At 31.7% G+C, this 71,822-nt stretch overlaps 8 protein-coding genes and 1 long non-coding RNA gene across 10 annotated transcripts; 2 read left to right on the top strand and 7 right to left on the bottom strand.

Annotated features, from left to right (window-relative positions):
* Positions 1-2,264: 2,264 nt before the first annotated feature.
* Positions 2,265-4,556, bottom strand: LOC108325385 (receptor-like serine/threonine-protein kinase At4g25390). Its single transcript, XM_052875351.1, has one exon. The coding sequence runs from the start codon at positions 4,203-4,205 to the stop codon at positions 2,532-2,534; it is 1,674 nt and encodes a 557-aa protein (XP_052731311.1). The 5' UTR covers positions 4,206-4,556; the 3' UTR covers positions 2,265-2,531.
* A 9,164-nt stretch (positions 4,557-13,720) lies between these two features.
* On the bottom strand, positions 13,721-16,599 carry LOC108326426 (subtilisin-like protease SBT1.3). The gene has a single exon (XM_017559930.2). The coding sequence runs from the start codon at positions 16,163-16,165 to the stop codon at positions 13,856-13,858; it is 2,310 nt and encodes a 769-aa protein (XP_017415419.2). The 5' UTR covers positions 16,166-16,599; the 3' UTR covers positions 13,721-13,855.
* Positions 16,600-22,695: 6,096 nt separating this feature from the next.
* LOC108324759 (3-ketoacyl-CoA synthase 5) lies at positions 22,696-24,228 on the bottom strand. The gene has a single exon (XM_017557691.2). It carries the CDS (start codon positions 24,208-24,210, stop codon positions 22,771-22,773), a length of 1,440 nt encoding a protein of 479 aa, XP_017413180.2. The 5' UTR covers positions 24,211-24,228; the 3' UTR covers positions 22,696-22,770.
* An 8,948-nt stretch (positions 24,229-33,176) lies between these two features.
* On the top strand, positions 33,177-35,101 carry LOC108325174 (alpha-L-fucosidase 1). Its single transcript, XM_017558196.2, has 3 exons — positions 33,177-33,803; positions 33,887-34,126; positions 34,345-35,101. The coding sequence occupies exons 1-3, from the start codon at positions 33,247-33,249 to the stop codon at positions 34,997-34,999; spliced, it is 1,452 nt and encodes a 483-aa protein (XP_017413685.2). The 5' UTR covers positions 33,177-33,246; the 3' UTR covers positions 35,000-35,101.
* A 4,086-nt stretch (positions 35,102-39,187) lies between these two features.
* Positions 39,188-41,673, top strand: LOC108325472 (uncharacterized). Of its 2 annotated transcripts, XM_052875460.1 has the most exons (4): positions 39,188-39,731; positions 40,011-40,355; positions 40,683-40,959; positions 41,581-41,673. In XM_052875460.1, exons 1-3 carry the CDS (start codon positions 39,225-39,227, stop codon positions 40,956-40,958), a joined length of 1,128 nt encoding a protein of 375 aa, XP_052731420.1. In that variant the 5' UTR covers positions 39,188-39,224; the 3' UTR covers position 40,959; positions 41,581-41,673. The 2 variants fall into 2 exon arrangements, with proteins under 2 accessions (XP_052731420.1, XP_017414040.1); XM_017558551.2 differs by lacking the exon at positions 41,581-41,673 and having other exon boundaries at positions 40,683-41,017.
* Positions 41,316-44,343, bottom strand: LOC108325325 (cytochrome P450 704C1). The gene is made up of 6 exons (XM_017558383.2): positions 43,864-44,343; positions 42,889-43,104; positions 42,492-42,782; positions 42,083-42,403; positions 41,791-41,994; positions 41,316-41,670 (listed from the first exon to the last, which is right to left on the bottom strand). Exons 1-6 carry the CDS (start codon positions 44,170-44,172, stop codon positions 41,488-41,490), a joined length of 1,524 nt encoding a protein of 507 aa, XP_017413872.1. The 5' UTR covers positions 44,173-44,343; the 3' UTR covers positions 41,316-41,487.
* Positions 44,344-45,776: 1,433 nt separating this feature from the next.
* On the bottom strand, positions 45,777-50,568 carry LOC108325861 (DEAD-box ATP-dependent RNA helicase 7). Its single transcript, XM_017558963.2, has 14 exons — positions 49,886-50,568; positions 49,337-49,471; positions 49,111-49,251; positions 48,850-48,961; positions 48,208-48,278; positions 47,965-48,119; positions 47,762-47,873; positions 47,550-47,651; positions 47,402-47,462; positions 47,144-47,312; positions 46,965-47,061; positions 46,756-46,850; positions 46,428-46,561; positions 45,777-46,271 (listed from the first exon to the last, which is right to left on the bottom strand). The coding sequence occupies exons 1-14, from the start codon at positions 50,414-50,416 to the stop codon at positions 46,045-46,047; spliced, it is 2,142 nt and encodes a 713-aa protein (XP_017414452.1). The 5' UTR covers positions 50,417-50,568; the 3' UTR covers positions 45,777-46,044.
* Positions 50,569-56,452: 5,884 nt separating this feature from the next.
* On the bottom strand, positions 56,453-58,911 carry LOC108325864 (uncharacterized). Its single transcript, XR_001831897.2, has 3 exons — positions 58,741-58,911; positions 58,521-58,594; positions 56,453-56,642 (listed from the first exon to the last, which is right to left on the bottom strand). It is a non-coding gene; the product is annotated as an uncharacterized LOC108325864 (long non-coding RNA).
* A 5,463-nt stretch (positions 58,912-64,374) lies between these two features.
* On the bottom strand, positions 64,375-66,151 carry LOC108325863 (embryo-specific protein ATS3B). The gene is made up of 3 exons (XM_017558966.2): positions 65,859-66,151; positions 65,629-65,742; positions 64,375-64,842 (listed from the first exon to the last, which is right to left on the bottom strand). Exons 1-3 carry the CDS (start codon positions 65,982-65,984, stop codon positions 64,519-64,521), a joined length of 564 nt encoding a protein of 187 aa, XP_017414455.1. The 5' UTR covers positions 65,985-66,151; the 3' UTR covers positions 64,375-64,518.
* Positions 66,152-71,822: the final 5,671 nt, after the last annotated feature.

Below are 71,822 nucleotides of genomic sequence, written 5' to 3'. Positions count from 1 at the left end.
AATAATATTAAATATTCAAATATTGTTACTAATGAAAAATAAGTGTATGTCATCTATAATGGTTTTAAGAAATGTTTACCATACAAATTATTTGAGCTTAAAATCATGACTACGGTCTAGTGTTAGAACATAAAATACTATTACCACCTTATATAATATATTTTTATGTAGCTTTTGAATACATTAATTATTTTTTAAATTAACTAACAATGTATAAAGGATTGATATGCAAATTTAGAATTTAGTTGCATAACAAGATTGAATAATAAATCAAATAATTATGATATTTTTTATTTTTTAGTCAATTTTTTCTTATTCTTAAAACCAATTATATCTTTAACAATCAAACACATTTGGCAAGACAACAAAATATTCAAAGTGAATATTTGACTTTATATTTTTTTGATAATATTAAATATACAAAGATTGTTACTGATGTACTTAAATGTAAATAAAAAATAAGTGTATCTATAATGCTTTAAAACAAATGTTCATCAAACAAATGATCTAGGATAAAGATTTTACATTATTCCTACAGGTAAAAACATTGTAACAAAATATGCATACTGCGAACATATAATTCATTCAATTATAATCTAATTTGAACCTTTTTTTCAATTGAGAAATAACTAAAATAACAATTAAGGTGATTTTAATTATTAAAATCATTTATTTATATCAAATCCACAATCACTATTTTAAATAATACTTCTTAGTATATTTTTAATTTATTACATATTTATTTTAAGTTTGTAAAACTTATTTATTTTCATTGTTGAAATAGAATATTTTATTAATTATTATAAAAAATATGTAAAAATATTTACTAATATTTTATTTAGATCAAAATTCCTTATTTTAATAGGCGCAATTATCTGATTTGATGAAATAACATAAATATATTATCAATATAAAAATAATAAATTTTTTATTCAATTCTATAAAATAAAATATTTATATTATTTTTAATTATTTTCCACAAATTTAAATTTACATATTAAATATATTTTATTTTTTTAAAACTCCCATACAAAAATTGTTATCATTTTAATTTTACTAACATCCAATATACGTGGATGCAACACTATAACTAAATGCAATTGTTTATAAATAAACATCATCATAATATAAGTAATTCAAAATTTGAAATCTAAAAATATGTATTTGAATTTGAAATTCAAAATGTAAAAAAAATATAAAAAGTTGAAGCTTTTTTAATGGATCATTAATATTGTTAAGTTAATGTCTCTTATTTAAATCATATTTATCATCATAATTTAAAATATAATAATATAAATTTTAAACATCTGGATTTACTTTTAATTATAATAAAAATAAAATTCAGTAGTTTAGGTACATTTTGAAAGGAGTAAACACCTAGCCTTTATTTCATGTTTGTTTTAAAATGTAATATGAAAATTGACACTAAAAAACCTGTATCCTTTGTGATCATGTGCATCACTTCGGAATAACTGGAGTTGTCTGAACTACTTGCCGACTTGAATTTATTCACAGTTTGCTTTACGAATAGAATGCAATTATTTTGTTGCATGAGAATTTTCAAGCAGATTCAATCCCAAATCCATTTGTTTCTCTTATTGTAAAATTATGTGAGAATAATTCTGTAAGAAAAGCAAGTTGCTTGATATCAAATTACTTATGAATTCAGGCATTCATCAGACATCCTCTGGTTTTGGTCCATTTTCCAGCAAGCAGAGTGCCTGGAGAAAACAAAATTTACAGTTGTAAAGGAAATTTTGACAGGTCTCAAATCAAAGCCTTTACATTTACTACCTATGAACTATTAGGTCAAATAACAACTTAAAACTGGTAGGAACCCTGTTGCCGCATTGATTGAGGAAACATATGGGTCGGTTTGAGTTTGACTTCACATGGAATAAATCAGGAACAACCTCTTTTCATGTAAATTGGATCAGAAATGATTCTATGATACTATTTTTCTTTTTTATTTCTTTCTCTTTTTTCTTTTTTAAAAACATTTTTTTTATAATTATTTTATCTTTGTATAAAAAATGAATGCAAATGTATATTCTTACATGAATTGTTTCCATTAGTTATAATTTCTCTTCTGCCTCAATAAAACCATCTATCAGATGGGAGTGTAATTCTTGTGCTTGTATGGATGTTAAAATTCCAATTTCACTTAGGAGAATTACATCTAGAAAACTATTCAAAGACAAAAGAAAATGGATCAGTAATGGAAGACCACCAAAGAATGACTTGGTATACAAAAGGCAGTCTGCTTTTTCATCACCAAAACTTTCTTCTTTTTTTTAACATTTCCATTCCAAAAAGTTATGTGAACAAGAAGATGATCCTCCCTCCACTAAACTACAGAACAAACCATGATTTTGAAAAGGCTAGAGGTGAGTGTGAAAGAAGGAGGAAGAGTTAAATAGACAAAGATGGGGAATAGTGGAGGAAAAATGAGTTCCTCCAATAGCAAGAAAACAAGTGTTACCCCTTCTACAACTACCACAGGTGACTGGATGAAAAAATGTTAGTCACTGTCACCGACCCTGGTTCCTGGAGTTGAGGGGGAAACTATTGCGCGGCAACTGCGGAGGCTCCAGCTCCCCACTTAGCATTCCCAGAACCTCCTTCATGGAAGGTCGACGGGTCGGTGACTTTAGCAAACAAGCCAGCGCAACCGTCACGCACAGACTAGCCTGCTCTTTGTCCAACCCCTCAACACCCTCATCCACCACTTCTAGAAGCTTTCCCCTCCGACCACATACCCTCGCCCAAGACACCAGATTCGCACGTTGAAGCTCCGATATGGGCGACCCTGTCACCTGAAGTGGCCGCCTCCCAGAAACAATAACAAGCAACAAAACCCCGAAACTGTACACGTCGCACTTCTCAGAAACATCTCCATTGTATCCATACTCAGGAGCCACGTAGAAAACCGTTCCCCTCATACTCGGAGTACTACTCACACCACCACTCTTGGCCACTATTTCACCGCTACAAGTCCCTGAATCGTAGCTGTTCCATCCAACTCCATGTACATCACCGTTCAACCAAGAATCTACACTTCCACCACTTTTCCTACTCCGGTTCTTCTCCCTCTTGTACACATTTACATCACCATTATCTATCTCCAAATCACCATCACCGTTAACACCCTTTCTCTTTTTCTTCTCCTTCGTTTTCTTTTTCTTCGTCTTCCTAGCAAGCTCTTCCGAATACTCTTCCTTCCACCATTCCCTCGCGGCCCTTCTCTTCTCCATCTTCGGAACTCCACTATCATTCATCTTCTCCCACCACTCCAATTTCTTCCTACTTTTCTTCTTCTCCGCCAATCCACTGCTCGACCCAGAAGAAACCTTCTCCACCGTCGTCGGCCTTTCCTTCTTCAACTCCTTCCCAATCCAATCCATCACGTAATCCGACCCGGTGTTACCTTCAAACGACTGCTCTGTCTTGACGCTCACAGTTTCTAACTCCGACCCAGCATCGCTCTCGGACTCGTCCCTTCTCTTCTCGTCGCGCTTTGCTTTGAACTCTTGGACTTGAACATGGGGTTTTAAGCGCGCAAGACCGAAGTCGGCGAGTTTTGCAGAGAAGGTGTTGTCCAGGAGAATGTTGGAGGGTTTGATGTCACCGTGGATGACCGGGGGGTCGAGCGAGTGGAGGTAGTGGATGCCTCTGGCGATGTCGAGGATGATGGAGAAGCGGTTTTTCCAGCTCTTTAGGTGAGGGGTTTTAGAGCGCAAGAGGGCGTCGTGGAGGTTACCGTTGTGCATGAGGTGGTAGACGAGGAGGAAACGCCGACGTTTAGGGTCGGAGGAGAAGCCGATGGCGGGGACGAGAGAGGGGGACCGAAGCCTGGACGCGAAGAAGAGCTCGTTGTTGAACTCGCGCTCTCCCTGCTGGGAGGCAGAATCCATGAGCTTGACGGCAACCGGGTCGCCGGCAAGGGTGCCGGCGAAGACAGGACCGAAGCCACCGTGGCCGAGGCGCGTGGAGAAGGAGTTGGTGGCGCGGCGGAGGAGGGCGTAGGAGAAGGGGTGAGGGGGAGTGGAGTCGGAGTCGGAGGAAGGGGTGGTGCGTTTACGCTTGCGGAAGCAGAGGCAAAGTAAAAAGAATAAAGAGCAAAGGGAGGCGGTGGAAGTTACCGGAGGGGTTAAGATGCGGCGGTTAGAAGGTGGTGGTGACGTGGAGAGTTGTCGAGATGGCATGGCGAGAAGGAGAAAATAATAGGAAGGATGTATTAGGGATTATGAATGATGAATGAAGAAGTTTGAAGGAGAGAGTGTCTCTGCTTTGTGAATGCGACGGGGGATGAATAATGGTAGTGTGTACTTCTGACCAGACCGTTTCTTACTTTGTTGGCCTTCTTTTGATTGGGATTGGGACGTCACACGCCACAAAATTCTCTTTTCCCCACTCTTTTTTTTTTCTTTTCCCCTCTTTCCTTCTCCTCCAACAAGACAGATCTATTTCTGTGCAGACAACCTTCGCTCCATGCAAAACCATTCTCCTATATCTCTACTCTTGTCAGTCATGCCCTCAGTTTTTTCACAAGCATCCAACCACAACACTATAAAAACTTTAGAATGCAGCTAAACATGACTACTGAATTATATTTTGCAAATCGGGTTATGTCATCACAGGGAAGTAGAGACAAAATAATCATTTTTTAATATATGGTAGAGTAACAAAAATCACACCATTCATCTGAAAAATTAAAGATCGCTGTTCCAAAATCAAGCAAAACGTGTGGATTAGGTTGAATTTCACTGCAAAAATGTGATATTGTTCAGAGCCTGTTTGCTGCAGACACTAAGAAACATCCACTTAATTTACAATTACGTTTAATCACAATTCAAATAAAAAAATACTGTGATTTTCCCTCAATTGAACTCTGCACTTTCTTCTTTTTCAATAGAAAAAAAAAATGGTTTTTTGAAGGTAAAAGTTGAAACCAGATCAGATGCAAATGTGGAAATGAAGAAGATTGAGGTTATCCTTTATGATATGTGTATGTTACCTGCACAATAACTGCTACCTATAAACGCAGTCCCTTTTTGAGTGTTTATGATTCATGATTACCTTATGAACATTATGAGGACTAAATGATTGCCTCTATTTCATAATACTTCTTCTCATTTTCATAAAGTTCCGTTCCCTCTTTTCTTTAGTTGCAAGGAAAAGCCAACCGGAAAAGACTAATTATTATAAATACTTTTTTATTTTTGTGACATACACACGTATAAATTTGAAGGTAAATTTGTCAATAGTAGCTTTGACCAGATGGATCCAACAACCCTTATAAACCTATCTTTATGTGACTTTTATTAAAATATTATACTTTACGATATCTTTTTGGCAAATTCTCTCTAAATATTTTCAATAAAAAATGTATCACAGTTGGCATGAAATTTTCAATAAATCATATGTAAAATAGAAAGAACGAGGTTATACTCTTCGGGTTTCAAACTTGAGACAGTTTCCCTGGTTTGGTGAAGGGGAAATTGTGTTCAACTCTTGATGAACACGAGATCGGTGGTTTTCTTTTGATTGATCCACTTTGTAGTTTTGTAATTGTAAATTTGTGGTACGAGACATTGACACGTTGCCTTTATTTTAGTTTTTAATTTTTCGGTCAGCTTAAGCTCCATAATAAAAATATAACTATAGCCTCCACATGTCGCATCGAAACCTTTGAGTTTGTCATGTTGGGAATGGATTGCAAAATAAAATGGAAAATAAGTTTGTCCTAATTTGTCTCTAACATTTTTTAAGAAATGGCTACGACAATTCTCCTGAATTGACCCTTCACTAGCTTGCTACCTAGTTGTATCTTAAAATCAATTGTTTTTGTAGGGTATGAGTTTCTCATGTAATTGTAAAGGTCATTTTGTTTGGTTCCATGTATGGGAGTTCTTTTTTGTATTCATTAATATATTTCTTGGTATACCCGTGCATGGCAGCTTTAGATTGCATAAGCATACACTAAAAATATATGTCAAACTTTCTAATTTAAAAAAAAAAAAACCTTTAGTCAACAAAACTCACAACTCTTGTTGTTTTAGTCAAACAAAAATCATTTGGAAAATTCTAATCTCAAAAGAATAATCCTTTTGCTCAGATTATAGCCATATAGCCACCACACGTGCACATTCTTAATAACCAAATATTTCCCACTTTTCGATTTTTTTTTAAATTAGTTCAATCTTTCGGCTATCATCTTACATTGGAAATTGTTTGTTTTTTTATACAAATATTTTTTAACATCATTTAAAAAAAATTATACACACGTTTTTATACCAAAATATCAAATTATTAATTCAAGTTTTATGTACTTAAAAGATTTGCAAGTAGATGACATTATTTCTTCTAAATAATATAAGGGTTGCATTTTATAAAATAAAGTACGTTAATAATTATTGAATAAAAATAGTCTTATCAAAGTTTAAACAACGTCACATTTTGTTATACATGCATGTATGTGTATTTTTTTTTCTCGCAGTTACATAAGTTATAAATCTCAAACTATATTATCTATATTGTTTTGGTACATCCAATAAATTTAAATTATTTAAGAATAAAATTCAGAGATAAATAAAAACAAAATCGTAGTAACAATTTAAGATTTCTAAACAGATAATATTTTAGACCAAAAGTAATTTAATAAATTTGTAGTAATGTTTAGGAAAGTTAGTACCTTAGGCAAAAAATAATCATAGAAATTAGTGTCAAAAAAATTACTATTTATTAATTATAGTTTTGTTTTATCTAACTTTTTGAGCTATACAATAATTAAGAAATTTTATTTTAATTTAATTATTTTAACATTTCAGAGATAATATGAACATCTAGTTTAATTTACCATGCAACATAAATTATTTTATATCATTTTAATTTCGAAAAATCCATTTCAATAGTAATTATTTGCAACATTATATGTTAATTTTATACCCATTACATGTTTTTAAAAAAAAATTACGTAATTCAGCACTTAAATAAAACTTTAATATATATTGTATAGTATGATTAAAGATATTTATTGGATAAAATATCTGATTAAAGATATTTTAAGCGGTTAAGATATTTATGAGTAACTAACCAGATTTCCAGGTAAGGTGATTTTTAATTGACTTATGAAACACTTATAAATACAATGACAGAGTCAAAGGCAAGGTACATTCCACTTACGGATAATAAAATCATTTTCTTAAGAGTTGAGGCTCCATAACTACCGAAACAACAAAGATACATCAGCAAGGTACGTCTCTCGGTCCCACAAAATATCTACCGAAACATATATTAATGGAGATTAGGTTAGTCTGGCATAATATAATAGACTAAGATTCTATCATAATGTTCAATCATAATATAATGGACTAATATTGATAGCATAGTATGGTATCATGAAAGCATAGTGTCTTTTTTTTTTAAACAAATCGTAGCATAGCGTCTTTTGTTGATAATTTTATTAACTGTTTAACATCAAATTAATATTATCTTATTAATATTCAACAAATATACAAACAATAATAATGTCTTTGGACCAAGCTTTAGGGCAGGAATACCGTGGTCATTTGAAGCCTTTAGTTCATCATATCAAGATGAGATTGTTGCAAATTTTTTAGTACGACACTAAGCAGACCAAACTGTGAATAGTCTGCGTTGAGCGGTGGAAAGATATCGCTAAATAGCAATTACCACTATAGGTCTAGAACTTAATTTCATGTTAATTCGTTGAATGAGAAGTTTTTCACATTAAGCGAGAGAAATGCAAGAGCTCTGACGTTGAAAGCTGGACATGGTGTTAAGTGTTGCGAAGCCAGTGCATGTTTTATGTGTTTACTTATTCTTGTTTAGTTTAAAATGGTTTAAATGAATTAATACCTGCTTATTTGGAATTGTGGATGACTCATGGATTGTAAATATGGTTGTGAATATGTATGTCACGTGATGTGATAAGAATTTTAAGGAAAAGTTCTTATAATGGTTATATTCAATGTATGTATTGATGTAGGGATTCCGTATTGGGAGTTATCTTGACACTCTAATAATAATCAAATCTCAAGTGGAGAAGGGTGAAATATGTGGTGAGAGCACAAGAAAGTCTTAGTCAAGGAGCGTTACCTTAGTCTAAGATGGTTGATAAACTAACATTGTATGTGGTAGCTTAGGTGGACGAGTTATTCCACCATCACAAATGCTTAACTTGTCAGAGTTTGATATCAATACATGTAACTAGATGGTCAAGTTTATAATTTATTATTGTATGTCCTAGGATCTATGGATATATCTTCGTCTATGAATTAAAATTTGCATTTTGTGCTTGTAATGATAACTTAATTGGTGTGAACATATGAGAATCTCTATGTTGACCAGGTTCAGGATGATAATGGTGCTAAAACATATAATAGAATGTGATTGTTTTTATCAATTTTTTATATACTCTATTACAAGTTTTGCTTAAAGTGTAATTATTCTTAGTAGTTTAAGACTTAATATATATTTTGGTGTTATAGTTATGTTTGAACAACTCTAATAACAATTTACGTTTTCTTCGAATTAACTATTATCTTTATATTGAATTTGCAATAATTCTTATAGTAGTTCAACACTATTAAAATGAGATATTACTATTAATGGTTAAGTTATTTACTTTTTTTTCTTCTTCTAAGTTTATGTATGTTAATTTCAATTTTAAGAAATGTAATTTCTTTTCAATTATAAACTGGGTTAAAGTCCCGTTAAAATATAAATTAATAATAATAAAATAAACTATATAAGTTGTAGTAAATATTATTTTACTGTTTTTTATATCTCAGAAGCTAAACAAATGAAAAAAGAAATCCTCTTTGAAGTCGTACTTGACAAATAAACATGATTACTCATTACATACAATATACATAAACAAAAAATCTTCTAAAAATAACATTTTCCTTATTCTGAAGACTAAAAGGTTGAATAATTGTAGACCCACGTGTGCTTGCAGGAATGTGGCCCATGTATGTTTCACTTAACCTAAGATTTGGTTCATAAGTTAAAGCAAGTTAAAAAAATGTATATATACGTAATAACTCTTTCTGTGGGAAATAACGTGTTCCCTAAAAGAAAAAACGTGTTTCCTTTATTTTAATGCACATGGCATGTAAAACAACGTACAAGTTTCAATTATTCAAACTTGCAAGCAACCATTATTATCTATTAAATACCGACTTTGTACGTGATCAAATAAGTAAATATGTTTTATGGTCTTTCTACACTCACTCTTCTATTAATTTTATGTATTAGGTTGTTTTTTTTATCATATTTTCATCCATTTATATCCATATAAATTGACCACGATGTTATATATACAAAGTCATTAAATATAATTTGCTGCTTTGGACTGAAGCCAAACTTTAAAGTGATTCATCAGGCTTGTTCAATGTTTACATAAGTAGCATGCTGTTGAATATTCAGCTCGTGTTAAATAATAAAACATTTCAATTCATATCGATAATTATTCCTCTAAACAGTTTATAAACAATGGATGAAAATTGAATTATATTTGTTATCATAAGACTACAAATAACGTGCTTAGTCAAATTAACTTCTTTAAAATATGTTTTTCTATTACTAGCTATACTAATTTTTATTTATCGAAAGGTCCTTTTCTTAAATATTTATATAAGTTGTTAAAACCAGTATTAACAATGACAATGTACATACTGGTTTTTATTATTCGCTTTTTATTTCTTGATTTTCAATCTTAAAATACTTAAATTAAAAAAGAAATATCTTTATAATTTGTGTTTGTTTCTTATGGACATATGAATAACAACTGATCTTACTTATCGGAATACCTTTTGCCAATAAGACTTTCGGTATAGGGATCATTATATCTGTATACTCGTTTGAGCTGGTCATCTGATACCATTGTTGGGTCTATCGAATAAGAGGTTCACTAGGAAGACACAATACCAATGAGACATAAGTCCAACTACATAAGGGATTGATATGACTCTCTATTCAAAACCTTAAGACAATGGGTTAATGAGTCTTTCATCTTTATATAATGCTCTACTTTATCATTTTTATCCAATGTAAGACTTAGACTCACACTTGGATTCTCAGCATATACTTGGATCGTATTAAGTTAGTTCTTAAGTTTTTTTAATCTAATTTGGTTTGATTTGTTAAAAGTTTGATTCAATTGGATCATTTATGTTAATATGAAACAATGCAAGTGTTAATTTGTAATATATTTTTGATTTTTTTTTCTCATGTGTTGCATCAAAGTTTTGTCACGTAAACTAGTTGAGTACTTATAACAGTATTTCAATTTAATCTATATATTTATTTTTTATTTAATTTAATCTATATATTTATTCTTTTATTCAATTTAATCCAAATTTATATTAAAATAGAACAATATTTTCTATTCTAACAGAATTTCAATTTAATCTATATTTATTTTTTATTCATCTATATATTTATTTTTTATTCAATTTAATCTATATATTTATTCTTTTATTCAATTTAATCCAAATTTATATTAAAATAGAACAATATTTTCTATTCTAAATTTGAACAAAATTTATTTTTTATACATTTTATGCTGTTATTTCTATTAAATTTGACATTTTCATTAAATATTTTTAAACTAACCTTAGATATAACGGATTTCATTTAAATAAATTACTTTTAAACAAATTTTTATTAAGACTTAAGTACATAAAAATTGTTATATAATTTGTTTTGGTTAAAATAGTTGAAATATATAAAAACTATTAAATTTATTAATATAGATAAAAAATTTAGACATATAAATATTTATATATAGATAATTATTAATTAAACAAGTTTAGATAAATAAGAATTTTATTTTAATTAATTAAAATATTTTTAAAAATGTTAAATTTTTTTGAAATATAGTTCATAAATATTTAATAAAAATATCAGTAGTATAATATTTATGTAAAAATAAAAGTTTCTCAATTTGAAGATGTTTATTTTAAGAAAAAGTGTTATTAAATTGAATAAGAAAAAAGCATATATAAAAATAAATTAAGACTCTATCATAATGTTATGTGACAACTTTAATATGACAAATGAAAAAAAAATCAATAAAATAAAATAAGATAATTATAAATTGACGAGTGACATTGTTTTTAATACTATCTACAATACTAACCTAAATGATTTAATTACATACATTTTTAAAAAATTGGAACCAAATTAAAACTAAAAAATACTTGAAAGACCAATTTAACATTTTTTTTATCAAAACAGTAACCAAATGATTAATTAAAACTTAAAAAATATATTTTTATATAGTATGAATTATTGGGTAAAGTATATGATGTATTGCTTACCTTTTAGGCTTAAATTGAGTTCTCATTAAAAACATTTGTTCTACAAAATATTTATTATAAGTGAAGTGACCGACAAGTTCAAAAAATGAAGAAAAAAGAACGAAGTTAATCAACAAATTAAAGATAAGATGACAAAAATAATCTAATGACTAAAATGAAAAACGACATTATGTAGATAAAAATAAAGAAAATTTTTGAGTATTTAATAGCACAAAGTTTTTTTTAATAAAATATTTAATTAGAAATATTTATAAATCATTTTAAAATTAATTATTATTATTATCATTTCTAATTACAGGTAGTCTAGTTTAAGATAAGATACAGTGAACTTGATTTTTTCTTCTACACTTGTTGTACAACATTTTGGTCCTTCGGTTATAAAAAATAATTGACCTTCGATAGCGTAGCAGTTTTGATGGCAGTTTCTTCCTGCACTCCATAGTTTTTCTTTTCTTTTTTAACTTTTTTATTGTACAATTTAAAAGTTATTTATTGTTTTTAAGAAAATCTGAATTTCACAATTCAAAAGCCAAAAATAATTTTTGGATTACGAAATTTCAAAATTAATTTTGATTTCCAAATTACACAATCCATAAAATTTTCAGATTAAAATCCAAAAGTTAAAAAATATTTCTGAGCTGAATAATCCAAAAAGGGCAAAATGAGAAAAGTGAAATAGAAATACAGGAAAAAGGTTATAGAGGTGCAGGAAGAAGCTTCCAGGTGAAAATATAAGAGTAATCTCGCTTCAAAAAATAGGCCCATAAAAGATTGCCATAAATCATGCCCATGAAGCAAAGTTCCCAAGTCCATAAGAAAAAATAAATTTATACAATAAAAATCGCAAATTTGTTATTTATTATCTCACAACAATCAAGGGGGAGAATAAAATACATATTTCTTTATTTCCATTGCAGAGATAAACTTGCTTAAAGGGCAAGAAAGGATTCATATTGAAAAAAGAATATATAGAATAAAATATCTAATAAATAGAGGAAGAGACAAAATAGTGTCATAAAAAATAATATCAGATCTATCAAAAGAGGAGATTTATTGAGAAGACACAAATATCACTTAGAGCTGAGTTCAAGCATGAGATTGATATCACTCTCTGTTTAAAATCTTAAAACAATAAATTAATGAGTCTTTTATATATAGTACTCTATTTTTTCATTTCTATCCAATGTGATACTTAGACCCACACTTATATTCCTAACATATGTAATAAGTTACCTTTTTTAAAAAATTGTAAATAAATTAGTTTTAATTTTTTTTCATTTATAATATTTGTAGCCTAAAATATCTTTTACGAAGATGTGGGTTTAAACATGTCCTAAATCAATTACAAACTTTATTAAACCCATCTTCTGATAAGGCCTCCTACATGAGTTATGTTACCCCTTTCCCTTATCTTGTGATTCATCTGAAATAAAATTATTATAGCAATATTTTTTCCATCTCCTACTATAGTAGTTGAGAACTGAAAAAAAGTTAAATGCTTAAATTATTCTCATGACTGTCAAATACTATTCATCAACAGTTATACCACTTTCCTGAAAATTGTTTTGTGAGAGCATTGCATGCATATGAACTCTTTTTGAGTCACAATGCGTAATGTAAAACAAAAAAAAAATTACTGTAAACTCTTTGGACCACAAATTGTTGGCAGATGAAGCTACGCTGTTGATGCTCACATGCAAGGAGTACCAACTGTCATGCTCAAAATGAATGCAGCAGCATCCGATGTGAAAACAAATGTGAGAACACTGAAAATTAAATGGGCATGCAGCTCAAGGCCAATTAAATTCGTATCGTTCCTCTCTCTGTGATAAATTAAATACTGTTTGGTCAAACGGGAATATCAAGAGTCTTGTTTCAACTATCATAATACCGAGTAAATGAGATACAGTACAACAATTAATTGTTATAATTAATGAGTGTATGTGCTGATGAAACGGTAAGTCAAGTCATGGTGTCCAAGACACAATTCTATATAAAATGTATTACATGCATACGTTTGGTATGATGTTCCCATTCTTAAATTATTTCAGCAAAGGAGTGCTTCTGCTTTTAAGCTATTGCTATATATTAATAGCACCAGCTTCTCCTGTAACAGATTCTTCTAGTTATCTTTTATTGATAAAAGAAAAGGTATTACGTGAATGTTTGCGTGATTAATAGACGACATTGATGAAACAGAAGATCTCATGTGACTGCAACATTTAAGATAAAATCCATTTAGGTGGTTACTTTAATCAGTCTTCAATCAGCAGATGAATCATAAATGGGGCAAACTATGCTAGTTGAGGTCTAAGATGCAGTGAGAGGCACGCACCATCATTTTTCTTTTGGCAATTCAGCACGCAAGATCATTATTGAAAGCAGATAATATCCAGCATTTTCCTGTAATAAAAATGCATACACTTCGTAGTACAGAAAATTTTGCTTATTGCAAAAGAAAAAAACGAAGAAATACTGGTAAATTTAGAGATAATCCAAGGAAAGTTTCATATTGGTGACAAATATGTTATGACAATTGGACTTCTTACTTTGTGCACACCATCCTTCCATACCAGACCTCCAAATTCAGGTTCTGTTTGTCGAGATTGTGTTGTGAATGTAACTTTGTAAGATAGTTTCTGGTATTTTTTGGTAAAACTCAAGGTTTTTGGCTCAACTTTAACAGAAGCGCCTTTGAAATGTGAAACCACAACATGGTACTTGGAGACAGCAGGGCCAACATTGGTGGCAGTTCTGTGAACGGTCAAAACTGAAGAGGAATTAATCTGTGGAAAAACTACGGATATGGCTGGGTAGTTCAAGTCCCCAGGACTTGCAAGAGAGTGACTGCAAGTTCTGTTTGAATACTTGGCAAAAACTCCGAGTTCAGATGGAGTCAGTTTCTGGGTGCACAGGAATTCAAAGTAATCCTGTGGCTGAATATCATAAACCAAACCTGGGTCAAGAGCTCTTCCGGGGTTGATGTGTCCAGCACCATGATCATAAGGAGTTGACGCATCAGCACTCGAGGCATCCTTGAGAGGCTTGATGGTATTGTCATGGACATAAGCTGTGGTCATCAAAGCAGATTTTATAGCAGCAGGACTCCATTCTGGATGCCTAGCCTTGAGCAAAGCAGCAATGCCACTCACATGAGGGCATGACATTGAAGTTCCTGAGAGTATATTGAACTTCACCCTCCTGTGGTCTGTTGGCAAACTTGAAGGACCAATGGCTCCACTCCAAGCAGCAATAATGTTCACCCCTGGAGCCACCACATCAGGCTTCAAAATTTCAAGGGTAAGAAAATTGGGCCCTCTTGATGAAAATGCTGCCACTACAGGAGATGGTCTAACACCCAACCTTGTAGCCAGAAAAGCTAGAGTTGCAGTAGCTTTTTTACTTGTTAACACATAATGTTTGAGCTCCTTGCCTTCTTTCTCTCCAACTGCAACTGCTGGAAGGAGATGACAGTCTGCAACAAGCTCCTCTCCATTAGCTGCAGTGTTGGTGAGAATCATTCCCACCCCGCCTGCATTTTTCACCACTTGACCCTTCTGAACTCTTGGACTAATGCCTCTGTCACAGATAACAATCTTGCCTGAAACCATTCTACGATCCAAAGTACCTTCCAAGCACAAAGATCTTGGATCAGGTATGCTTGAGTTGATATTTCCCATGTATACTAAAGGGTATTGTTTCTTAACTGAGAGCACGCTTCTCCCTTTATAGAGCGAGGTTCCCGTTATCTTTCTTCCATTTCCAAGACTAACATCTGCTGGAAAATCTCTATCCATGGTGCTGGCTCCAACTGTGGTGATCCAAGGTGACACATTTGTGAGGCTAACAGGGTCAGGACCTGCATTTCCAGCAGAACACGATACCAAAACACCTTTCTCCATTGCTCCAAAAGCAGCTACAGATAAACTATCACGGTAGTAAGAGGAGACTCCACCACCCAAAGAGATAGATAGAACATCGACTCCATCAGCCACAGCTGTATCAACAGCTGAAAGAATATCTGAGCTGAAGCATCCACCAGTCCAGCATACTTTGTAAGCAGCAATTCTCGCTCTTGGTGCCATTCCTCTTGCTGTGCCATGAGCATAGCCTAGAAGATTAGCATCATGCACCAGGGAGCCAGCAACTGTAGCTGCAGTGTGAGTTCCGTGACCATCTTGATCTCTTGGCGATTTGTATTCTGTTTTCTCATCAATTTTACCTGTTGCCGCTTCATACCCATGGTAAAACATTCTTGCCCCCACGATCTTCTTGTTGCAGTGATATTTTTCGAAGCCTCTACCGGTCTCACAGGCACCTTTCCAGTGAGAAGGAACTGATCTCATGCCTGTGTCATTGAAGCTCTCACTCTCAGGCCAAATCCCAGTGTCGAGCACTCCCACTGTGACATCATGGTTGGCCAACTTTTCTGACCACACGTTAGTGCTTTGTGTTGGTTCAAGCCCAAGGAAAGTTGGACTTCTCGTGGTGTGAAGTTGATACTTAGTATCCGGGAACATGGCCACAACCCCTTCTTCTGCCTCTAGCTTCTCAGCTTCTTCTTGGCTCAACTTGGCAGCCAGTCCATGAAAAGCAGTTTGGTAGGTGTAAATGATTCTCTCCTCCTTGTCCATCTCAGCTTCTACCGAGTTGGACAGAATTGATTTCACTTTTGAGGTATACCATTCAAGGTGATTGGAGAAGGTCTCAGGCTTTGCTGACTTATCCATTTGAATGATGTACGTGTTCTTGGAAAATTCAGCATTTGCAGATGATAGTATACACAAGAGGAGATGGATTGTTAGAATGAGACCCATCTTTTCCGCTGGGGTGATTGGACGCGTGTAACGTGAAAAGAAGAAGGAAACTATGGGGTTTCAGGCATTGAGTTTGAAGGGAGAAAGACGGGTGAAGGGAAATTAATGAGTTTTCATGCTTTAATGTATAGTGGTGTGTGCTCTGGTGCCTCAGATATTTAAGAGAAGGGAGAAGAGTGTGATATTTACTCTGTCACCATTGCGCGGGTAATAAAAGAGCCTGGTTGTTTTGTGGATGCCAAGCAAGTTGAATGGAGAGTTATACTAGCTACTTGGTAGTTGGTGGTAGAAGTTAATGTAGCTATGGTCCTTTCACTCTAAAAAGCTCTATCATGGTCCTTGTGTTATTTCACAATTTTTACATCACACTTACCAACAAGTAGCATCATGTGACCTCGCTGTTTCCTTTATCTTCCAGACAACACTTTACAGTCCAACATAGAAATAAAAAAACAAAGTATGTTTCAGCATACATGCTCTTAAAATGATGTTGAGGACTTAACCTCTTCATAAAGTTTCTCAATCCACTTTTAGATATGTCTGACAAAGGTTTAAGCTGTTTCTCACAGAGTAAAGCAATGAGCACTAGCATCGAACGGTTAAAAAGTCACCTTGCCATGAAGGATCAATGGAGGATAATTTTTCCAATAGATTTACTCCTTCTTACACAAAAATCTAATGACGGGTCCCACTTTCACAGAATGCATGTAATATATCTGAGCACCGCTGAGTTCAGATTCCCTAGCTAAGTGGCCTATTATTCATCCACTTCTTCAATTATTTGTTCTGGAGTTGCAGAGTGCATAGACATCCATTTTCATGATGAATGGTGTAGTCTTCAATTGCCCTTTAGATGTTTTGACCAATTTCTCAATGTACATTTACTCTAACACTGATATCTGTGGGAGAGATGCGGCTGTTGAAAGAAAAAACAGGCAAATAAAATAACATCTTCCCTTTGGTAATTTGGTTTAATGTGAGTCTTTGGTAAGCCAGTCTGTCTCCATATATAACAAAAACGAAATAGTTGTTGTCAATACATCAGCATTAACTTTTAAATGATTACGAAAATCATCTTATTCCTGAAATCGAATATGCTTTAAGTTGTTTCAACGATAACATTCTTGTACACTAATTTCAGTCCTACCAAATTAGAAGAGTTATTCCGGAATAGTACCGGTCCCATATATTTTACAGAACATAAATGTTATCTTCAGTCTTCACTATCAAGTTAGTTACATACGAAGTAGTTGGCACACAATAAATTTGACAGAATGTAGTGAAAAAAATAGTCCAAAATTGTTTGAATCATCATTGTCTTTAAGCTCTTTCCATGAAAAGGAGGATTAGTGGTATAAAATAGATGAATTATGTGCTAAACTAGAATCCAATGGTATAACAAAAGCAGAAAGACAGTTCATCTTTATTGGTGACTTTGCAGAGTAATGGAAAGGACATCTCTTGTTGGACTTTAAAAGAAAACATATCCTATTATCCTCTGATCAATGCTTTATCATTTCTATTCTTAGCGATCAAATAAATGGCGATATTTGTTTCTTTCGTGGTAGAATGTTTGTTGACAGGGTTGTATTTCGACCCATGAAATTTTCACTTTTTTAGGTGTCATTTTGACGAGTTATAGCATAAGAAATGGAGATTGGTATGAATTTGTAAAGCAATAAAACTACGGCTGATCCATGATTTCTATTACATGCCAAGTTTTTTATTCTAATAATCTATAATTAAGCTTATTATATAAAAGTCCATGGTTTTGAATAAGGATACTAGGAAGATGACATACTTACACTCAATTTATATATATTTTTTAATAAAAAAGTAAAAAATAATGTATCAAATAACTGTAAAAATGTAAAAGTGTGTCGAATAATTTTTGTTTTTAATTCATTCCCAATTGGGCCTTTCATTGGCCTTTAGCACCTCTGATTATAATATCCCTATTCCGTGATTCCCGTCGAATAATTAGGGTAAAACACGTTGGTTGCAAATAATTTTGCACCAAAAGCTTTTTCGTGCAATACATTAAATTTGTAATTTTTTTACTTTAGATAGCTTGATGACACATTGAAAAATTTGTAGAACTATCCTAGCGAATATTAGTGTAGATTTTTTAATTATGCAAACAATATTCAATCATTTAATTGCAAGAGAAGATTTGATTAAAAATATAAATCTCATTTAAGTGCATTTCGAAAAAATCGATTTATGATTTCAGCATAATAAAGTCAAACTTACACACTGCTCTCACATTGTCATCCTTGTTAATACTAAAAAGAGATTAATAACTTGAAAATATTGAATGTAAGACACACAAAAATATTAATGAATGATGATTGATTAATTATTTATTTTCATTTAAAAGAAATTACATAAGCGTACTAAAATCAAGAAGTAAACTAAAATTTTATATTATTAAAATACGGGCCAAAATTATGAAAGATAAAAAATTTAAAATCAAAAGTCAGAAATTAAAAGAGAAACAAAATTGTAATTTATCTTCCTTCTTTAAAAAAATGCTTTAGAAGACGGAAATAAGCTTGTATAACATGCATGATTGTGTATTCTGTTAAGGATTTTTTTTTTTACATTTTATTTATTTATTAAAAGTGTATAATGGCAAATATTTATTTCGTACTTGGAAACAGTAACTTGAAGGGTCCCTACTCACTTTGAATGATAAAAAAAAATCACAGTTACTAAGGGTTTGTAAAATTATATAATTTTTTAATTATATAGAATATTACATCAGTATTTTTAATACATTATACTAATATTCCTAATTGTTCTTGTTTTAACATTTTTACAAAATATCAAAAAGATTAATATAAAATTTATGAATAAATACGATCTTATTTTTCAATTTCTTCTTTTTATGGTTATTTATAAACCAATGAATCATATATATTTATATTTTATTTTTCTTTCTCGAGTGAAACAAATATTATTAGGAAACAAGAGGTAGACAGAGGAACTAAAAGGCTTGCAAGGCCTTGCTGGAAGTCGTACAAATTAATATTAACAAAAATCACTTCAGAGGAAGACAGTACTGTAATGGCCCCTCTGCACTTAGTTAGGTCAATTTCTTTTTTTCCAATTGCAAAATCCTTTTTCATATAAAAAAAGAAAAATAACATTTAGCCTTTTACTTTATGAAATGATGCATATATAATACACTCATCAATTGGCTCGTAGGAGATTCTTCTCCCATCTCAACAAAATTATTGAATAAAGTAAAGTAAGAGTGCATTTTAAAAGTGTAGTAATTGGACGTACCCACATAAACACCATTAATGATGCATGAATTTACATAAATTTGGTATTGCAATTGTGACTCTGATGAAATTGTCATCATGCTGCCGAAAAAGGTTGCAGTGAAAAACTATTTGGCCAACCTGACCACATATACCAGTAATAAATATATGAAGGTAGGAAAAGGCTTGTGTAGTTTACTAATCCCATTAATATTTAAGGAATATATATAATATAAATTTAAAATATATAATAAAATTAATATTTTGAAAACATATTTTTATTTGTTCGTATTTTACATTTATATTTGTTAGATAGATTTTGACAGATTAATAATTTACCTCTAAATGTATGGGTTATAAGTTCAGACTTTTTTTTTATTGATATGTATCATTTCGCCTCACCTCGTTTTAAGCATGTTTAATGTGATTTTTCCACATTTTGTTTGTTATTGTCAAATGAAATGTGGGTTGGTGTCACTCATATCAACAACAATGCATGTGGAATAGGTTTAAGGTTTCACTTCTAAAATAGGTCTCTATATATAGAGAGAGGGAGAGAAACACCTTTTAAACATTTTAATGGTTTGAAAGCATTAACCAACTCATAAAAATAAATAAAAACATAAATAAAGTTTCTTATTTTACCATAAGAACTGGAATTAAATTTATTTAGACAACTAAAATATATTAATCATTCATCCTAATTTTTAATAAAAAATTTATTAAACAATAACAATATTATTATTATATGAATTGAATTTTAAGACTAACTCAACTCCACAAAATCGACTTGTATGTAAAGTTTGCATTCACTTATATACTATAAATTGGTTTTACTTTTAATCGATGTAAGACTTCCAACACAACTCCCTCGTGCCAAGGTATATATATTTCGAGCATGAGACTAAACATTAATGAATGATCCGATATTGACTTGATACTGATTAAAACAATATATTCATACAAATTTCGTTAGGATAGACTCTAACCTAGATACCATATTAAGAAGTGGATTTTAAACATAACTCAATCTCACAAAACCGACTTATAAAGTGAAATTTGCACTCATTTATATATTATAGTACAGAGTAAACTTAAAAAAATAACTGTATTGATTTGACACAACAAATTAGTTAAATTAATGTCATTTTATCAAAATTAAAATAATCATCAGCTTGATCAAAATATGTAATAGATTACTGGATGAACCAAATTGAGTCTCCTAAACTTATACTTATTAAATATTAAATTATATATATATATATATATATATATATATATATATATATATATATATATATATTAAACATTGACTTTGATTTAGTGATTTTCAAACTATCAAAATATATTTATTATTATTATTATTATTTAAGATCAAGATGAATACTCGCAATGAATCCTCTCTGAATTTAGGTATGACTCATACCGTATGAGTTTCTCTTCTCTTTCTCCTTTTCTTGTTTTCTCTCTTTTCCTCGATGTTTTCTCTTTTAAGCACGATACTTTTGTTATTTGAAAGATAACTTTACACTTTTTAAGTTTTTTCTTTTTTACTTTTGACTTTATATATCTTTTCTCCTTTTCATGAAATTATCCAATGTTTGTTCTTTTTACTTTTTTTTTAATTGGCTATATTAATTTATTGTGCTTTAAATTCATTATTCGGCTTCCCTATGGGTGGGTTGTCTATGAAGGACCAGCCTCAACTTTTGCACAATTTTAATGGGATTTTTTTAATGATACTTCAACTTCACATTCACATTCTTAACTATTTTTTTTCTTTTATTTTAACATATCAAAGAATTAAAAGTAAAAAAAAATCATAAAATAATTAAATACCTCTTCACATGTAATGTCGTGTTATACATGATCTAATTGTTTAAACCTTTTCCTTAAGATTTTTAACTCTTTTTTGTGTACTATTTAATTTTAATTTATAAGTAAAAGGTTATTTTATTTGATTTATTAATTTCTAAAGTATGTGTGGAACAGTTTCTTCAAATATAAAATATAGTCAACAGCTAGAATTCGTTAAGTGGATTTTTGTTATAAAATGGTAAATAAGTAGTAGTAGTTTTTACGACAGTGAGATGGAACTCTATTTGCCTAAAGGAGAAGGAACACAGTGCTTGAATAATATATTAAGATAATGAACAAAAAAATATTTTTACTCTCGTTTGAGATTATCCTTCACTTTATTTTATTTTTCTTGTATAAATACAAAAATTATTTCACATTTTACTTTTATAATAGGTTATCAAATTGATATCGTTGTTATTGGTGTGAAAGAAAATTTTCCAATATATTAATTAAGCAGTGTTTCAACAGTATTGTTGACTTTCCCTAGATTCCTTGCTTTGGTTCAAGTAAATTTCTTAGAATATATATTGTTAATTTTGTAAAGTTGAAAATGACGTAATTAATTTCTTAACGGATACATTTGATTTGTCTAGGCATTTAGGGTGGATTCCTTCACCGTAATTTGTAGATGAAATATGATGTTAATGTGTAAAAAGTAAAGAGTCCTTGTGGAACTTTTTCATGTGAATCAAATCCTTCTTGAATAAGTAGTTTGATTCGGACAGCGGCAAAAGCATTAAAAAATCTGAAATGAAAACGGAGAAAAGTAATAGCTGTGAGTATTTTTGCACTCAGGGAAGACACTGCATATTAACGGCATAAAAAATTAACGTAATTACTCCTGAGGAAAGAGAAGCCAAAGCGAAGAACTGTATAAAGTAAGTAACATTGCATGTAGCAGGAAGTGAAAAGAGATTTTGCTTGTGGTAGTTCACACCGCCTAGTTAAATGGAGGTGGTGAGAGTCCCAAAACTCGATGCCATCACTACATGCTGCAGAACAATTAATGATGCAACCAACCAACCTTCCTATTACTATTTACTCTACATAGGAAACAGATATGCACATCATAAATATATTCTCAATGAAACACACCATACTTATTCTTTGACATATTATACAATTTTTGTGAAAATATATGACTCACCTGAAAGGTATAATCAAACTAGGTGTATGTACATAAGTCTGAATCTGATTGCAACTTACAGATTGTGGAAACGAGACATTAGAGAACAAAAACCAGCAATACATTATATATAATACTGAAAAAAAAAACTAAAGGAGGAAACCCGATGCATTATATATTTGAATTTTGCAGTTTCGCTGCGAACTGATACAATGAAAACTTTATATTAACAGTTTTGAAGGTCCTCATTGAAGCTAAGAAAAAAATAATATGAGTAAAGAAAGATGCGCCAGTCATCCGTATTCATTTAAAATCCAGAAGATAACATAGTTAAAAAAGGCTGAGAATTCTTAATCCATGGTTATTATTGGGTACCCATGGATGCAATCTGCCCATGGTCCCTTATTGTACTCTCCAACTATTGGCCTAATACACTTGAAAACAACACTGTTACATTTGGGTCCACTTCCCATTCCAAGCTGCCAAACCTTGTCACCCTTGTGCACTCTTTCCTTGGCTTCCAAGTAAGCTAGTTCATACCACAGCGAGGAAGAAGACTGGTTTCCAAACCTGTGCAGTGTCATCAAAGCAGGTTCAATGTCTCGCTCTGAGAGCTTCAACCCTTTCCCTATTTCTCTTATCACGGGTCTCCCTGAACATGGCAAACAGAAGTGTTGTATCACTGTCTTAAAATTTGGCACGTAAGTTCCCTCAGACTTGATGAACTTCTTCTTGATCAAAGAAACTCCACACCGAAACTTCTCTGAAAGAGGCAGGATCTCACACCCCAAGATGGAGATGTTTGCACGCAGAGTTTCACCAGCCACATTAAGTAAGTCCCTCTTCAGTGTCACCCCAAGTTTTCCTTCAGAATCTTCTTCCCTAAAGGCAGAGAAATAAGCTTTGTCATCAAAGGCTCTTTGTGTTCTGCGTGTCGTAACCAACCTGTATTTTGCAGTTTTCTTGGCTTCTTTCTTGTTTGAGAGAAGGATTGCTGCACTTCCCATCCGAAAGAGGCAATTGATCAGCAACTTGGACTTTTCATTGCCTGAATACCATCCTGTTGACAAAATCTCTGTGCTGAGAACAAGGGCATTAGAGTTCTTGTGTACCCTCAGAAGATTCTGTGCCATATCAATACAAAGGGCACTCGCACTGCACCCCATGCCAGAGACATTATAGCTCTTGGTGTCGCTTCTCATTGAGTATTTTTCAATAACAACGGAGGTTAAAGAAGGTGAGGGGCAAAAGCCACTGCAGTTTATGATAAGTATGTCTATATCAAGCGGTGAAACGTTGGTTTTTGCAAGAAGATCGTCGACGATGGGGAACAGAACCATTTGCACCTCTTTGATGGATTCAGTGTGGTGAGTCTTAGGAGGAATGTAGTGCAAGGCAGGGGGGAGGTAAGTCTCTTCACTTTGCCCTGAGGAATGGAGGATTTTGTCCATGAAAGCTATGCTTTCACTGTCAAAAACTTCCCACAAGGAAGCATTTTCAACAAATGCTGAAAAAGGCACCCTGCAATGGGTTGGTGGCTTCAGACATGAGAAATCCACAAGGTAAATGGGAGAGGGCTTTGAGAGGAAGTGTTTGAGCAGGAAACAAAGAAGGAGGAAACATGGTAGCAGAAAATGAAACATAAGTTGGGAGTTTTGCACAAGTAAGAATGTTTGAAGTAAGAAGGTGAAGGGCCAAAGAAAATTAGAGAGTTTTGAAAGGAGGTGGTTTGAGAAGAGAGAGAATTGGTGAGGGAGGAGTGCATGGTTTTTGTTGGAAATGGCTTCCATTATGAGATCATTGAAGAAGTCGTGATAGGGTCTCTGCATCAGGAGAGAAAGTAGAGCTATAAATAGGAGGTGTAAATTAGGGCACAGAAGAAAATAGTATCTGGCAAAGGTTATGTGGCAGATGGTTAGGTGTATCAGTTGACAGGTGAGGACTATTGACTATTGACTATGTAGAAACAACCCCACATTTATAATCTATCCTTTATTTTTCATTTTCATTTTATATTTATTTTATGGGGCCAATGTTGCTGACTCAAGATGTTACTAATGGTAACTTGTTGTCAACGGCTAGAAATTTGGTGCATGAAGTAGAAGACAATCATGCCTTTCGTTTGCTTCCCTATTCCAATCGCTAATACGACCATGCTAGAAAAGTGTTAATGTTTGTTCCAGAGAATGAAATTACAATCATGTTCGAAGTATATTGAAAGGAAAGAACACTATTCATTTACAAAATTTGTGTAAGCATCTTATAATATTTATAAAAAATATCGAATAAGTGAAACTTATAAAATATACTTCGTTATTTAAATCAGTAAGTATTCGAACGTAAAAATATTAAATACAATAATTAATGCAAATAAACATCTTTCTTATATCTCTTGTTTATATAATTGATTTTTACTTATCACCCATCTAATTCTTATTATAACTTAATCATACATTAACACGATTATGTAATTTATTTATATTAAATTGCTTTTAGACAAGTTAACTACATTGGATTTCAATCGATCGGTCACCTTTCATATCAATAACTAACGTGACTGATAAACCTATAGATTGTTTGTTATTTTTAAACATTTTTAATAAGTTGAAGAATGACGAGGATTGCTCGATAGATCAATCGACTGATCGGCATGTAAACTGATCCATTACTCTCACTTATCTTGTTTGGTGGGTCCATATCATGCATATTACATACAAAATTAATCAAATTATTTCCAACTAAAAAAATTCTTAATAAGTATGTACTGATTATAAATTTGTTATGTTTAAACTTAAAAAGATATATTGAAAAACGCGTCTTAAGTAATTATATTAAAAATGATAAGCTACATATCGTGAATAATTTCCTTAATCTAAACTTAAATTATTTAATTTTATAAGAAATTGTAGAATATTTTTAAAATAAAGTCAAACTTTTTTAAAATAAAAATAAACAGAGCACTTTTTTAAAATAAAAAGTAGTATTTTTTTAAAATCTTACTTAAAAATATTTAAAACATTATGTCGACGTTGTAACATTCTAAAAATATAGTACAAAATTATATTCAGATGTCATCATTTAATAATATAATAGAACAATTACTACATTAATAAAGTCAAACTTTCAGTTATTACAAAATAATCATAAAATTTAAACTTTACAAACACTTCCAATACTACTTCAAAACTATATACATAATCGAACGGTTATATACAGAATTAAAGTGGTGACCGAACGGTTCACCCAAAACTAAGACCACTCACATGACCGATCGGTCATAAATCTATTCAGCAGGATTTTCAACTTTCAGCTCCTGTTCCAACGTAAACTCCTCTCCCTCTACTCACATCCAAAAAGGATGATCATCGCAAGATAAAACCGAACGAAAACATGGATAAAACAAGAAATAAGGGTAAGCTACTACAATTTAATTAGCATTCATACATATAAATCATACAAGTACAAACAATACAGTACCGAGCACTACAACATATAAAAACCAACACCAATAAGCATATACAAACCGAACATTATATTTCATGCATAAACCGAACACCTGACTTGACCATCCGGATTGTATGAATATATAGCTTGAGGTCGTTCATGCACTCGGGTAATGTAGTAACTGGAAAACCATCAGCTTCCACCCGATGTTAGTCCGTTATAACTCACCCAATAACCTATGGGCCAGGATCTCCTGCCATTCTCACACAATGCATTACCCATCTCTACTTGAGAATTAGTAATCATCTGAATATTATGATGAACTCCATGAATTTCACTATCCATATTCATACTTTACTACATCAATACACATTTCACTGAGACATTCCTCCTTGGAATTCTCTTTCACATTACATGAAACACATACCTTACTTGAATACCAATAACATTTCCCATACACATTAGATCCATACAATTATCTCAAATAATCAGAGTCACACTTTGAAAATATAATTTAAATATCAATATTTCATTCAGAACAGAAGACCGAACGATAATTACAAAAATCCCTAAATACCACAAGAAGGAAACTCACTAACTTACCAAAACCGAACACTAAAGCTTAGACCGAACACTTATGATTTAACTGAATCCCTTGGTGTAAGACCGAACGGTATTTCGCTATTCACAAATCATTACCGAACGGTATTCCACTATCCCCAAAACAAGACCGAACGGTATTTCATACTAAGCGAGGATGAGAATTAGCTTACTACTAGAATTAAATAAAATACTAACAAGAAACAAAGCACTATAACCTCAAACAAATACTTACAGTTTATTCTGAACACTTAAGGTTAATTCCAAATACTATTAATAAAGCTTAACACTTTTAAGAAACCAATCGTTACATCAATATGTTCAAACTATGTACAGGAATAACTATCTCAGTATAACCAATGTATTTAAACTTAGTACAAGGACGAGATCTAACACTAATATAGGAACTATCACTAACAAGAGTACCCAATCCGGTAAGACTGATCATTAATACATAATCATAAACACTTAAGATACCAATCACTCACCTAAAAACCGAGCGGTCATGCACTGGTAAGGCTAAAATGCTAACTCTATTGATAAATTATTAACTGACCATGACCGAACGGTCGAGACCGAACACACAGCTTTTCTGCATAATTCTGCATAACTCTTATAGACTCATACAGAACCACTAAAATCCAGAAACATACATTTCATACCATCATATATAAATCATCAAGTCCATTTATTCCATACATACACAGAATCATCACACACACAATTTAAATTAAATAGCTTCCCTTACCTCTTAACAGAAGAAACGCTCACAGCACAAAAATTTGCCCAACACCAAAACTCTCAAAAGCTAAGATTCACTGTTTTGAAGAAAACAGACCAACCACAAAGCCAGAAACGTGATCAGAATCTTAGAAGAAGAAGAAAATAAACACATGCAAACAGAAACTGAGTTTGCATATGCTCGAAACTAAACTTTCTTAGAAGTAGAAAGACCTACCAGCTCAAACCACCACTTGACCGATTGAAAAGAGAACATTTGCCACCAGCCAACTTCAAACACAATCTGATGAATGATCGGTTAAAGGAAACATGAGAATCAGTTGATGAAAAGATGATAGTTTAGAGAGAAGTTAGAGAAAATGAGAAAAAAATGAAATATTTACTTAAATATTACCGTTAAAATCGGACGCTCATTCTCATTTTTTGAATTTGAAATTCCCTACCTTATATCTGGCTTCCACTATAACTACATAATTTAAGGGTTGTGACAGACGTAAAATGTATTATTTTAAAAAAAAAATCTGGTGGCCGTCTGTTCATTAAAGAACTGACCAACTTATAAATGGCCGCAAAGTTCCGAAAATTTCAACGAGTAAGGCTGAAGTTAATGCGGCTTCATTCTTTTTATACACGAAGTGTGCCTCCAATTACATAAATATACACAATTTCGAGATAAATTTACACATTTATATAATGCGTAATTTTAAAATATATATAATGTAAAAAAATTGTTAGTGGAGCATGCCTAGATTTTCAGTATGCCTTTTCATGACGAGCTAGTCAACCCACTTATTTTAAACAAAACATATCACAATGAATGAAAATAACTCGTTTTTATCGCTCTTAATTTTTTTTTTTACTTTTTTTTTCTGTTTTTTACTTTTCCGGTCATATGCATGTTTTCTCTTAAAAAAATACAAATTTATCGTGATGCTTATCCATTTTCATAAGTTAATCTATATCATAAATGTTTAGTTATGACATATTGATATTTATTTATAAAGTAAAAGTACTTTTATAATGATAATAATTTATAATTTTTTATTTTAATAATAATGTTTAATATGTATAATTTTATTTTAGATTCATATAATAATAATTATATATTTATTATATTTTAAAAAATATATATATTTTTTAATATGCATATATTAAGTATCGTATTTTATTATTTTTAAAATAAATATATCCATGTATCAAAGATATATATAATATTTATTAGACATGTACATCATATATGTGTTGGGAATCCAAGTGTGAGTGCAAGTTCCACATTGGATATAAATGAGAAAGTAGTGTAGTATATAAAAGTGAAAGACCAATTAACTCTTTACCTTATGGTTTTTGATAAAGAGTGGTGTAAATCCCACCTACGTGGAAGGGATTTACTCTTTCAGAAAAAAATTGTTGGAAATTCAAATATGAGTCCAGTCCCACAAGAAACCTCCTCTTCCATAGACCCAACAATATGTTTATTTACCTTAAATATTATTCTTTCATCTATTTTTATAATTAAGATTTGATAAATTAATAAAAGAGTTTTTTATAGAAATAAATTACTTACCTAATCCAAAATTATTCAAGTTACTAATATTTTCTTCCTGTATCTCTACATATTTCTTTTTCTCCTCTAATAAACAAAAATATATTTTACTAAAATTTAAAACAAGTAACTAAATCTTTTGAAAATATTAAACTTTTCAAAATCTGATTACATTTCTTAATAAATTTTAAAATTTATTATATTTTTTAATAGATTTTAAAATTCATTAAATTTTTTTAAGGAATTTCAAAATCCATTAAAAAATATAATAAAAATTCTTAATAGATTTTAAAATAATCCGTTATATTTTTTAATAAATTTTAAAATTTATTTAAGATTAATTTTTGACCTTTTAAATTTTCTTAATTTGATTTCTTTTGTATTTTTTGTTTTTAATTTTTTTAAATATCTTTTAGTTTTTTTAATTTAATAAAATATATTTTAAAATATTAAAATATTAATATATATTAAATTATATTAAATTAATTTTAATATTTATTAATTTTTAATTTAAAAACAAAATTTATAAAAATACGTTAAATAGATAGTTAATATTATATATAGAACAACTTTAACGAATTTTAAAATCTATTAAAATTCATGAAAATAATTTAAAAATATGTTAAAAACTTCAATAAATTTTAAAATTTGTTGAAGACATATTGAAATTCATTGAAATATTTAAAAGATCTTTTAATAGATTTTTAATTCTGTTACAACACAAAAGAATAAAATGTAAGGTTTTTGAGTTGTAAAGAAGAAAAACTTACTTTAAGTTAATTTTTTTTAACAAATGATAGTTTTAGAATTTAAAATAAGGATTAAATATGTTTTTAGTCTCTAAACTATCAAGCGAATTTGTTTTTAGTTTCTAAGGTACATTTTAGTCCTTCTCGTCAAGGAAACCTTAATTTTTGGTCCTCCAAAATTAACCGCTTTAAAAACAAACTGATGTAGCTAACGGTGGTGTGCCACATCATTTTTTTTTTTCGAGTCAACGTCTCCTTCCTTGTATCTTCACGCTGAGCTTCTCTCCCTCCCTCCATCTTCCACTCTTCTTGGTCACCACCACACACAGTCACATCATCCATTCATGTCCCCGCTCCTGTTCCATTGCTAGGTACTCCTTTCTTCACCTTTTTCAAATGGGGTTTACTAAAAATGCTCCAAGTCTATTCTTTTCTTTCATTTTCGGTGCTTAGAGATTTTGTTGTCGGTGGGTCTGTTTCTGTGTGAGTAAGTAGTTTTTCATTTTCAAAAGTTGCTCATGTTTTTTTATTTTCTTCTAAAAATGATCTTGTTCGAATCCTCTAGAGTATTGAGCCAACAAAATTGACAGATTAAGATGAAAATTTATCCACTGTGTTGTGATTTTATGAATTGGAGAGTTTTATGGCCATAAACCTGAATGGCAGGCTGTAGCTAGTGAGCCTTGCAGAGGGCCCGAATCAAGATGATGAAGGTAGAAACGTCAGGCGTGACGCCGTCAGCCATCATCTTGGAGTGCAGCGTTTCGACGAGCTTGAGTTTGTTGGCTTTGACGAGAAGGTTGAGGGCGACATTGTAGAAGCGCGTGTGGGGTTTGAGGGCGAAGTCGTGTTCCATGAGGTGGATGACAGTGTTGATTTCAGCGTGGAGTTCAAAGTTGGCGTAGGTTTCGAGGAAGATGAGGAAGGTGGACTCGTCGACGGGGCAGGCGGAGGAGTGCATCTGGTTGAGAAGAGATAACATTGAGTCGATGGAGCCGACTCGATCTAGTTGGCCTAGGAGCTCGTGGAAGATTGAGGGGTGGGCCGAGTAATTGGGCTGGGTGGAGGCCCATTGGAAGAGGCGGAGCATAGAGGACTCGTCGGGCTGGCGGCGAAGGAGGTTGAGGAGTTGGGAAGGGGAGAAGTCGGGGGGAGACAGGGTAAGGAAGAAGAGTCGAAGATGGAGGGAGGGAGAGAAGCTGAGGGTGAAGATGCAAGGAAGGAGAAGTTGACTCAAAAATTGAGGTGTTCACCATTAGTCACATCAGCTTGTTTTTAAACGTTGTTAGTTTTGAAGGGTCAAAAGTTAAAATTTCTTTGAGGAGATGACTAAAATGTATCTTATTTTGAAAGAAAGACTAAAAACAAATTTGGTTAATAGTTTAGAAACTAAAAACATATTTAACCCTTAAAATAAAATAAAAAAATTAAAAAATTAGAAATAAAGAAAATAATGGATAGAGGTGCAGAAGTGCATGGAGAAGCAGCTCCGTGTCTATCACGCTGTGTAAAAGAAGAGAATCCTCACAAATAAGTACTAGTTTTGGATAAGATCCACTTTGTCCGCTAGATGACACCTCTAAATTGACATAACGTAATAGTTTAATATATATAATTTTTTTACATTCATTTGATATTATTTTTTTATTTATAAAAAATATAAAAACTATTTTTTAAAATTATTTTATCTTTATAATATATGTTAAATAAATGCAAAATTATCACTGTATCCTAACTCTAAAATGAGCCGCGTGTAGAAGCTACCTTTTGGGTGGTCAGTAGTACTGTGGAACCAGAATTTCAACCCGTGAATAATTGGAATGCATGCTTGTCATCAACCATCAGAATTCACGAAAAAGTTGGGACCCCAACAAAACTTAAAAGCAAAATGGAATCTTAACTTTCCCTTGCATGTGTATGTCATTTTTCTATTTTAAACTCTTATCTTTAACATTACAACTCTGAAAATAGATAACTCGACTACACCCGTTTAACCTACGATAATAGATTGATAATGTAGTGTCTCAATCTAACTCGACTCATTTATTAGTGAGTTAAAAAAATTTAAATTAGATTTGATCCATCAGAAATTGTCGGGTTAAACGGATTGATTCACTAACTCACTTAATTATAAGTATTTATGAGTAAAAAAATTATAACTTTTTTTAATTTAATTTTAAACAAATTTTACTCTAAAATTTCAAAGACAATTCAAAATAAAAAAAAAAATATATCATACGATACAAACGTAATCCAAAAACAAACGAACAAATAAGTTTTTAATATTAATATATCATTTATCTATTTATAATATTAGAGAGATGTAATATTTTTCTCTCTTAAAACATATTTTTTATTTCCATCTACAATATAATAAAAGAAAATGTTAATTAATAATATTGAAACACAAAATAATAAATAATTAAATTAAATTAGGTGGGTTGGTGAGCTAACCCGGCTCACCACAGGCTCAACCCGGATGAGCCGGGTTGAAAACTAACTCCAATAAAAAAAATTACATTTTTTTCAAACTTAACCCGACTTAAACCTGTGATGGAGCCGGATTGGCTCGCGAATTATAACTCATCTTGACAGCACTATTTAACATGACTTATTATGACACTTTTCTATTCTTATTTATAATTTTTTCTACTTTTTTGTCAATTTATTTATTCTTTTAATATTTTTTAAGTTAAAATATTAAAAAAATAAAGTATATTATTTAAAAAATTAGTTATACATTAACTATAATAATTATAATGAAAAATTAGTATTTTTTTTAAAGATTAGAATAATTTTAAAAATTGAGGATATTTTTAAGAATTCAATATAATTTTACTCTCTTAATTATAACGTAAAAACTTTAATTCTGGTTTGCTGTGCCAGGAGATTGTAAATGCAGGTTTATGTGTTAAGAAGATGAAGATGGTGGTTGGTGTATGGAGTAGACGGAAAGATGAAGATGAAAAGAAAGGCAACTTAGTGTGTCAAAAATTTCACAATTTTTGAAATTTTTAATTTAATTCACAAAATTAGTTTTTTCTACCTTGACAACATGTGGTAAGTGACATTTCAACAAGTCACAGGTGAAACGTAGTTTGTCACATAAAATTTAAGATAGTTAGATAAAAAAATATTATTTTTTAAAGTTATAAAACTAAATAAAATCAAAGAAATCAATTCTAATTTTATTTTATAGTTGAAGGACAAAAACAGGTTTAGCCCTATTTTTTTTTAAAATTAATATTTTTAAACTTTTGAAAAATAAATAAATAATATGATAAAAAAAAGTACAATATGATAAAAGAAAAAAATGTTTGTATATAATTCAATACATTAAATATCAACATAAATCCAATTTAATTTTTATATCTGTATATGATTTTCTTATTTTTTATATTTTTATATTGAGAGATTTTCAAAAGATATAAAATAATCCAAATTTTAACACAACACTTTACAAACCGTTAATATAATTTAAGAAAGATCATATTATCTTTATTCGAAAAGTAAATAAAAAAACTCAATTGAGTCTAATAAAATATAAGTAATCATATGTTTAAATGCAGGAATTATTACCAAATAAGTGAATAATAATAATTTTACAGAAAACAAAAAAAAAAGTGTAAGCATTATCACAATAACCTCTCTTTGCTGCTACATATATACATGTTAGCTCCCAAAACCGCACTTTACAGCTAGAGTATACATAGCAGTACCTAAAGAAGTAGGAGAACAATATTAGCATTATGGTCAGGCTTAGGCTATGGTGGTGTTCTTTCTTGATTACATTCACAGTGTTCTTTCAACAACTCAGAATTTGTAGTTGTTGGAATGAAGAAACCCCAACACCCCCTTTGCCAATTCTTCCTCTCCCAACATACTCCCAGATTAAATGGCAACAAAGGGAGATCATAATGTTCCTCCACTTTGGAGTGAACACATTCACTGATAGAGAATGGGGCACTGGACAAGAAAACCCAGCAATCTTCAATCCCACAAGGCTCAACACAACCCAGTGGGCCACTGTGGCAGCAGATGCAGGAGTTTCCTTGATGATACTAACTGCTAAACACCATGATGGCTTCTGCCTTTGGCCTTCCAAGTACACTGATCATTCTGTCATCAGAAGCCCTTGGCAAGGTGGCAAGGGTGATGTTGTTCGAGATTTTGTCAATGCAGCCACTGCACAGGGAATTGATGTAGGGATCTACCTTTCACCTTGGGATAGACATGACCATAGATATGGTAATGATTTGCTTTACAACCAATATTACTTGGCTCAATTGCAAGAGTTGCTCAAGAAGTGAGTTCCCATTCTACTACTGTGTTTGCTAATTGCTTTTTTTGATGCGTCTTTTAACCTTGCGGTGTATCATGCCTTTTTAGGTATCAAAATGTTAGAGAAATTTGGTTCGATGGAGCAAAGGGTGCAAAGGCAAAAAACATGTCCTATTATTTTTCAGATTGGTTTTCTATGGTGAAGGAGTTGCAGAGTTCCATCAATATCTTCTCCGATGCCGGTCCTGATGTAAGGTGGGTGGGAGAAGAAACAGGTTCTGCAGGATACACATGTTGGTCTACCATCAATCGAACTTCTTTGTCGATTGGAAATTCCAGCATCACAAAGTAAGTTCTGCTTCTAAGCAAAGCACTCTTTGAAAAAGTGACACTTTTTCACTTTGTTAGTTGCACTGAACTCTATAGTGATATAGAATAATGATAATGTACGAAAGGTCAAGCTTCATTGCAGGCTACTTTCTTTATCAGAAAATGGGCATCCCTTTATGGCTAAGATAACGGTGGAATAATGTACACCTAACAAATTATTTGGTTGTGCAATGCAGGTATTTGAGCAGTGGTGATCCAAAAGGGACACATTGGCTGCCGGCGGAATGCGATGTCTCAATTCGACCGGGATGGTTTTGGCATAAGTCAGAATCACCAAAAAGGCTGAGCGAGTTGCTTAATATTTATTACAACTCAGTTGGGAGAAACTGTGTGTTACTTCTCAATGTACCTCCAAATAAAAGTGGCCTTATAACTGATGTTGATGCTCAAAGATTGAAAGAGTTTAGAAGTGCAATTAACACCATTTTTCAACACAATCTTGCTGAAGATTGTTTTGTTAAAGTTAGTAGCCAAAGGGGGGGTTTCGGAGCAGAAAACATGCTAGACAGTGACCACTTGTGGTCCTATTGGGCCCCAAAGGATGATGGCGGTGAAAAGGACCATTGGATTGAAATTCGGGCAAAGGATGGGAATTTTTTGAGATTCAACGTGATTTCAATACAAGAGGCAATTGGACTTGGTCAGAGGATCAAACGGCATCAAATCTATGCGGATGATAAATTGATTGTCAAAGCAACAACAGTGGGTTACAAGAGGCTTCATAGGCTTGATGAGGGTGAGGTGCAGGCTCGTGTTGTGAGGATCACAATCAGAGAATCAAAAGCAGTGCCTCTTATTTCTTCTATTGGTTTGTATTTTGATCCTTTTTAGCACTCTAAATTTACGGTCACCTGAACTACCATAACTGCATATTAAAATATTGTTCTGTCCGTAAAGAACAGAAAACTAATTTACTTTCTTCTAATTTCTACATCCAATGCTCTCCCTTTCTTTTATCATAACGAGGAACTTAATAAAATTCAAATTTACGTGCCTGGTGTTATTATCCGAAATTGAATTTTTTAATTGAGTTTTTTAATATCTTATCAGATTCCTATTTTTTAGTTATTTAATATCGAGGCAGTAGTCAATTAATACGCATTTAATAGCATTAAATTCACTTTCGAATTTAAACATATATTACAAAATCAACAACGAAACTTCAGCATAGTGGCATAAACTTTGTGACAAATATTTGTGCACATATCTTTTGCACTTTTCTGTAGTTAAAATTAAAATTTATTTTGGTAACGTATAATTAGATGATGAACTTTATGTTTACATACACAATCAATTAAATGTTCTATCTTAATTTAGGATGATGTCCAATAATTGAAAAAATATATTAAAAATTTAATCTTATATATTTTGAATATTAGAAAAAAAAATAATAATAAATACATCCAACTTCAAGAATGAATTTCCACCAAAAAATTTCATTTATATCAAGTTACCTTTTCAAGAATGATAGGCTAATAAGCTAAACTAAATTAGATTTAAAATTTTTACTTAAGTAAATATATCTTTTAATCTTCTAATATATATTTTTATATATTCTTTAATTTTATGAAAAATTTTAATTACTTACAAAATATTTCACAAATAAAATCCAAACATTTATCCCTTCCAATATCTAATAAAATATTAGTTACCTAATAAAAATAATAATTTTATCTTTTTCTAAAATTATTGAAAATTAACTAATTATTTGAAAAGAAAAATAATAAAAAATAAAAAATAAACATAATAATACTAATTATTGATTCCTAATTAGTTATTTAATATCCTATCACCTTATAAAGTAGTCCATTAATACACATTTAGTAGCATTGAATTCACTTTCAAATTTCTAATATTTTAAACATATATTACAAAATCAACTACGAAACTTCAGCCTATTGGCATAAACTTTGTGACAAATATTTGTGCACATATCTTTTGTGCTTTTCAGTAGTTAAAATTAAAATTTATTTGGGTAACGTAAATATTTTGTTTTTTTAATTGGGTGGTGAAAATATAATGTTAAATAAAAGCAATAGATATTTTACAAAAGTTGTTTATTTCTATAATATTCCAGGTTTTTCTTTAAGAAAATGACCATCTAACGTGAATAATAAATTGCATGAATATGGAGATACAAATACATTTATTGATATTTTGTAACATCACTTATCGTTTCTAAAGTCTTATTTTATTGATGTTGTTATTGTTACTAACTTTCAGAGTAAACCAATTTAGTCTCGGAATGAATCTTTTCATTTTCAAATGCCTCCCTCCATTTTTGCTAAATATCCATTGGACATTTATAAATTTAAAAATTTGAAGTCTATCATTTTCAAATTGTGTAATTTTAAAATAAAAAATGAATTTTTGATGGGTCCAACACATAAAAGATTAGCACCATTCTCAATCCAAAATTTCAAGACAATGAGTTTATGAGTCTTTATCCTTATATGATGCTCAATTTTCTCATTTTTATTAATTTCATATTTAGATTCATACTTGAATTTTCAACAATCTTTTTTTCAAGGGTGGATTCCTTCTACACTGATATATTTTCCCTCCAACCGAAACAGTTCCAAACATGCATACTCCTTTTCATACCATCGTTTTTCAAACGGGACACACCTACCTAGAATCCATGCCATAAAGACTTTTAATATAAGACGATACTGTACTTGTCGGAGTCTGTCACCAAAACTAACCATAAACTTTCATACCATTGATGGGCCTTTTAGAGGGAGGAAGTTCATTAGGTTGACACAACACCAATGAAATCCAACCCAATGAAACTTGAGTCCGACTATATAAAGTATTGTAACTCCAAGCTTAGAGATAATCCATCTTTTTGTGGAAAAGGATGAGTTGTTGTACATGTAGAACTAAGTAGAACTTAAAATACAACCACTTGACACATAACTAAAATAAAAGAACAACTTGAATGCAATAGTATAATTTAGACTTGAATGGTTATGGAATAAGTTTATTGAAGTTAAAAGATTACCAAAATTTGTTTTGAATGTCTTGTATTTTTTAAGGCTTAAATTGTCTGTGTTTGAGGTTTGTGGTATAATGAATTATGGTTTTGATTGAAATGGAATTTTAATTTTTTTTTACACTATGGAATAATATTGTAAGTTTTAAGTTTTCGGAAATGATTAGTTGAGTTTTTTGTATAAAATGTTTTGTTTAATTTTGTATATAATGGTCAGAGCTTGTCAATGTAATACATATGTAACTATAAATACAAGGCAAAAAAAGTTATTAATTGATGTTTTATTATTATTTTTTAAAATTGTTTTTATTTTCATTGACAATTTTGAGGTATAAATTGCAGAATGACATTCAAAAATTGAGAGAAATTTGTAAGCAAGTGAGTGTTCCATGATGATAATGTTTATCATGATGTTGTATTGAAAACATTGGGGTTGTGAGCTTGAATTGTAACCAATTTAGAATAATATTTGATTCAAATTAAATATTTATTAGTATTTTTCAAAAAGGTTTGTAGTTTAGTTGCGTTGAAAAATTTGCAATCATAAGCTTGAATTGTGCATCAATTTTGAATAATATTTGATTCAAACCTAGTATTTATTAGTACTTTTCAAATAGTGATGTCTTTGGTTCTATCAATTCTCTAACATAAATGGTTCTTTGAGCCATTTCGTTTGGGACAAAAACAAAGAACAATTTTAGGCTGACTACGTAGTGCATGACTCGAACTAACTGAAGAAAATTTTACCAAATTAACCTGTAAGTTGAACAGAACTTGTGTAAGATACGATAAAGTTTGAAATTTGAGTATTATACTAAGGGAGAATCTTCAACATCTGAAGTCACTATAAAAACCATATCACCTTCATCTTTTCTCGTTATAAATATATCTTCTAATTCTGACCCAAGTGAAATTTGTTGTTTAGTTGAGCTCACATATGCATTATGATTATTGCAAGTGGGCATGTAATTTACTTTGTATTAATAAAGTCAAAATGTAATGTCAATGTGTTAATTTCATTTTTTGAATTGATTGTATGAACCTAACAAGCCAAATAGATAAACTATAGATATGCTATATCAAATTTAGGATTTGTGTGGTACCGTTAGGTGCCTATGCAATATCATTAGCTATTATTGATAATTTTACATTCTAATAAGCTTCAGAGGTCTAAGGTGTGATCTAAGGTGTTAGGTGTGAATTAAGTAACTTGGACGCCGTCTAAACATAATTTCTAGTGAGTTTCAGGAGTCTGGAGCATTGAGTGTTAGTTGAACACAAGTATATGTAATCGGGTCCATTAGATACAAATTATGTGTTATTAGTTTTTTTTTATCTTAAATGATGAATTTGACTATAAATTATTTGATAGAAACAAGAATTATATGATCTGAAATGCATAATAAAACTTTATAAAATAAAATAAGCATACTTTATACTTTATTTATAATTAATTGTAAGAAAATTCTAAGAAAAAAATGGAAATTATACTCACAATTAGTTATATTTAATAAAAATGTATTTTATATGACTTCATGTTTTGAATGCATAATCTTGATATGTATTTTTTTTGTTGCTTGTTCTCATACATTCTAATTATGATTAGATTGATAGATTAATATCGAATAATTAAGATAGCTGTAAAATATATTTAACTGAATATCTTTTCAAATTAAATTATCTCAAAAAATTATTGATTAATTAATTTATGTTAAAAAAAGTTAAACTAATAAATTATACATTGTCACATTATCTTAAAATAGTTAGACATATTATAAATTTGTACTATCATTTTTCGAACATAATAATATTATCAATTTCTAAAATAATTTAAAATATATATATAATTTTAATTATTAATTATAAATTATTGAAAAAAGAATCAATAAATAATTTTAAATTTTCAAAATTTAATAAAATTTTAAACATTTATTTTTTTTAACAATTTCTTAAATCTTCAATAACTTTTAAATGATAATAAAATATTATATTTTTTAAAATGATAATAGAATATAGTACATTTTTGTGGTGATTTTTTTTATAGTCGCCCCGCCCGCGAGAATGGCCGCCACTAGAGGTGCCGCCGTGAGTAACATCAACGCGTTGAGAAGCGCCGCCGCGAGGTATGTCGACTTCTTCTCCCTCGCTGCTAGGAGGGATCGTATGGCGAGACTCGCCGCTCCAACGCGAGTTGCGATTTTGAACGTCGATCAACCGCGAAAAGTCGCAACTTTCAGGAGACGCGAGATCGAAGAAGGAGAAGAAGATGGTAGACTCGTGCGATCTCGCGATTTGAATGGCTATTTTGAATACCATGCTTGTAATAGAAACTGCAATTCAAACTATGCTGCAGTTGGTGATCAGAAGTTGGATTCTTCAGTTAGCAAGCCAGTGTTCAGACCATATGACATTTGCTTTCATGGAAGAAGAAATCGTGCTTTAATAGAACCTACTTTGCCTGGAGAAAACAATGAAAGTAAAACTGAGAAGCATGAGGAACGGACAAAAGGGTCGTTGTTGAGACCTGGGATGGTTCTCTTGAAAAATTTTATAAGCCATGATGAACAGGTACTTCATTTTCTCTTGCTTCAGTTTGCAGAAGACTGTTTTGTAATTCCTTATAAAATGCTTCACTTGACAGCACCAATAGGGCAAGAAGATGCATATTTTGAAATTGGCTTATTGTGTGTAAAGATGATGATACATTGCATGCAACCAATTTTTTCTAGTCTTCATTGTTGGGTTGTGGCATAATGCATTTCATTCATACAAGTTTGCCTCATTTATCCATAGTGTTGTGCTATAACTTTACTTCCATCAGCTGAAAATTTATTCTAATGCTTTTAGGTGGACATAGTGAAAGTTTGTCGTGAACTTGGTCTTGGTCTTGGAGGATTCTATCAACCAGGATATTCAAATGGAGCGAAACTTCAATTGAAGATGATGTGTCTTGGTATGGATTGGAATCCTCGGACCTATAAATATGGAAATAAACGAATATTTGATGGCAGCACCCCACCTAGTATTCCCAATCACTTCAGTAAACTAGTTAGAAGAGCAATCCAAGAAGCTCAGTCTCTGACGAAAAAGGAATATAGAGCTTCTAAATTGGAGGACATTCTTCCTTCTATGACTCCTGATATTTGCATTGTCAATTTTTATACAAAAAATGGAAAGCTTGGTCTTCATCAAGTTAGCTCCTACATTTCCTAGACTATGCATTTTCATTATCAGAACTCAAGAAAATATATGGTTATTATTGGTTATTGTAGTCAACATAGTAATTGTTTTAGTCTGTATTGTCTTGTTGATCTATTTTCAGATTTCTAAATACTAAAGCGTTGTGGTATCTTATACTTTTGGTATAAAAGATTCATACTTTACCGAGTAGTTCATGATTTGGATTTACCAAATTCAACTTTTTATGTGAAATATATCTAAAAAAAATTGTTAGTTATTTTATATTCTATAATATGCACAAATTCTCTCAAGCATCTAACTTGAAACTGCTTGATGTAGGATCGTGATGAAAGCAGAGAAAGTCTTCGAAAAGAGTTGCCTGTTGTGTCTTTCTCTATTGGTGATTCAGCATATTTTCTGTATGGAGATGAGAGGAATGTACACAAGGCAGAGGGGGTAATACTAGAATCTGGAGATGTGTTAATATTTGGTGGTGAGTCTCGACGTGTTTTTCATGGTGTGCGGTCAGTTCTACCAAATTCAGCTCCAAAAGAATTGCTGAGAGATTCTGGGCTTTCCCCTGGTCGACTCAATCTTACATTCAGACAGTATTAATGTAATCTAATCTATTTACTTCAAAGAATTGCTATTGTTATAGACATATTTTTTATACTCACTAGATATCATTGTCCAAGTGAATAGCATGAATGTCACTTTTTTTTTTTTTTTCAAATTAATACTCCTTTATTCAATCATTTTTTTAAAAGACAAACTTGAGTTACTCCGATAAAATTGAGTGTTCAAACACATTGAGGATGGATGATTTAATTTGAATGGAAACGGATATATCAATCATACCAATCTAAAAAGAGGCAATACTAAGTGGTCTTGTTAAATATTGATGGATGTATTATTGTGAAAGGTAGTTATCCTGTTATTACCTTTCACTGTCAAATGCATGATGTTTGTCACTTGTAAATTGTTGTGAAAACTACACTAAAAAACCATACATAAGTTCTTATCAACTTAAAATAAGTTGATGATACGTTAAACATTTGAAAGGAAAAGAGAAGCATGTATAAGCTTATATTTATGTTCTGTTTTACTTTGTTCTCTGTTAAGGGTGAATTCTGCAAGACCCTTATTACTCTCTTCGAGAAGCATAAACGTGCAGGCCACCTTCAATTTGTAGAGTAAGCATTGTTCTGTATTTCACTGGTTTGTTTTGGTCTGCCAGTTTGAAGCTGTGACTACCTAAGAGGAGTGCAGAGTATATTTTCATCTGTCTGTATGCAAACTCCTTCCCCAGGCAAATTCTTGGACCCGCCTGTGTCACAGTATCACAGTAAGTCTCAAGTTCTGTAGAGTTCTAGAGGACAAATCTTATGTAATAAAAAAAATTCTGGTTATTTTATTTTATTGCATAAACAAAAATAAAATCTCCTACGTGAAAGGCTGTGAACTTAAAAGGGCTTTCTTTCTTCAAAATTCCATTCTCATCGAGCCATCTCTCTGGCCTGAATTTGTCGGCATCTTCGCCCCACAAGAACTTCATCCTTCCCATAACATACGGTTGGAATGACACAAGATCACCTTTCCTCACGCTAAATCCATCTGGCCACGTGTCATCTGAGAAACAAAACTTACCTTGCTACAAAGGCATCATAAAATTGGTTAGCGAACTCATCACTCACAATGATTCATATATTCAAGTTAACGATGTAATGTAGTTTTATTACCACTGGAACTGCTGGATGGAGCCTGAGTGTTTCATTCAATGAGGCATGTAGGTACGGCATCTTTTCCAGGTTCTCTTCAGTTACTCTTGCTGCAAGTTCGTCAATGGTTGACCCAGCTGCTACATTTGTTGTCTCTCTAATTTCTTGTTCAATCTTCTCCTGCACGTGAGAGTTCTTGCAAATCTCATAAAAAAACCAGGAAAGAGTAATTGCTGTTGTATCTTTCCCTGCAAGGATAAAGCTCAAGGAAATGTCTCTAAGGTATTTTGGATCGGTTTCTTTCAATTCTATAAACCTTGACAACATGTCTCCTTTCGTCCCCTGTTAAATATTCAGGTTGTCAATAAATCAGTACTAATCCTACACACAACTAAGGATAGTAATCCATAATTTTAGCATATGTGCTCACAGGTAAATTATCTTGTGGCTTTTGGGCTTGCTCCATCTTGTTTCTGATTAGTTCATAAACGAATTCATCCATCACACTTAAACTTTTCCTAAGAACTGCTTCTGATCCAATGTTAAAGAACCGCATAATTCTCCAGAGAAAGTTAAAATACCGGTACATGATAGCAGCACTTGCTTCATCAAACGCATTGGAAAACTCCGTGCCTTCTTTATAGGTTCCACGCATGGTGTCCAGATCAACACCCAAGATAACCTTGCATACAGAATCTAGAGTAGCTTCCATGAACAATTCCTGCCGATAGGCAAGAAGCGGATGAGACCTTGATTTGTGATTGTGAAGTAACAGAAAGGTTTTGTATTTTTCATGTGTACTGCAGTTGCATTAAATAACATCTTACCTGCATGTCAATAATATTATCTGAGATTGCAGCTTCAGAAACTATCTCTGCAAGTTTTAGTGCATTAGATTTGAACGCCCAATTGCTGTAGTCTCTCAACATTTTCGTTGAGAATTGATAGCTTGCTGTCTTTCTCTGATGTCTCCACTGCTCCCCATCCACCGTGAATATACTATCTCCAAGAAAATCTGACAAGACGCTATGGTGATACCAACCCTGCCACATATGAAGACGTTTTCGAGGCTAAATCACACACAAGGATATATGGAAAAGTTGGTACTTTTTCATTTACCTACAGTTCTTAATCATAATAAGGATTTTATCCTGCCCTGTGTCGATAAATGATATTTACCTACACTTCGTACTTTTTATCTTCAACCGAAATATAATATTTAATGATAAGAATGAGAGTCTAAGAGCAATAATAATCAAACTCCTAATAATTTAGTCCTGCAAACTCTAGTTTCATGTCAAATTCAATTTGAAAACTTCCAGGTTTTTGTGTTGGTTTTATCAGTCCAAAACAGAAAATAAAATTGAAGTTTATATTAGAATCTTAAAGCTTGCATTTATCAGTACAAACAGCTATTCGAATTTGTATTTGAATCTCACAGTTGACACCATTAGTTCAAACATTAAAAAACAACTCATATTTTTGTTTGTATATATGTATATGTGAATGTGTGTGTATACCGCTGCAGCTTTATAATTCAATGTAATTAGATTCCCCAATTTTCTACTGTATGGTTAACATAAAAGACGTTTATTTCTCTCAAATTTTCACCCTTTTCCCTGTATAAGGTGTAGTAGAATTTGGCATTAGTTAGGTTGGTGAAGGAACTCTGCCAACACAAAGTAACAACTATTGGATTAAACAAATATGGTAAATCTTTAGACACTTTTGCATCCAAGCCATCACAGAAGTTGTGCTTAATGAGATACCAAATTGAAGGAATATGCATAAATGATAGTTACCTTGCCGTAGTTTGAGAAATTTGTGGCAAGGAAATACTCAATATTAACAGGGTCTGCAGTGTAGACCTCACTTCTGTTGAAGCTAAGCAACCTATAAGTTTTCCTGTGGTTTGTACGGTCGATCATGTAATCCAGGAGTCTGGTAAAGTTGAAAAGTTGGTGTATGACTGTGCCAGCAACCGGATGGTACTTCCTTTTCTTGTCGAAAAATCTAATTCCAAGGACTTTGGTAATTACAGCAACTGAGATAACACCTATTACTGTTGCAAAGAGTGGTTTCAGTGCAAAGAGAAAATCTGTGAGCTTCATCTCTCTCTATCTCTCTTTCTCTTTATGAAAACGTGTGAAGGAACTTCAATCCAAGCTGGGGCCAAATACGCAGAGTGGATGCAAGCAAATTTCCATGATATACTGAAGTTTGACTAGCTGGTTTTCTGCCAAATCGTTCATTTTCATTGTTCCAAAGTTCATAATTACAAAATTGAATTGAAGTATGAAGGACTCAGCATAATTTTTTTTTTCTTGATAACTTTTATGTGATTTAGACTTTTTATTTTAAGAAATGCTTAATCTTTTATTTTGTTTGTCTTTATTTTTTATTAAAGTCTAATTGAATCTTGGATCTCACATCTTTATTTAGGATATTATTAAAATTTAATTAATTAGAGATAAATAAATAAATGTAAAATAAAGAATTACGGTAAATTTTATATTCTTCAAAATATGAAAATAAGATGACTTAAAAATAGGGAAAAAATACCTCTCAAGAATTAAAGAAAGCAAAATTAAAATTTACTCAATCATAAATAAATTAGAACAATAATATATTGGCATAGCTGTGCATTATATTTTTTTTATAAGCATTTAATATGTTATCTACTTTTATCTTTTTCTATTACAATATTTATCATATTTCTATTGCTATTATTTGTTTAATACCAATGTGTTATCGACAATAAATACTTTAAGATAAGTTTAGATATCTTTTCCATTTATGTTTTTTTTCGTTTTTATTAAATGAAGAATGTAAACATACTCAAACTCACATCTAACTCGAACAAAAGAATGACTTTCCAATGAACTATATTTTCATACTTAATAAAAACAAATCCACGATTTCCAATATTAAATTAAATATTCTTTTTTTGTTCATACGAGACTTAAATAAAAATTAGCTGATGTGAATTTCGATTAAAAAAACCATCAATACTTTCAACAGAAAAATAATTAAAGTATGTGGAACCTAACTTTTTTATTGTATACCTTAATTTTTTTTCCACAATCAGTGCTGTCTTCACATAACAAAGTCTCTATTTTCAGACTTTCCAACGTCATTTTTATTCTCTTCCACACAAAAGTATAAACTAATTAAAAGAAAAACATAATTTACTTGTACAGGCATTTAATCAACCAGTATTTTCCAAGGAACACAACTTATAAGAAATGCATTGTGCAGATTTAGTAGAAAAGTTTTCATATATTCAACCAACCAAACTAATTATCTTCTCTTTCAGAATATCAGAAAATTTACAATTTAAAAATAGTCTTTGTCTGCAAAACCTTTAAGTTAGAGATTTACTATCTTTATGTGTATAACTTAATTTTTTTTAATCAACTCTTTCAAATTTAAGATGACTGAATTATTTCAGTCTTAATTATTCACTCACCTCCACTTTCTCTCTCCTATTCTAATATTCCATTTTCCCTCGATCAGCTGCTATAAAGAAACATTTAAAGAAACTAAAATGTTTAAAAATATAAGAATTCGGTTTAAATGGTTAGTTTTATAGAATTAAAATCATGTTATTTTATCTTCCGCAATACTATGGTACAAACGTAATTTTATGGTAAGCTGTGTTATGTATTCAGTGCATTAACAGAAGACGCGGTAATGTCTTCTCTTCTGGTTCATGTTGTATAAAATATAGCATATATAAATATACTAACACATAAAACTTTCTCCTGTCGAAGTTAAAGAACATTAAAAACCTAAACTTAAGCTTCCCCATCAAAAAGAATAAAAAATACAAAAAGAGGAATCAATAACAAAACAGTAAACCATAGATTATGTTAATTTGAATCCATCTTAATTTGAATCCTCCATAGCCTAGCCAGCATCAACTATTTCTTTTCCACGAAGCAGTCATGCAGTAATGCTACCAGACAGTGCAGAGTGAAAACTCACCATCTCTTTCCACCCCAGTTTCCACGACCACCTCTTCCACCACCATTGGAAAACCTATCATTTGAAAATCTACCGTTCCTGCCTCCCCCGCCTCTTCCAAACCTGTTCCCACCACCTCGACCACCACCGTCACCAAATCTGCCACCTCTTGATTGTTCTCTCTGTTGCAAACGTGGCAAAGCTTTCAATACCTCTAGACTTACATTAGCAGCATTTTCCTGGCCTGAAGTACAGATGTGTTTCAATGAAAAACATAATCAAGACAAAGACAAAAAGCTATATGCAAAAATGAATCCCATACTCAAATCACAAAGTCAACAGTTATGTGGAAATTCAAATCTGTTCAAAATTCCAGGTCAACAGTTACGCAAAACTTTACCACTAAGATATGTATTTAAATCTTCAGCTGGTACATCAAAAACAGCACCATTTCCATCAGCAGTGAGTGAAAGACCTTTCACAGCCTCAACCTTCTCCTCAGGCAAAAATCTCCTCAAGATTCCATAGGCAAAACTGATATCATCCAACGAAATAGCAAGTCAAACAAGTTGAAAATGTTCACACAAGTCCATCACAATCAAAACACAAATTATAAGGTGAAAAATAATATCAATTACAATGGTTGATATCTTAATATCAATTACAATTATTTAAAACAACACGTAAACACCATATGCGTAAATCAGGGATTATAGTACGGTTCTCACGAAGGAGTGAAGATTGGTTTCCCAATTTCAAGAAGCAATGTAACATAGTTCTCCATGGAAGTGAGAAGTGATCTTTGCTTTATTTCGGTATAACCCTGCATATTATATGATGAGAAAAAACTTCCAGTCAGAAAAATAATGAATGATTAAGGATTCATATAATCAACAAGAAAAATAAACGGAGAAAACATGAAAGAATATTGACTCACAACAGCCTTTGCAAGAGCCTTTGCAAGCAATTCCACTACTGTTAAACCAGAACTCTTCAATAGCTCTTCAGCGGTTTCTTTGAACGCAGGAATCACACTGCATTTATTATATATGTTAACAGCAAACAACAGCACTGGACACATTAACAAAGTTTGCAAATAACAAATAACAAGTATACCTATCGGAAACTTGGGTAATCATTTCAGCAGCTTCCCCACCAACAGCTTTAGCAATATCATCAGGCCGAGGGGCAGATATGTGCTCAAATTTTACACCGGACTCTCTTTCTATTTTAGATATATTAGATCTTTTTGGATCATAAAGGGTAACAGCAACCCCAGTATTACCTATAGGAAAAACAAACCACAATATAACCTTAAAATTGAATATAACAATCTGATAGTACACGTCAAAAAGAAAAATCCTGCAGATATACCTGCTCTTCCTGTTCGTCCAGAACGATGGATATAGGACTCTACCTCCCGTGGGAACTCACACTAAACCAAAATACAAATATCAACATACTAGGTTGTGACAGAAATAAGAATGATCTGATACATTGCACGTTAATCCATCAAAAGTACCTGGATAATTAACTGAACATCATTTATATCAAGACCTCGAGCTGCCACATTTGTAGCAACTAATGTCATGAATTTCCCAGACCTGAAGCCAGACAGAGTAACCTGCAGGGATATAAAAAACAAGTGATATAAGAACACGTTATGAAAAAACAATTGTTCTAAGTAACATATGAAAAGACAATAACAAAACCACAATTCAGGTAATAGCTCACCTCACGTTGTGCTTGTTGTATGTCACCATGGAGAGCTCTGGCTCCAGGTAACAACCCTGCAAGCTGAGAAGCAGACTCCTTTGTCTCAGTAAATATAATTGTCCGGCCTCCACTGAACCAGAGTCATTAGTCAACAATACACATTAAAATTCAGTATAACTCTAAAAGACATCCAAAGTTAAAAGTTTGAAAATAAAAATCACCTGCTATAACAGCGAATAATGTCCGGGATAAGTTGGGACCTGGCAGGAGCAGAACAAGGGAGAACAATATGCCTCACATTGGTACTAGCCTTCATTTTTGTATTTCCAACAAGGTCAGCAGTTTTCTTATCAGGCTTCAGAAATTGTGCAGCAATCTGGCATGAACATACATCAGATAACATTAAAAACCCCAATTATAACATCCCAGAAGCAAAAGGAAGAAATCATCACATAGAAGCATACATGTTTAACCCAGTCTGGTAAAGTAGCGCTGAAGAGAAGAGTCTGAACTTTATTAACATTTTCAACCTTACCTGCAAAAGTATCAATATCAAATATCAATAATAGACAAATGTGATACAGAAAAATCCTATCATCCAACATGTAGGATAAAGATCAAAACTAAGGTAATCCCAAGTACAAAGCATTCTGTACTAGAAGATGTGAAAAGACATTTTGAGAACTTATAAGGGTTGGGGGTATGAAGTATTGTTGAATTGCAAAATAGTTCAATTCATAAGAATCAAAGAGACTTGGAGAAAAAAAGTCGTCCTGCCACTAATAAAGCAGGGAAAAAAGATAATAAATTAAGCAACAAAACCATGACCGATCGGGATGTGTTGAGCATGAAGAAAACCATACCCATTTTAATTTATGAGCTAAAAAAAGTGAACTCTACCATGAGGATTTATTACCACAAAAAGATGAAAAGATTCCAAATCATTCTTGCAAAAACTATATAACTAACTAGAACTAACGAATCAATATCAATAATTTATAGGACGTGTAAATAGTATTAGTCTCACAAACACAATCTTAACATATTTGACACAATAACTGACACTTAGCAACACTGGGGGTCATTCATCGGGGAAAAAGAGATACCTAGAATCAACTCAACATCTTCAACAAAACCCATCCTTAGCATTTCATCTGCTTCATCAAGGACACGAAATTTCAGTTGGCTCAGGTCTATATTTCCCCTCTCGATATGATCCTGCATCAATACATGCCAGATGAAAATCAAAAACATTGTTAACACTCGTCTTCAACACACAGTAAAACTTTCAGGGTACTTAAAACATTTACATATATTAAGGAAATAACTTAGTAGCAACATATATCAACTAGTAATACTGCAATTACCTTTACACGACCTGGTGTGCCAATTACAATATCAACACCTCTCCTAAGCTTAATTTCTTGAGTGTTATATGGAGCTCCACCATACAAACAACAAGAACTCAATCCCATCGCTCCACCATAAACTTCAAAATCAGCATGCACCTAAAGCACAACACTCCTTGTTAACAAGGATAATAAATTCACCATACAATCAAAAATGCCAAAACTCATGTACACATAATTATACCTGACAAGCCAATTCCCTAGTTGGTAGAAGCACAAGAACGCTTGGAGTTCTCCCGTAGCCCGTCTTTCTAGAAGACTTAGTCGGACCATTTATTAAAGACTCCAATATGGGTAGCACAAATGCCAGAGTTTTACCCTACAGTTTCCCCAAACGAGGTAAATGAGGTCAAATAAAACCCTTTACACTATTCAAAAGCATGCACTTTCAAATACAACTGATTAAAGAATGGTTCAATTAATCATATGATCCTGTTAACGGGAAAAAAGTTCCCTTAAACTCGTTACACTAAAAATTTCTTTTTCCTAACCGCTAGAAATACCATTGTTAATTCTTTAGTTCGTTCCGTGCAGACAAAGGACTAAAATGGGATAATTTTATGTATACAGATACAGGATCAAAGAATATCTAAATGTTTTCTCCTAAAAATGGTATGTGTATTACCAAATGAACATAAACCCCTTCAAGCCAATCAACGATAATATGATCAAAAAATTCAAAAAAAAAATTAAAAGACGATAACAAGGGTTTGTGATAAGAGTAGATAGAGACCTGACCGGTGCGAGCCCGACCAACCAAATCAGAACCGTCGAGAACTAAATCGAAAGTCATGGCCTGAATAGGAAACAAGGATTCGATCCCCTTCTCCTTCAACTTTAGCCTCAACGGTTCAGATATCCTGAATTTGGAGACCGCATTAGGATCCTCCTTCTTCTCTTCTTTTTCCTCTGCTTCCATCACCAAAGGCTGTTCCTCGGACTTGACCTTTTTCTTCTTTTTCTTCTTCTTGTGGTCGTCTTCTCTAGAAGATTCGGGCTCCACCAGCTCGGAACTAGTGTCTTCGTCGGCATCGTTGGTCGCCGCCATAGCCTCTATGTCTGAAGCCTTACGCTTCTTCGCCTTCTTCTGGAGCTTCCCCGAAACCCCATCTTGGTCGGGATCGGGGGTGTTTGGATCAGAAAGAAGTTTGGAGGCACTCTTCTTCTCTGCAATGGTTGGGGATTGGTTCTTGGCTTTCTTGGCGCTAAGCTTCTTGGTTTCTTGGAGGGTGGTGTCAGTGGCAGAGAGAGAGACTGAAGGCATGGTGATGGCGGCGTAAGGACAAAGAGAAAGAGAGAGAGAAAGAGAGAGATTTTCTCCTGCTTGAATGGGGTTGTGGCTATGAGGTGCGTAAGCAGGAGAAGAAAGAGGAGTAAGCGGCGAACGAGGTTTTCGGGTTTATGGTTTTAGGGATGGAAACATTCTTATACACTTCCCAACCTCAAAACCTAATTCTCTTTTCTTTTCTTTTTTTCTTTTTTTCTTTTTTTCTTTTTTTCACCACCATGTGGTAACCTCAAACATCAGAACCTAAATCTTTTTTTTCTTTTTTTCACCACCATGTGGTAACCTCAAACATCAGAACCTAAATCTTTTTTTTTCTTTTATGCTAAATGTATTAATGTATTAAATCGAAAATAAATAAATTCAAAAGTTATTCTATCAATCTAACTAAATTCATGAATAGTAATTCAAACGATAACACATTTATAAATATAAATGCATATTGTAATTGAATGAGAAGTTAATTTTTAATTGAAGAAATTGGGAAACATAAAAAAAAATTAAATAATGTTACTAAAAAAAGTTATTATAAAATAATAATTTACATATGATTTAATTAAATTTTAATATTTTTCACAAATTTAATTGAGTTTTTATTAATTTTTTTCATTTAAAATATTAAAATGTTCTACTTTTTTTAGATTAATATTTTATTAGTTGGATGATATATATTAAGAAATATAAGATTTTATAATTAATTTAAAAAGTAAAAACTTAATTAAAATAATATAAATATTTAATATTTAATAAATAATAATAATTTAATTAAAAAGTTTAATCTCCTTCCAAATTTCTTACGAAATAACATATTTTCTGGTATAAAACAATTTAAACTCTCTAACAAAAACTGATTTATGTATCCAATCGAACTGTATTACAAAATTTGATAAAGAAGTCAGTCTTTTGATAAAGAAAAATTTTATTTTTCTTTTCTTCATATTTTAGAGACACGTGTATATATGAAAATTTATTATAAAATTATATATAAAACAAATACATCTTTCATTCGTGTAAAGTTTTAGTTTTTTTATAAAGATATTGATTAATGTAAACAGATTTCTAGAAAAAAAAAATTGGTATAGTTATGTATGTGTGTGAATAAATTATAAATTCATTTTTCAACATTTGCTTCTTATTCAGAAGTTATTTGCATGTCATATGAAAATATAATTTTTAAAGTTTTATTTAGAAAAGATTTTGAAAAGATTTTTTCAATCAAAATTAAATAAATATGATAAATCTACCTATTCCAATAGTAAATATGAGGTAATGTTAATATAAATTTATTTTTATAGAAATAAAATTGATTATTATTGGGTTTACTTCATCTTAAATATTTTTTTATCAAAATATCTTTTAAGAATAAAACTTAATTTTTTATTAATATGTTTTTTTAAGAATAAAATGTGATGCAAGGTTCAAATAATATCTCAAATATATTATATTTTAAAATCTTTTCTGTCACGATTTTAATTTTTTTTAAATATTAAAAAATGTGATTTAACATAATATATATATATATATATATATATATATATATATATATATATATATATATATATATATATATATATATATGTGTGTGTGTGTGTAACAACTTATGAAATGTATCTTGTGTTTACAATAATTTATATATATATATATATATATATATATATATATATATATATATATATATATATATATATATATATATATATATGTGTGTGTGTAACAACTTATGAAATGTATCTTGTGTTTACAATAATAATTTCTCTCATACTTCTTTGTTAACATATAAAATAAAATATACTTACATATAAATAAACATATATTACATTTTTCAACTTCATTTATATATATAAATATAAAGAGAGACCCTATATAGACAATAGAAAAGCAACTAAAAACATATATTGTCAGCAATTGTTATTCCTTTTGTTTATTTTTTTTTTTTCTGATTTATATTTTACAATTTGTTAATATATTTAGTAACTCCTTTTTACTAAATAATTCAATCTATTTTAATTCTAAGTTATATAACCATGTAACAAACAATTTATGAGAAAGTATTTATAAAATTAATCGTGCAATTAACAGATGCATTGAAAAATAAAAATTTAAATTATATAGGTAAAACACATATATTTCATTAATTAACAAAAACAATATTATCGGCCTATTTTATATATATATATATATATATATATATATATATATATATATATATATATATTTTATTTATTTTTTTTGTTAACTTGCAAGTTTGTTTTTCAGTTGGTACATTTTAGTAATGTATATCGGGTTTTAGTAGACAAAAATACTCTAATATATCATGGATTTTTAAGTTTTAAGGTTAATGGTATTTTAATAATTTTCACCTCAAACTCTTGTTCATCTCCCTCATTCCTCTCACCCCTTTCTTTTAACACTCGCCTGATACTAATATATTTTTCTTACTTATCCAATTTGTTTCTCTTTCATCTCCATACTTTTCCTCACCCACATCTGTTTTCCAATTTAATAACAAAATAATTGATGATGTTGATGTTGATTTTTGATTGGAGAGCTCTGTTATATATTTTCTCTTATTATTATCATTAAATTTCGTTTTTAATTTTAGAATTTTGTTGTGTTGCAAACTCCCCCTCTGTAAGCACACCATCATCAATAAACCAAGATCAAAATCAAACCAAGTTTAGTCAATTAAAAATTAAGTCAGAAGAATGCAATGGTAAATAAAATATTTAGCTTCACAAATCACAAAAACAGATTGGATAAGTGAGGAAGGTATTAGGGTTATACGAGTCTTTCTGATTTTTTTCAATTGGAACTAAGTGAGAAAGATGAAAAAAAAAGGGTTGAGAGGAATGAGCAAAGTGAGCAAGGGTTTTGGGTTTTTTTTTTTTTTACTTTTGAGAATAAAAATTATTAAAATATAACCTTAAAACTTAGAATTCATGATATATTAGGATATTTTAGCAGTGCTAAAATATACCAACTGAAAACAGACTTATGTAAGTTAGCAAACCCGATATATATATATATATATATATATATATATATATATATATATATATATATATATATAAAGAATGTAATAATGGAAAAAAACATAAAAATAGTATAGAGTCAAAAAAGGATGATTTGTGTTTTATGATCATCAAATTTAAAACCATTAATTATAAAGGTAAGATAAAGTTGTCTCGAAACCATATTTTTCATTAATATGCAAATAAAACAATAATTATGACTCTTATAAATTTCTATATGGGAGCATAAATAATAAAATTGATATCTTAAAAATAATATGACATCATAAAATACATAAAAAAATAATTAAAACCTTAAAGAAGAAGAAAAAAATTACATTATATATATTAATTATTGGCATATCATCATTAAAATATTTTTAATTGAACATCAATATCAAATTAAAGAAGTTTACCACTTTGTAAAAAAAAACATTTTATTATGAATGTGTTTATGAACATGCAATACATTATCATTTATATCAGATCACCCAAAACCTCATCTGAGTGGACGCCAAGTGTCAAGGGAGAGAATTTGGAAATCAGAAAGTGAAAAACAGGTGGCTGCAGGAGAGTGGACGTTCGTTCTTGATGACGGCAGTAGTTAATGCCAAATTCCAAATGTTGTGTCACTTCTCTGCATGCTCACCTTCTTCTCCAAATCTCTGAACCATTTTTCTCCTCCTTCTCTCTAGATTTCTTCATCTTCTCTCTAAGAAACACTCATTTTTCTTTTCTCCGATCATCACTCAGGTACCATTTCCACTCTTCCGGTGTCAAGGGCTTTCGATTGAACCGATCGGTTTGTGAAGCTGAGCTGGTAAGTTATTCTCTGCACTCCGTCGTACGTTTTCCTGGACATGCAAACCAAGTTTTGGTTTCATGTGTTGATCACTCTTCTCAAATGAGTGGCTCTGATAGTGTTGGTTTTCACTTGGTTTAGTTTGGAGATTGTTGAGCGTTGAGGGTAGAAGGACTTATAAAGGTGAACCATATCTGTAAGCGTTCGGTCACATTAAAGGTAAGGGAAGCTTATATAATTGGATTAAGATTCTTGTTTTGAATGGATGTACATTCGTTGATTTCTGAATGAATATGAAGTATGATTGTTGATATGTTTTGACTATATGATGTATGAATATATACTATGATATGGATGTATGAAAATATATGTTGAGGAAAATGAATTGATGTAAAGAATGATAAGTATGTAATTCCATATGAGAATTTATGTTCGTCACTGAATGATCTTTGATCATTCGGTTTTCCAGTGGACTCGGTTGGAACTGGATTCTTTCATTTGGAAAGAATTCTAGTTGAGGACGAGCGTCTTCGTTTTGTGATATCTGTATATGAGCGTTCACCCAAAGGTATTCATTCCTTGGTGTTTGATGGTAGACCTAAGTATATATATATATATATATATATATATATATATATATATATATATATATATATATATATATATATATATAATTGTATAACTCATTCATTCTTGAATACTAGTTAAATAGTAATCTTATATTTATCAAGCCTTTATTCTATAAGTTTTGTAGTGCTCGATCTTCCACCAAACGCTTATTCTCCTTTCTGTAAAATATTGATAATAAGAACGTTCGTCCAAACTCTATAGGGTTCGCTCTTTACGGTGCTCGGTCTTTGACTGGCATTCTGAATTGTCTTGACGTTTAACTCATTCAAAAGCTAAGTGTTTATTGACGTTAAGTTTATTCACAGGATTCAGTTAGGTACCATTATTTGATGTCCCACAGTGTCCGTCTCAATTGGTTTCAGCCTAGAGTCTTAGTACTCGGCCTAGGCTTGTTGGCGTTCGGTCTAACTCTCGTGAGTCAGTTCATTCAATTAGCTCACCTAGTAAATAATGTTTAGTTCTATTTGTCCTCGAGAAATATTATTGAAATCAGTATCTTTCTTAAACCCAATGTTCACTCTCTCGGTTTTGATCTATTTTGGAACTGGAGACCTTTGGTCTCACTCCAAGCGTTCGGTCTTGTTCTGGGTTGATGTTTAACGTTCGACATTTGGTATCCTAAGAGACCTTTTAATCAAATTGGTCTCCTTGAGGTCTTATTACTAAAAGATGATGGAATATGATATAAATGATATGATTTTGGTTATGAACGAGTATTCCGGGGAGGAATATCTCATGAATGTACATTGGAATTTGTAAAGTATGAATGTGGGCATGCTAAGCTGGCGGTTCATCATGATATTCGTGATTACTCGTTTCTCACGTAGAGAAGGGTAAGTCATGTGTGAGAATGGCAGGAGGTCCTCATTCTTATGGTTAATTTGGACGGAATGGACTAACCTCGGGTAAAAGCTGTTGAGGATATCCCAGTTACTACATCACCCGGGTGCACGAACGTCGTAGCTACACAGAATTCATACAGTCCGGACAGTCAGAGTCTAGTATTAGGCTTTGCATGTAAAAGTGAATGAAAGTATCTTGTTTATGTGAATTGTGTGGAATCTATGTTGATACTTGAATTGAATTACGTAAGCTTACCCTATTTCCTGTCTTATTCGTTTTGTACGTTCGTTGGTTGTCCTTCTGTTGCAATGATCATCCGTATGGATGTGAGCAGAAGGAGAAGAATTGCTGGAAGAGGCACTAGAAGAAAATCTGGTCGAAGTGGAAGTTAAGACCGAATAGTAGAACCGTTCGGTCATCTTTTGGCTATTTCTTTTGTAGGACCGTTTGGTATAGGCCTTATGTAAACTGTTCGGCCTAGTTGTAGATAGTGTGATGTTTTAACTCTTCGTTATTGTAAGGTCGTTCGGCCGTATTTGTAGTGAATCTCTTTTGTAAGACTGAGCTATAATATTATTAACTGTGATTATTCTATCATATGGTTTTACACTGTATTTATGGGATGTTACAATTTATCTTAAATGTATTACAAAATATAAATACTGATTGTAACATCCCAATTATATAGGAATTATATAATATAAGACGTCATAAAGTATAATACGATAAAGCAGTTAGGACAAGTGATTATGGCAATAGGATTACATTTATCCTTCCAAAAGAGCTAGGAAATTAAAACTTGAATTACAAAAGAGTAGAGTATTTCAAAAGAATAGAAGTAGGTAAATTTATAAGCTCCTATGCTACTCAACAGCATTGGCACCCTCCAGCTCCTACTCCACAGATGCCTCATCTCCCTCTGCTCACATCCAAGTGGATGATCATCGCAAAATAAAACACAGACAAAGAAGGCACAAACACAAACAAGCAAGGGTGAGCTAGTTATATAAAAATCATACAACCCATATCAATTTAACATTTATATAAGCATGTAACAATCAAGTATTTCAAGCATGCAAGGATCATAACACAATACAAACTAGGACCGAATGCATTATCCCGATACCAATGACCGACCACGTGATTTGACCATCCGGACTAGTATGAAATGTCAAGTTCCAGGGGTTTGTGCACCCGGGTGATGTAGTAACTGGAAAACCATCAGCTGCCACCCGAGGTTAGTACGTTATAACTCACCCAAGAACCTATGGGCTAGGACCTCCTGTTATTCTCACCACATGACTCATCATTCTCTACTTGAGCATGGATGATCATTAGAATGTCAGGATAAACCCCATAAGGACATTCCGTCCATTCATACGGTCAATCACAACAACCACAGGGCACCACCATGTAACCTCCCTTGAGGATCATAAAATTACGTCCATCAACCATACTTATAACCAACCGTGACCCATATGAAACCATATACATATAACCTTTCACTTTTACATTGCATACAAACATATACATAATCTCAACAATATACATTAACTTAATCATCACAAGTTATAAAAGTAACAACTCCATAAATTTAATCTAAATTTCTCAATACTAGAATCTTTATAATTTATTTCCAATGCCTAAACTCCTATACAATATATGTTATAATAATATTAAGTGACGTAATACCCTTCAAGCATTTATAAAACACCAAAAATTAATTTAATATTACGTATATATAATATGTATATATAGCCACTGCATGCACCAATTTACATATATAATATAATATATAATATATAATATGTTACGTATATAATATGTTACATATATTTAATATATATACTATGTTACGTATAATATATATATATATATATATATATATATATATATATATATATATATATATATATTAATAATATAATATATTATGATACGTATTACCTCCGAATAACTTACAATGCTCCCTTAATTATGAAAGGGCATGTTAAATTATTCATTACCACTGAATGTTTGCTCCCAACTTCCCCTCACTACCCAATTAGTCACCGAAGAGGGTTCAGATGTTTGAACACATCAGACTCACCTTTGACGCTGGCACATATAACTAGTCACAACTGACTGGACCAGGCCAGGGCTGCTCTATGATTAGGGATGTGTCAACTCAGGTTTTTAAGTCCCCTCTATCCTACCAACAAGGAAATACTCTCAACCAGTTTTAATTAATTTATTTAAGTTACCTAAACTAGTTTGTTGTGCTTTAAACCTCAAACGCCCAAATTTTATATTTTACCCCCCTCTCACAGTACTCTTAAATAATACTCATGCATCCAAGTACTACCCAAACAATGTTAATTAAAGTCTCACCCAAAGCCTTTCCAAAACATCATCAATCACAGTCAATAACTCATTCAGAAACAATTAAATTCATCAAACAATGCACAAGAAATAAATCACAGGTTCCCCTTTACGCAATCAAACTCATACCAAGATCAATTACATATGACAGCAACAAACAGTCCCAACAGTGCATCCATTTATCAATTAACATGCATATATTTTATAAAATAAATTTACACAAAATAATTAGCTCCCCTTACATCAAACAATTCCAATTATAGCAATCAGTTCATCAAACATTCCACAAGCCATCAATCACAGTTTTATAATTTCAACACATAACACCCAATATTTCTTAATCGTAACAGAAAATTCCAAACAACATGCCAATCAAATTATCATACATACAGAGCATATAATATTAAATCAAATAAACATAACCAGCTCCCCTTACCTTAAAGTTGAGCAGTCTAGCACACAACACAACTTTCAACAGTATCCTACCCCGGGAAGAACTTAAACAGTGCCCTACAACCATCACATTGGTGATGAGAACAACCCTTAGAGCTCAAACTTGACAGGAATTGGAAAGAGGACAGTTCTAATTGCACAAAAGCAGTAGAACCATAAGCCATAGATTTCGAAAATAGCGGAGAAAAGAGGAAGCCACTTACCGGCGGAAGAACGTAAAACCAATCGGATGGTTTTGAAGCTCTCTACGAGACGGTCGCTAGGGTACCACCTAACGGAACATGTAATGGCTAAATCAGTGTGGAGGCTAGAGAGAAGGCAGAAAAGAATTTGGGAAAAGGGGTTTTAGAGAGAGAAAGGAGAATTGGCAAATGAACTTCAGCTTTTTCTTTTTAGGAGAGCCCCCTTACCAAGGTCATGAGCCCAAATTGCTAAAGGTCTCGCTGCCACAATTAAGGCCCAATAACCCTGGGTCCAAATTTTTAATCCTTATACTGATAGGAAATAATATAAATTGGGCATAAAACAACTTCTAAATTTATAATATATAAAAGACTTAAATAGGCTAATTAAAATTTATCACATTACATTAGAAAATTTTGCAATATGTTAATTCAAATCTATTATATGATTTGAAGGATCCTAGCATAACTTTTGTTTTATTTAAAACTTCCTTTTTATTTACATTTTAATGAAAAGAGCGTAATATTATATATCAAATATTCATGATTAAATCTAATATTAAGTAATATTGTATTGAATCAAATTATCATTAATGCAAAATTAAAATAATTATAAAAATATTAAAATAACATATTTTATATATATATATATATATATATATATATATATATATATATATATATATATATATATATATATATATGTGTGTGTGTGTGTGTGTATAAACCATTTTTTAAACATAATAAAATGTTATCTTTTAAGAAAAATGAATCTTTTTATCCATGAATTTTGTAATAAACTAATTAAAATTAGTTAAATATAATAGTAACAAGTGTTCTCATCTAATCAATTAAGTTCAGTGAAAAATTATAAATTTGAATTATATATATATATATATATTCTTTTTAATTATAATTTTGGATTAAATATATATTTATATTTTTAATCTAACTGTGTTGACGCGGATTTCAAAATAACTTTTAAATTTTTTATATTATTAGACCCTTTTAACCCGAAGTTAAAAACAAAAACACTTTTAACTAGCTTAAAATATTTAATATCTTTAAATTAAAATAATTGTATTCATTTATTTTTTAAAGTTCAACATTAAAATATATCAAAGTTTAAAGAATTCTAACTTTATATTTAAATTTAAAAATTAAAAATATATTTATTTTATAATACTTATATCCTTACCTACATAAAATGAATATTATGAGGTTTAATGAGAAACTTAATACTGCATATTACACATACAGGCATATAATATTTAACTTATATTTAACTGTACCAGTGTACTCTTGTCACCTTGTCCTGATACAAATATACTCGTATAGGAACAATTTATTAGATTTAAATATTCAGTTGATTTATAAAATTTTAGACACTCAATGAGCTAATTTTCTAATTAAACTCTATATTTATACATTGTAAGCATGGTTTTTTTTCAAATATTTAAGTAACAATAGCTTTTATTCCATAACTTTTATTTTATCAGCTTTCAATTGATTTTTTTTTCAGCATAGTCAAGTTTGTTTGGATGTATACTTTTTAATTGCATAAATCAATTTAAATCTTCTATGTCACGTTAAAAACGCACCCAACAAAAGCCTTTTTTAGTGGAAGCCAAGTGTCGTGAAGAGAGTTAGAATTTCAGAAAGTGGATGGCTGCAAGAGATTGGATGTTCGGTTTTGGATGGTAGAAATAAAACTGAGTTTCAAAAGTTTACGCCATTCTCTGCATGCACCAGCCATCTTCAACCTTATGAAATCTCCTCCTTCTCTCTATAATTCTTCATCTTCTCTCTAAGAAACACTCACTTTCTCTTCTCCGATCACCACTCAAGCACCGCTGAAGCACTCCCGACGTCAAGAGCTTCCAGTTAAACCGATCAGTTTGTGATTTTGAGCTGGTGAGTATCTTTCTCTCCAGTACATTCGTTTAAGTATTACATGCAACTCTCTAGTTATGGTCGCCTGAGTGGATGGTAGTAGTCTGAGTGTTTCTGGTTTTCTCTGTAGTTCAGTATTCCTAACAACGTGATCGTCGAACGTTAGTTCTGTGGTAGAGGGAAACTTTATTTTGTTTCGTTTGAGCGTTCGTTTACGTGTTGAGGTAAGGGAAGCTTATATAATTTGATTTATATTCTTGTTTGAGCGTTGGTATGTTTGCATGATATGTTGTTTGGATTATGGGTTGAGTATGAAAAATGTACGTGTTGCTTGTTGGGAAGCATGGATGGATGACTGATGCATGTTGTGAATTGAGCTGAGATAGAATTGATATTCAAATGTGATTGTATGGTCGAACGTTATTAGCGAGCGTTCAATTCTTATTAGGAGTATCTGATCTTACCTTAGTTCTCATGTTTTGAGGATAGAGTATCAGAGTCTTCTTGTAATACTATATATAGGATTAGTTAAACTTTGACCTAGAGTTCATGTTAACCATTCTGTTACTCTTTAAGCGTCCGTCTACATTAAGTTCTTCTGCTACAAGGAATTTTGTTAGTGGAGTTCGTGTTATAATAATATATATGTATAACGAGTGTTCGGCTTAAGTGTAGTCCTTCTTTAGACTTCCTAAACAACTTTATGTGAGTTTATTAGTGATCGGTATTGGATCAAGCGTTCAGTCTCAGTAGCGGTCGTTCCTGATAAGCATTTGGTCTTGGACCAACACTCATTCAATAATGTTTGGCTTCTACAAGGCTCGGTCTTAAACCAAGCGTTGGATCTTGTTTTCTGTAATATAGTATTATTGTGCTTAAAATCAAAGTCTTTATTCAAACTAGACATCATTCGTTAATTCATAGCTTCTCGTCAGTATTATTACTTAGTATAAGTTAGTGTTGGTCTTTGAAAGGTGTTCGGCCTAGAGTCTTAGTACTCAACCTAGGCTTTGTGGCGTTCGGTTGAACTCTTAGGAGTTTGTTTATTGTAGTAGATGGGTAACACTCAATCTTGTTAGTTTCTAAGAAGCGTTTTCCAGTCGTACTTGGGCTATGATAAAAGTGTATGATCTCTTTTCATGTGAATGTATGGATGATTAAGTATGAGAGGAATTGAGATGTGATGTGTATGAAATAGTTGATTTTGAACGAGTATTCCAGGGAGAAATATCTCAAAAAGTGGTTATTGATTGGTAAAGTATGAATGTGGGCAAAGCTTAGCTAGCGTTCATCCTGATATTCCATGGTTACTCGTTCTCATGTAGAGAGGAGTAAGTCACATGTGGGAATTGACAGGAGGTCTTAGTCCTTATGGTTAATTTGGATGGAACGGACTAATCTCGGGTGACAGCTGCTGAGGGTATCCCAGTTACTACATCACCCGGGTGCACAAACGTCGTAGCTACACATGATTCATACAGTCCGGATAGTCAGAGTCAAGTGGTCGTTATTTGCATGCCTTGATGTATGAATGATGATTTGAGTGTTGTTGGTTTAGTTATGAATGTTGTATGTTGTTATTGAAGAAATTAAATTACATAAGCTTACCCTTTGTTTCTTATTTTTGTCTGTGATGTTCGTCCTGTCGTTGTCCTGTTGCAATGATCATCCATGTGGATGTGAGCAGAGGTAGAAGAGTTGTTGGAAGAAGTGTTGGAAAACGTAGAGGAAGTGAAGGCCGAACCCTAGGAACGTTCGGTCTGTTATTAGTTTTATATTATTGTAAGACCGCTCGATGTGTTCCTTTTGTAGAACATTCGGTCTAGTGGCAATTAGAGTAGTGGTTTTGAATTCTCTAATGTTATGTAAGGCCGTTCGGCCGTAATGGTATTTTAGACGAACGATAAACTAATCTATATTATTGTTAACATGTGATGACTCTCGTATATAGTTTTACACTGTATTTTTGGATTACATTCCAAATTTGAATATTTAAAGTGAAATAAACATGTATTTTAAAAGTATAATGTAGATATAAATATGATAAAAGACAATCAATAGGTAAATAAAGTGAAACTTTCAATTAGGATCAACTTAAACAGTACATTTTGGTTTGGCAGTCATGGACGTGTATACATGTTTAAGTTTAAACAAGAGTTAAATTTTCCAAAATTAAAACTCTATATATAAGTATTTGATAAATTTTATATACAATAAAACATAAGTCCAACTACACATAAAAAATTAATGTCACTTTTATCAAAATTTTAAAATAATAATTTTATACATATTTATATTTGTATAATGTTTAATTTTCTCAAAATTTAGACTCACGTATAAATATTCCAACAATATTCAATAAAAAAGAAACTTATATTTATATAATGATATGATGCCTCGTGAAAAAGACACGTGCTCATTTGAGTCTTTATTTAAAATGTTTAAGGTCTTAAGTTAATTAAAAAAAAATGCTGACTTTGTTGCTATTATTTGAAGGGGATTTAGGGTTCTGCTTCCATTGCTTCTTCATAAGACTATAGTTCATATCATCACATCATACTTTACCACCATCATATCCTCTTAATATACCAGTAGTTGCATGTTCCGAACACACTGCTCCTCATCCTAACAACTAACCTCACATCATCAGACCACAACTCCATCTCAAGGTGACAACACTCGCATCCTCATACACCCCTTCCAGAGTCATAGTCAGTAGAGCAGAAAAAGAAGCAAAAAGATAATCAGACCTACTGACAAATGCTTAAGAGAGTATGTTCAAATTATACTTGACACATCTCAAACCTTAGTTTGGATTGAATGGATTAAGTTACAAACAGTAAACATTTGACAAATTTTTAAATGAGTTGTGTTCCACATGATTGTTAGTCCTAAATAAAAGTGGAATAATATAATTTTTCTATCCAGACACATCCTGAGAGAACTGGTACTGATGTCACCAAACTATCATTTTAACCGAACAGCAGGCTATATCCTTCACTAGAGTTGACAACTCTATTTGTTATGCTTCTCCTAACATGAAATCATGACATTGCAATTGCAACTCTAGCCAAATTTATTTTTTTTGGTAAATACTCCAGCGAGAGATATATCTATCTTCCATGTAATTGAATTTGCCTTGCAATGTAATCCACTTACGCCTTCAATTTAGTTTTAATTATGCTGTTAATTTTTTAGATGGGATAAATCTAGTTTTAGTATACTAATTAAACCTAAATTTGAAAAAATAAAAAAACACTTTTAGATTCTGAGTACTAAGTTTAAAAGACTAAATCCATATCGTTCAAATTTAAGAAATCATATTTTTCTAAAATAAATAAAAGTCCAAGTCAGATTCCCTCAAATTTGATTCATAAAAACACAATTAAGCCCTTTTTATAAAATTGGATGACACTGAAGGAAACCGAAACCGAAACGCGTACCCATGTTCTATTGATCAGAAGTTAGCTTTGACCAGTGATTAAGTAGAAGAGTATTCAAGGAGCTTCATATGAAGAGTAAAGTAAATAAGGAAAAATAGTCAATTGGATTATCTCGTTTGATGCTTCAAGTCATGAAGAATTACAAAGAAAACCGAATTGATGAAAGATTTGACCATTGTTGGTCGAAATGAAACCAAGAAGAATGACCCGAATCGCATCATATGTTCAAGTTTAAGGTTATAGAACGATGAGGGTATTAATTTACAGCACAACCCTCCAACCACTTCTGCTAACATTAAGCACATCATACTCAGGAGTATAAAAAATTAATAACAAAGCAAAGTAATAAACTGAATTTAGACACAAAGGTTTTACGCATCTAGTGTCTATACTTCAACATGGTGTGCGAAGTCTCATGGGTACAAAGATGCAGCAAATATTACAAGATGAAAAATACACAAACTTACGACCAAAAACTTAGAACAAATCCTAGAACCATAAATATAAGCCATTTCTGCTTGGATACCTGGTTCGAAGAAGAAGCACCGCTGCACAAATCAAATCCATACCAAGTATCACCGGGGATATATGTGTTGTAATAGAAAGTAACAGCCCTGCCATTATAACTATTGATTTTCACACTTTCAGGCCTCCAACCATCTGATCCGTGTCTATATAGGTATACATAACATATCTGATATGCACACGGACCAGTTATTTGAAATGTATCTGAACTACAACTCTCGAATGTACCTGAAGTTGGATCATCCAGTCTTGGTATATATATCTGGTAATATGTGAAATAAATAAAATATAAATTTCCAGTTATTCAAATCAAAAAGTTTAATTTTAATATACTACAACCATAACATTTTTTACACTATTAATTAATTAGAAATTATTTTAGATATGACTTTCAAAACAGTCATTACAAAAACCCACAATTTTATACCAGATATAACAATTAGATGGCAATATAAAAACTTCAACACTTTCAATGCATTTCCACTAACTTCTTACTGAAATTAAACTTCTCTGTTAACTACATGTATAGGCATATTGAGGCACTTGCCTTTTTGAAATTCCAATTTGAATGAGTTATGTGCAATTTACAAACATATATTCAAAAGTCGTTGATATGTTTATGGTGGTTTGGTCATACACATACCACAATAGAAAGCTATCATTCAGTTGTACTTTGCTGATAGCAAAAGAAAACTATACTTAGAGGTACAAACTTTGACAGTTAGAAACTCAAACTTAATTAAATAGTATAAGTAATTCCTACACTTTAAAATCAACAAGAGACATGCAAAATTAATCCAAGAAGAACTTTATAAAATATCAAGAAACGAAACTCAAGATTCATCGGGTAAACCAAGGTGGCTGAGAACATAAATTTCACCAACTAAAAAACTTAAAAGTAAAGGAAAGATGAAGCAACCAAATATGTCTGAGTTTAATTTCAATTGGTATATTAACAATTCTACATAAACAGACACATGAAAACGAATTAGGAAATTTCACTCAAATTATATAAAGGAAGAAATTGATGAGAAAGAGAAAGCAAAACCTGATTTCCATAAGCATCCCCAAAAGCAATACTGATCTGATCTCTTGTATAACTAGGAGACGAACAACTAGTAGATATAACCACCAAGTAAGAACAAGTCGCCGCGTTCTTCAGCTGTTTAAGAAAATATTACCAAGTCTTCACCTTATTAAAATAGCAATAGAAAATTTTGAAAAAAGAGAAAGAGAGAGGTTACAATAGGGTTCGCGAGAGGCAATAGCTAGAAGTACCTGGATATAGCTGACATTGAAGGAGTCAGCAGCATGAGGCAGAAGAGAAGTAGATTGGGACTCTGAAACGGAGAGGGTGAATCCAGAGGCCAAGAAGAGCAGAAGAAGACGAACCTGTTTGAACATGTTTTTGCTCTGAAAGCTGAAAGTTTAGCAAAAGGAACAATAAAAGAAAATAGTGGAGCTGCTAGGAATAGCAAAATGAGAGGCGATGCAAACTGAAACGGTCTTTGTTGCCTCTGCCAAAAATTCAACCTTTTAGTGTAGAATGCTAGAGACAAGGAAAAACTCCTCCAGGGTAATAGAATAATGAAAAATTATAAATGAAAAAAATGTATCAATATTTCAATATTTAACTTTATGATTCACATTGACAAAAATTTCCAGTTAATGTTATCCAGTCCTTTAACTTCCTACAAATATAAGGTTGGAAAATATGTTTTTACGTTTAGGTTATTTTTAAAAAATTCAAGAAATTGAGCTTTCGAAAATATTTTTTAGGTTTTATAACTTTTTTCAAGTTGAAATAAAAGCTTATAAAACCTATGTTTTTTTATTGAATAGTCTAATATGATAATAAATAAAAGTAACACATTAATTTTGTATTCTAATAAAATTTAAATAAATATTTTAAATAATAATATTTTCCAATATTCAGAATTCGCGATTTTCTCCTGCATAGGGACTTGGCGTAAATCTCGAGGTATACAAAAACTCACGAAAATGTCCACGAGTTGCACACACTAGTACGAAAAATAATATTTTTCTTTTAGAAAAATTGAGGGCCAAAATAAATAATAATGTATCCTACTCACGATAGAAGGCCCTTCTTCCTTTAATTTTTTCATTTAATAGTCACATGGAAATAAATTGTTGAGGGTCTCAACACGTACTGCGGTACCTCTAATTTTGCGGATTATGATATCTACGGATATGAGAAACTTCCCAAGATTACTTTTCCCATAAATCTTATATTCTTTATTTTGTCAACTAATATTAGCCTTTTTCTTGTCATTTTTATTTTTATACTATAAATTTAAATTCTTATTTTTAATGATAATAATTTTATTAATTATTATTTAATGAAAAAGATTGTTTTGTGAACAAAAATGCTTTACGAATTTAAATCACTCAATTCCTTTAAACATTACTGCAAATTCATTTGTGGCAATTTCCCAGAATTAAATAAAGGTTGAATTAAATAAGTCTGCAATTTTCTTAACTGGTTGATAATTTTCAGTGAAACTGTAGCCTGATTTTTTTTTAATTGGGTTTGACTATGTTTTTAAAAATTAATCTTAAATAGCTATCTCCGCAATGAATTCAGTATTTTCACTTATGTAAGTTTGCATTAAGTATTTTCACATCTTCAGCTTCATATTTTTTGTTCGACATAATTTGAACCAGATATTCTTAAAATCGGGTTGTTCAGCTAGTTTATTTCCATATTCAAAGGTTATCCTAATCCAAATATTTTTCACAAGTCTTTACGGTTCTTTACCTTTCACTTCTAATAAACTTTGCTACCTCAGACAACTAATTTTTTCGTAAAGACAATTGATAGAAGGATCTAACTAAAAACAAAATACATGTTTAAAAACGTAATAGAAAAATATTTAAAAAATAATTAAAATTTATGAAATAAATAAATATAAAATTTTAATTACTTAATTAATGTAAAAATATTTTCTTTAATAATACACAAAAATTAAAGAATTGATATAACCAACACATTATTTACATCCATATATAGTTAAATCACAGGGCGAGGATTCAACTGAGACTTCTAATAAACAAAATTTTCTATTGACCACTTTATTAAGTTACTGTGAATTCAGTTCAACTACTTTCTAACATAAATTCAAAATTAATTTAAAATTTATTACATTTGGTGTTTCAGTGACATTATGCTTCCACGGGCGTTGGTAGAGCCCCTTTGATACAACTGTTTAAAAAATCTTAAGCGAGTAACATTTATGAATTTCATCAAATAATCTGAGTTGAGTATTATAAACCAAATAAAATTTGTCATTGGGAATCGGAAAGCATATTATGTACGAGAAGCTCTGAGTGTTGGAATAAACAATCTAATTTAAAAGTTAAAATATAGATGAGTTTACTTGAGTAATTAAAAAAGAAATTATTTTGGTACAAATTTGAATAACATAAATTAATAATTATTTTTAATGTTTTACTAAAATATTAAACTCAATAGATTGACCTCTATAAAATCCCGCACCAGATGATTTAGTGAGTTAAGAAAATTCTGCATTGGGATAAAAGCAATTCTTTTAATTACAATTGCTTTTTAAAATATAATATAATATAATTAAATTGATAGAAGCGCAACTGTACATGTTCTTGGTAACCTGTCATAAAAAAGATGGTTTTGCAGCTGGATCACTCTGATTAAGTGATCTGTGTCAGACCCTCGAAAATAACATACGCTGGAGTACGCGTGGCAGCTGGAGAACGAGACACCTCAACAACGTACGTGGCAACCGCAGAGCGTGACACTTCACCTACGGACGCCAGGTGTCATGCTGCATGGAGTCTGGAGTAAGGAGCGCAGTGCAGTTTGCGTGTTACTTTGAGAACGCGACACTTCAACAACGGACGCCAGGTGTCATGCCGAGGGAAGTCAGAAACCAGTTAGTGGAAAATAGGTGTCGGCTGAAGAGGGGACGTTCGTCCTCGACTGTGGAGCAGAAATTGAATCTTAGAAAAGTCTACTCTAATATCTGCATTCACTTTCTTCCTTACCAAAACTCTGACTTTTCTTCTTCTCTACCTTCTCTTTAGAACCAGTTCACCTTCTCTCTACTGTAACTCATCACCTTCTTCTCCGATCATGTTTCTGAACCGTAGAAACGTTCCCTGAGACGTGAGCGTCATTCTGGACCAAACAGAATTGGGATCTGAGCTGGTAAGTTCTCGTCTCTAACCATTCGACCATTTAGTTTCATGCGAACCCAAGTTCTGGTTGCATGCACGGGTTACAGGTTTGAGTTGTTTCTGATTTCTGGTGTTTTAGATTAAGTGAAAGTTGTTGAGTGAAACCTGAGGGTAGAACGCTGTTAGAGGTCGAACTAAACCCTTGCATTTTGGGCGTACACTGCTATCCAGGTAAGGGAAGCTTATTAAATTTAATTCTTATGTTTGTCTTGTACTGTATGAACATTACGTGTGTCGCATGAAGTATGAACTGTGTTATTTGATTGTTGGTATATGATCATAAGTATGAGGTGTATATTGGTTGAGTATGCATGATCGAACGTTGCTGTACTGCATGAACATGATATATGTTGGTTGAAATGTATGATATGGGTGATACGTGTGAATATGAAATATACATGCTTAGAAGCAATGAACGTAAGTGAAACTTGAATATCAACTTCCCTATGATAACGTATGTCCGACATTAAACGGTTCTCGACCGTTTGGTGTTCCAGTAAACTTCTTTGAATTGGAATACTTTCATTTGGGAAGGATTCTGGTCGAGCATGAGTTATGTAGGTCTTTTACTTAGAGCTCATAATGAACAGTGTCGATCTTATACATAGTAATCGTATTGGGTAGTGCTCGGTCTTACACCAAGCGCTCTTACTCTTTTCTGGAAAAATCCTTGATAATACAGATCCTTCATCTGTGTCGACCGACAGTGTCGAGCGTCCTTGATAATGTAGATCCTTCATCTGTGTCGACCAACAGTGTCGAGCGTCATTGATAATACAGATCTTTCATCTTTGTCGACCAATAGTGTCGAGCGTCATTGATAATACAGATCTTTCATCTGTGTCGACCAATAGTGTCGAGCGTCCTTGATAATACAGATCTTTCATCTGTGTCGACCAATAGTGTCGAGCGTCCTTGATAATACAGATCTTTTATCTGTGTCGACCAATAGTGTCGAGCATCCTTGTAAAACAGATCATCCATCTGAGTCGACCGACAGTGTCGAACATCCTTGTAATACAGATCATCCATCTGTGTCGATCAACAGCGTCGAGCATCTTTGTAATACATATCCTTCATTTGTGTCGACCAACAGTGTCGAGCACCCTTGGTAAAACAGATCATCCATCTGTGTCGACCGACAGTGTCGAGTACCGTGTTAATATAGGTCGTTCATCTATCTGGTAGTCGGTATTACTTTATTTTGGAATGATGAACATTATATGAGATGAATAAATGTTTGTGAAATTCGTACGAGTGTTCCAAGGAGGAACGTCTCCATGATCTAAATGTGATAAGTTATGTAAGTATGACCATGGTAAAATCGCTGATGGCTGGTCCATCCTGATATTCCGTGATACTCATCTTCACATAGAAGGGGGTAGTCATGTGTGGGAATGGCAGGAGGTCCTTAGTCCATAAGTTAACATGGGCGACGTAAGAAACGGACTAACCTCGAGTGGCAGCTGTCGAGTATAATACAGTTACTACACCACTCGGGTGCAAGGACGCCTGCGGTTACATGGATTCATACAGTCCGGACGGTCGTTAATTGTGAGAGTTTGAATGAGTTATTATACGCTTGGATATATAGATATATATTGCCGTATGAATTGTATGATTGATTGCATATGTTAAAGTATGTTGGTTGTATGAATTAAATTACCTAAGCTTACCCTTGCAATTTCCTTGTGTTGTCTACTGGTTATGTACGTCCGTCTTGTCAATGCAATGATCATCCGTGAGGATGTGAGCAGATGGTGAGGCGCCACTTGAAGAATTACTGGAAGAAGAAAATTTGGAGGACGCCAATCTGGTTGAAGTAGAGGTTAAGGTCGAGCCCTAGAGTGCTCGACAGGTGGTAGTCTTAGTTTCTGTTTAGCCTTTGAAAGTTCAGTTGCTGTTTGTGTAACCGTTAGTATTAGAACCTTGGATTACCGCTGGCTATATTAAATTTTGTACTTTATGCCGTTCGACTTTTTGAACCTCGCATCTTTATGTAAAGACTGCACTGTTTTACTGTTAAATGTAATCAATTCTATTATATGGTGTTTACTGTATTTTTGGGATGTTACAATCTGTGTCTAATTTATGGCTATGAAACGAATAAAAAAAAATTGTTTTTCTAATTTATTCATCTTGGTCATCAACGAAAAATAAGTTTCAAATTCATAGTTCACTTCTCTTATTGGGATTGCTACAGAAATCTATCATCATTTTTTTTTTATCAGATTCTAGCTAATATCTCCTCGATTGAAACATCTATCAAGAATCAACTAATCAATTCCATAGAAGCTTGATATTATCATTTCAAATTTGTAAGACAGTTTCCCTTGCTGGTTAGACAGAATTAGTAGTAGAAATGGGAATGTGTCTACCTGTAATCCGCACAGGCTGCGTTGCTTGACCAATGCTTCGTAATAGCTTATAGTCCTGTCCCATCAGTTTTAAAAAACGAAAAGAATAACAAGGTCATTTTAGTAAATTCAACTCAGAAAAAAATGGAAATAAACACGTAGCATTTGGTTAACTTGTAAATCAAGATAGGTTCAAAATTAAACAATTTCTTTCAAATCACACAGGTTAAATCACTTATTACACTTCTTTAAACAGTATAATTTATAGGAAATTGACAAATTCAGATGACTTTCCTTTCCATGTGAAATCTAAATACAATAGAAGAAACAACCAGCATCTGGAAGACATGAATCATGAATTCAACAATGAGATATTTCTTGTAGGTAATCACTGCATCCCTTGCTCTAAAGCAGCGATGGTTTCAGTGTCATCTTATTCAATTTTCACCTTTATATATAATGAGTTTCCATCTTTATATATTTTTAATGGACTTCCAATAACCGCTACGCATCGAACGGGAAGTCTATGCACTTTACCTCCTTCTTTTCAAAGTGTACTCGAAGGAAACCAACATCATTGATAAAACATTCATAAGAATGCATAAATTCAAATTCTAATAATCATCGGCATTGCAACTGTAACAATTATTTA

The sequence above is a fragment of the Vigna angularis genome, chromosome 3, assembly GCF_016808095.1.
Source record: "Vigna angularis cultivar LongXiaoDou No.4 chromosome 3, ASM1680809v1, whole genome shotgun sequence".
NCBI classification, from domain to species: domain Eukaryota; kingdom Viridiplantae; phylum Streptophyta; class Magnoliopsida; order Fabales; family Fabaceae; genus Vigna; species Vigna angularis.
The sequence above is the reverse complement of the archived record's forward strand: the minus strand, read 5'-3'. Positions and strand labels throughout refer to the sequence as shown.

Bases quoted from the DNA above. Each gene is read 5' to 3' on its own strand.
- LOC108324759 (XM_017557691.2), bottom strand. From the start codon at position 24,210: ATGGAAGCCATTTCCAACAAAAACCATGCACTCCTCCCTCACCAATTC.
- LOC108325174 (XM_017558196.2), top strand. From the start codon at position 33,247: ATGGTCAGGCTTAGGCTATGGTGGTGTTCTTTCTTGATTACATTCACA. The intron at 33,804-33,886 runs GTGAGTTCCCAT...ATGCCTTTTTAG, and splicing joins TTGCAAGAGTTGCTCAAGAA to GTATCAAAATGTTAGAGAAA. The intron at 34,127-34,344 runs GTAAGTTCTGCT...TGTGCAATGCAG, and splicing joins GGAAATTCCAGCATCACAAA to GTATTTGAGCAGTGGTGATC.
- LOC108326426 (XM_017559930.2), bottom strand. From the start codon at position 16,165: ATGGGTCTCATTCTAACAATCCATCTCCTCTTGTGTATACTATCATCT.
- LOC108325472 (XM_052875460.1), top strand. From the start codon at position 39,225: ATGGCCGCCACTAGAGGTGCCGCCGTGAGTAACATCAACGCGTTGAGA. The intron at 39,732-40,010 runs GTACTTCATTTT...TAATGCTTTTAG, and splicing joins TTATAAGCCATGATGAACAG to GTGGACATAGTGAAAGTTTG. The intron at 40,356-40,682 runs GTTAGCTCCTAC...TGCTTGATGTAG, and splicing joins GAAAGCTTGGTCTTCATCAA to GATCGTGATGAAAGCAGAGA.
- LOC108325861 (XM_017558963.2), bottom strand. From the start codon at position 50,416: ATGCCTTCAGTCTCTCTCTCTGCCACTGACACCACCCTCCAAGAAACC. The intron at 49,252-49,336 runs GTATAATTATGT...GTTGTGCTTTAG, and splicing joins CTAGGGAATTGGCTTGTCAG to GTGCATGCTGATTTTGAAGT. The intron at 47,463-47,549 runs GTACTTTTGATG...ATTTTGGTTTAG, and splicing joins ATGTTCAGTTAATTATCCAG to TGTGAGTTCCCACGGGAGGT.
- LOC108325863 (XM_017558966.2), bottom strand. From the start codon at position 65,984: ATGTTCAAACAGGTTCGTCTTCTTCTGCTCTTCTTGGCCTCTGGATTC. The intron at 65,743-65,858 runs GTACTTCTAGCT...TTTCTTAAACAG, and splicing joins TCAATGTCAGCTATATCCAG to CTGAAGAACGCGGCGACTTG. The intron at 64,843-65,628 runs GTTTTGCTTTCT...ACATATTACCAG, and splicing joins GGGATGCTTATGGAAATCAG to ATATATATACCAAGACTGGA.
- LOC108325325 (XM_017558383.2), bottom strand. From the start codon at position 44,172: ATGAAGCTCACAGATTTTCTCTTTGCACTGAAACCACTCTTTGCAACA. The intron at 43,105-43,863 runs GTAACTATCATT...CATATGTGGCAG, and splicing joins ATTTCTCAAACTACGGCAAG to GGTTGGTATCACCATAGCGT. The intron at 41,995-42,082 runs GTAATAAAACTA...ATGCCTTTGTAG, and splicing joins TCCATCCAGCAGTTCCAGTG to CAAGGTAAGTTTTGTTTCTC.
- LOC108325385 (XM_052875351.1), bottom strand. From the start codon at position 4,205: ATGCCATCTCGACAACTCTCCACGTCACCACCACCTTCTAACCGCCGC.